We start from the raw sequence: 72089 nt of genomic DNA, 5'->3' as shown, positions 1-72089 counted from the left end.
GGTCCCCGTTAAGCAGGGCTTCTTGCTGAAGATGAAAGATGAGGAAAGGGTGTTGCTAAAAACAAACTGCTCATAAGATTTAATATCACCGGGGCAAGGCTGAAACAGGACCGAAACAGTTTTCAGGCCCAAAAAAAACGGGCGGCGGTCCAGGGCTAAATCGAAACATATGCTGCATTCCAGGAACTAGAGTTCATGCAGAAATGAAACAAGTACCCTTGGCCACAGTCCCTGAAGGACGTTCAGGGGTCTTAGGGATGCTGAGTAGAAACGCAGGCCACTGAAACTGCTAGCTAAACAGTTTCTCTGCACTTTCCCAGCCCACTACTACTGCTGCAGCCCACAAAAGTGCACTGGCTGGGTCCGCCCGAAGTGCGCATAATGCATCCAGGTACGCCGCTTTCCCAGTTATAGGAGACGGTGGACCCTCAGGGTCGGAATATTCATGGTGATATCAAGTAGGTATCTGAAAGCCATTAATGCAGACTGCTTGTAAAACCATGCAATTCCCACCGCCGCGCCTGTTCCATCCGCTTGCAGCAAAGCAGGCAGAGTCTGTGAGCTCGAGCAGCTCAGCACAGAGAAATGAGAAAACCTGAGGCCCTTTTTTTCTCTTCCACTTCCCTTCACTGCAGACAATTGCTCAGTTGAACTAGGGGAACTCTTACTCAGCCCCTAAAGGCGTTCGGCTTGATATAGCACTTAATCACTGGGCGGAAAGTTCCTTCTAGTTTGGACAGATCCCCCTTCTTCTTAGGAGCCTTGGGAATGGTGTGCAATTGGTCAAGTTATAAAACCTTGTGTGCTCCATTAAATAATTAGGGCAGAGTCGGATAATATCCCCGGAGATTTTCTGTAATGCTCCACATCCAAGGGATGCATGTAACTTTGGGTCATATCTGTTCAGGCTGCTCCAGAGATCAAACTGTGACATGACAGGAGGGGCTGCTCGCATACTCACATTGTATCAGATAATGAGAAACATAGAGAGGGAGAGAGGGGGGGGGAGTGTGAGAGAGAGAGAAAGAGAGAGAGGGAGAGAGAGGGGGGGGAGTGGGTGTGAGAGAGAGTGAGAGAGAGAGATAACTGTGCCAAACATTGATCAGTTTAATGCTATCATACTAAACCATGTAATTTTAAAACTTGTATTATTCCTGACACATTATAACAAAATTTTAAAAAATATAACCTAAAAAGAAAACAGTCACTTTTTCCAAGCATTGCTTCAGCGTTGGGGAAAAGTACCATCTGGTGAAAGAAAAAGTCCAGCTTTCTCGCAGCTGTTTTAGTCATTTCATTGAATTCACAAGTGCAACGTCAACATTTTTCAAATGAGAAAACTACTGTACTTCTGTGCTATTGTACCTACACCGCCTTGCCTTCCTTGTGCTTTCACAAGTATATTGTAACTGCCCTGCAGAGCATTAGTTATGAATATGCATGGGAATACATACATATTATAAACTATGGAGTAGATCGAATCCCCGTGTAGCTGTCTCTATTTATGCCTGTGATTTATACATTTGGCAGGAATGACAGTGGATCACCCCGTCTGAAAGGATAGATCAGGCATCGCTCGGGAAAGCAAACAGATGCGTTTATTTCTATATTTTGAAAGCGCCGCTGTGGCATTGCGTAACTTCGGCGAGGTCGGAAGGAAAGAAAGTTCCCACGCGATCAGACCCGGAAGGCGTTCCTCGGGAGGGCCTCGAAGGCGGCGGAGAGAGGTGCTTCTCCTCGCCCTCCCGTCCAACGCAGCCCCCGCCGGCTGTCAGTCGGCCCGCTAATCCGCCGCGGAGGAGACAGGTTCCGTTCCTCGCGGCCCCGCCGATCCTCGGAGAAGCTCTCCCGCGCGCGTGCGCTGACAGGTCCTGAGGCTGGCGTAGGCGGGTCGGACAGGGCCGCCGCTTCCCCCGCGCGCTCTCTCCGCACCGCTGCCTCCCCCCCCCCCGCGCGCTTTCGCCGCCAGGCTGAGACGTCTGCAGCGGCCGTCGCCCGCAATCATCGGTCTGCTGAACAAAGGAGCTTCCTCCTTAAGATTCGCTGTTTTTGCGTTTGCTCTGTAACACGCTCAGTCGGCCGAGTCAGGCCCACTTTCTGTGGTGCCTCCTCTGACGCTGTTTCCTGCAGCCTCTGTTTCCTGTTTTCTTCCCCCTTTAGGTACGTGTGTTTTGAACACGGTTGTATCGTTAGGGCATTTCAAGAGAATCGGGTTTCAGAATGTGGTCTGACTAAATAGCAGTTTGCATGCTAATTTAACGGTGTGTCAATGATGCGCTAATTACACCTCTTAAACATGGCCATATATGGTAGTTATCACTGGTAACTGATGTATGGAGGCCAGCATGTGGGACATGTTATTTGTGGTTTAATTTCCAGAGAGTTCTACAGAATCCAGACAGTTAAAGCTCCTTGAGTTTTTTTTTAAGGAGAAAGCCTTTCCAGTTCATGGGAATTTATAAAGTAAAAGTTTTCTGCCAAGAGAAATGCAAAAATGAATTAGCAGTTGAGCCTACAGAAAATGTCCTTTATTTGTTCTCTCGTTTCTATTATGTACACACATTTTGTGCAGATTGACAAGCTGGCAAAAGCAGAGCTGAGAAGGAGTGGTCCAAGCAGTCAGTTTCCAGGAGTGCTTCCAGAGTCCTTTCTTCATATGTTTTTACAGATGCATAAGCAGTATGACTAATTCACTTGTCTCGTCTGGATCTAATCCAGTGTACCCCTGTGTCTTAGACAAAAGACCTTACAGTACATTCAGGAACATGTAGTTTGCATTGTTTGTTGTTGTAATTGTTTCTATTACAACCAGACCTTTTTGTTCAGTGACCACCATGAGCATGAAGTTGCTAAACTGTAATATTTGTGTGCAAAATGGTAGATTTATATGATTTTATAGGAGACTGGTATGTTACTTAGTTGCTCTGTGCATGAATGCTTAATGTCAAAATAAAATTGATCTTCAATTGAACACAATAGTATTATTATTTAGATATGTTTTAGTTATTTATTTATGCACTTATCATTTACAAGATAGTTTCTTTATTATGATTTTTTTTTTTTAAAAAGGAAACATGTTTTCCCACATTACATGAACACTGAAGATAAATATTTAGTTGTAAAATAGTGTTCATATTATTATTTTATTTTATTTTTGTTATTGCTTTTATTTTTGGCATTGAGACAGATGACCTTGCTCATGGGCACAACAGCAGTCCACAACTTATGCAATTAAAGCCCACAAGCCCCTGAGGTCAGCCCCCAACTTCTGATTTTGATATATGCGGCCTAAAAACGGTGTAAAGATCAGAATGCTGCTCGAATACGATAATGCAGATTCCTATGAATTCTCTTTCCAGCCCCAGGGCATTCCTAGGGAGCCTGTAGAGTACCTAGTTTTTGCATAAGATTTCCTCTTACCCATACACTGTTGACTTCCAGGGGGATTTAACAAGAACATATATGTATCCTATTCCAATTTCCTAAATAATTACAAACATCTCAAGGTGTGTGTAGGTTAATTTAATTGAGTTTCATGTTTTTTTCTTTTAAATTTACCCGCAGTGGATGACCTTCAATATGATGAGCCAGCATACAAAAATTATTTTGAATAAATTGCTGCAATAAGTTTAACAGGCAGACAAATTGCTTGCATTGTCCAGTGTTATGTATCTATGTATCACTGTCTTGTTATGCATGTGTGTAACCACTGCCCTTTAATTTGCAGAGATATGTTCTGTGCTCAGCAAATACATTAAACACTGTGCAACATACAGCTACTTCATAATATTCCTTTGTGCAATTCCTGAAAGGACGTAAACTGTGTGTGCGCAATTGGTTTCAACAGGAAAAAATAAAAATAAAAAACATTTTGATCATTAATATTTTCAGGTGCTTGCATTTTTAAATGACTGCATCATATGTAGTGTGTAAATAGCAACAAGCATTTGTTAGTGCCGGAATTTCACTGCAGGACAATTTTGATGTGATAACCTGCTTGCTCCAGTGCCAGCTGATGCTAAGGTGAATGGTTACTCTGTAAGTGGTCAGTAATTAAAGACAGTAGTATTTTGGAGTTGAGATAAGCCCAACCGCAAATGTGTTTAAACCTTGGCTGAAGCATTGCATTGCATGTCTTTCTTTATACACGTCCTGTCCTTATACACAGCACCCTAAATACTTAATACAGTCAGAACAGTAAAGGAATTAAGTATCTGTACAGTCAAAGAGTGAATAATTTAAAAAAATAAATGAATAAATAAATAAATAAATGCAGATTTTATTTTAAGGCCCTTTTAATTTTCTATTAAAAAAAGTTTATATAATCTCATTATCTGCACACGCTCCCAGTTAGGTACAGTAGTTGGAAGTCTTTTTCTTTCTTTCTTTTTTGTGCTGACATGAATATGTGTTTGCTTTCCACTTGATCTCAGCCTTAATGATGGAGCTGCTTTTGCCAGAAATGTTCCAACAAAGACACACACCGCAGACTCAGGGAGATAAAGCCACCTCCTACATGCCCCCCTGACCTTATCAGTCTAACAATGGCACAGAGAATTCTTCATTCTCTCATCATTCCCAAACCCTTCCTGCCCCTGCAGATGCCCTGACTCCTTCTCCAAACAGGAATCCTCATTGCTAAACATCATTCACAGCAGATGATTTATGCACATTAAGCCAAGGCCTACTTTGATAAAATTGCAGATTTAGAGTCGCTCCTGAAAATGATGTGTGTGTGTGTGTGTGTGTGTGTGTGTGTGTGTGTGTGTGTGTGCCTGTGTAACAACCAACTGGGGGGACGATGCTAATATGTTCTATGAGCCCACCTCCCAGTTAGCAGGTGCAGGCTGGCCTGCTGTATGCCCATCAAAGAAGGGTGAAACAATTTTCAGCCTAACCTGAAAGGGGGCGAACTCAATTCATCTGCAAATTACAGCGAGGTGCGCTGTAGGAGAAGTTAGCGAGCGCCAGGCAAACGTGACAATGGGAAGGCATCCTGCATGGACGGGAAATGAGTGCGAGCACGCGCTATTCAGACCATCAAAATGCAAAGAGGCTTCGGCGATGAACACCGCTGTCCCCCGCGCGTCTCCGGCACAACCGGCGAACACCGCTCCGCCCACGCGTGTCCAGCGAAGACAGTAGTGCAATCTGGAAATCTTCCCACGCGCTCCCCATTTTACACCCCTTCTTATCAGCGCGGTGGAAGGGGACCACAGAACCTCTGTGTGAGGCAGATTATGGAAGGCTTTCGAACGGGGGGGGGGGGGGGGGCGGGTTCGCAAAGGCCTCTGTACCCGTAATATAATTGTTTTGGACCTGTATCCTGCATGGCTACACTCGCGCTTGCCGCGTTCTCCTCATCCTTTTGTATTTGTCTATCGCGAAGTCAAATTAGATGTGAGAGGCTGCTCACTGTAGGAATGGTCTGATGTATGTGCTTTGGCTGAAACCACACGAGCGCAAATCCGTCATTGTCAGCTGTACACAGGTAAGTGAAAACGTGAGAAATCAACAGATTAGCTATTTTGCAGGAATGATTCGGACCGACGTGGTGCCTTGCCAGATGAGCCAGTTATATTTTTGAAATGCTCAAGACGAATGATGTCAGATCCTCCCAGCCAGCACCTCTGGCTGAGGCCCCTGTCACTGGTGCAGTGACCTGCATTGTGGCCAGGAATCAAATCCCGACTGTGCCAGCATTGACTGAGGCCAGGATTACTGCAGGACAGGCAGAGGGGTCAGCAGGACCTCCCCAATCAGGTGGCTGGATTCTGCCTGGAGATGACAGCTGAAGATCTACCCCTCAAGTGAAATGACTAAGCAGGTCAGCAGCAGGACCACAGAGTGAAAAGAGGCAGTGGCGAATGATTACACGGGGCCTGTCGCTCCGCTCTCCCCAAAACAGACAGGGGACGCTACGGCAACAGGACAGGCCCGCAAATAGCACTAGACACTCAAAATGAAGAAAAAAAAAAAACCGACGGGGGAAAATCAGTTTAAAAAAAACATGTCGTTGGAAGTATCTTGGGGACGTCTTCGCTCCAGGGTCTTGTTATACTCGAGAATGAAAAGGCTGCCATTTAAGCATTCCAATTTCACTGTGAGCCCAGAGCTCATATCCTCAGCCTCCTCATCCTTAAAGCATTCCGGGCTGCCTGCTCGCTCCCTCTTCCTATTAAAGACCCCTGGAAGCTGAAAATAAGACATCCGAACAGCAAAGGACTATCATTCCCCGCAACCCCCCCCACCTCCCCCCGCTTTCCTTCCCCCTCCTCCAGCGCAATTGATCAGGATCTCCGAGCGGTGTAAGCGTCTCTCATTAGAGTCGCAGGTGCACGACCGCTTTCCGTCGTTCCCGGGGATTAGGAGGCGGCGGCCTGTGTATCTGCGCTGGCTCTCCGAGGCCTCCGGTATGCGCATAATGGTGTCACAGTTTAGATGAAAGCGTGCTCCACATTCCGGGGACAAGCGTCACAATCTGTCAAAACGTTAAGGCCTCCCAAAATAAAGGCAAGAAATCAGCCGCGTCTGTCTGCTCCCGGACGCTCCTGCGCCCGTCCGCCTTTCCATTGGGCGGGGTTTGTTTGCTCGAGCGCGATCAGTGGGGATTTTGGGGGAGGCTGCGAAAACGGTGCAATTGTGAATCAGTCCTGCGTTCGCACCTCTACAGACGCTGAATGGCTGTTGATGACATCCAATTCTCTGGAGCACCGCGGAGACTGAAGGAGGTGATTTGCTTGAAGCTACAGAAAATTAATGCGGTTGTGTCATCGAGTGTTTCAGCCATTATCAAACACTCGTACTTCACAGGTGAGGTGTGCAGACAAACAAGACGCTTCTCTCTGAAGATGTTAACGTAATTTTCATAGTCTGGAAAAAACAACAAAAAACCTTGCTATTGAATGCCAAATTGATGTATTTCAGTCAGTTCAGTCTTTCTATATTGTATTGGTATTTGCTATGATTAAAAAAGAGAAATAGGATTTTGTCTTTCAAAAATCAATGTCAAAATCTTTTTTGTCTGTGATACGGTCAAACAGAAAGGTATTCACCGAGCGAATTTATCTGAATGTGACAATTTGTTTTTCTTAAAACATGCACTCTACTTTTAAAAAAAGACTTTTCTCCTTTATGAAAAAGGTATTTACAGAATGGACCATTTGTAATGTCAGCTACAACAGTCTATTCTTTCTGTTTCCCTAATTCGGAGTAGGCAGTTATCTTTGTTAACCTGTACTGTTCCATTCACTTGGTATTTCATTTCACATCCTGCGCACCAAAGCACTGGGTCATAGGACTCTATGAATTTTGATATGCACTGATAAAAAAGGAATATCCAGCCAACTAAAGATGCCCCACCCTGAGTGGCCCTCAATTACACCTGCTGCAGACGACTTCCAGCCAAATTATGCCAAATCAGGACTCTATTCAGGATGGAGGACCACTTTTTTTTTTGCCTGGTAGTGGCAAAGCATTTCTATATTGTAGATACAGAATTTTATAAAACAAACAAGCTAGTGGGCATACATCTATACCAGATGGCCAAAAGTATGTAGACACCTGACATCCAACATCCCATCTAAAATTATGGGCATCAAAATGGAGTGGTCCACCCTTTGCTGCTATAACAAGCTCCACTCTTCTGGGAAGGCTTTATAGTAGATGCTAGAGCATTGGTGCAGGGATTTGCGTCCATTCAGCCAGAAGAGCATTAGTGAGGTTGGGCACTAGTTGGGCAATTAGGCCTGGCTCGCACTTGACTTTCCAATTGATCCCAAAGGTGTTGGATGGGGTTCAGGTCAGGACTCTGTGCAGACCAGTCAAGTTCTTCCACACCTTTCTCGACAAAACCATTTCCTTATGGACCTTGCTGTGTGCCTGGGGGTATTGTCATGCTGAAACAGGAAAGGGCTTCCCCCAAACCATTGGGGAAGCACAGAATGTGATTGTTTGCTGTGGCATTAAGAGTTGCTTTCACTGGAACTAAGGGGCCTAGCCCAAACCATGAAAAACAGCCCCAGACCAAAGAGTGTCCAGATACTTTTGGTCATATAGTGAATCTTGTTTGAACAATCTCTGTATTTACTTCAGAAATAACCAGTAACTGTTTGCAGGCTTGTGTCTATGTGCTGAGGCAGACCCCATGACACTGGCCTCTCTGTCTTCCAATGGGGAATATGTGGACCTTTTGTGGGCTGACATTTTAATTTGCATTTATTTCTCTTTTCTATTAAACATTGACACAAGATCCATATGAAAGTTCAATGTTCTCAGCATTAGCCCAGCATGTCTACAATGCATAGACACATAATTAATTGTGGGTTATTAGAAAACTCAAACACAGCTCTTTGCTATTACCAAGAACCAATGAATTATGTGAATTACACAAAAATAAAACATTTTTTTTTTGAGATGTATATGAACAGAAATACAATGTGTGAACCTTGAAGAGGAAATACAGATTTCAGTCAGGACAACTCATGTTCTTAGATTAAAAATACGAATGAATACGCATTGTAATTATTTTGGTTTGTCACTGAATTGATCTGCTTTAGGTACTTATGTGCATGCACCAGCATGCAGTAACCTATTACATAGGGAATACGATACATCTCTCCTACTAAACAGGAGAAATATCAACAACCCCCCTCCTCCCCAGTATCTAGAAGCAGATCTAAACAACAGGTGGAAACTGGGGTGGTGGAGGGTGAGCGTAATTCTGTGAGCAACAGCAAGCAAAGCACGCAAAGAGCAGCACTGGTGACGACTGTCAGTTTAACACAAGAAACGCCAGACCCGACACCATTGGACGTTTGGACTTTAAAATTTAAATTACACCAAACACAGCAAATGCAGTACCCTCCTCCTTCCAAGGCTTTTCCTAAATATTTAGGCTTAAAGTAACTGCATTTTTTAGAATTCTAAAAAATCGACTAATTAAAGAAATACAGGCAATTTGTGCCATTTTTTCCCCCCACAAAAACCCCCTACCTGACAATAGGTAGCAGGTGCTGGTACCCAGTGAATGGGTTTCTCTCTCCTCTGGCACTATTCAGAAACTGCTTTGATGTGAATTGCCTGATCAAGCACTATGAAAACTAATTTAGCAAATATAATCATGCAGAATTAATTCATTGCAATTCATTGTTTGATGAAGATGATTTACTTTGATGATTGACTTCAGTGCGGGATCAATAACTGTGGGCATTGTAGTCATAGAATGGTTTATAACTCCGCGGAGATAATGCCTCTGACATACTTTCAGATTTTCCCTGAAACTGTGATTTTGGCTATGGAAACTGTGTGAAATGCGATCGATTTGTGTGCGGTCCGTGTTCACACAAACAACCAAAGCTGTGCGTTCCCTGTAGAACTGATGACTGTAGAAGATACAGACAGTTTGAACAGCGCTGAGAATAAGCACCGGCCCGCCTCCTGCTTTCCTCTGTCATTGCACACTTGTCACACTGAATGGTTTCAGATCTTTAGATTAAATGTAATCTTAGACAATTTTAGACAAAATTACTATTTAAATTAAATTATTTAAATGATTAATAAGAGTTACCCAATCAACCAATTAACCAAATTTAATTGATAATTAGGTTGAAAATAGTTAGACTAAATGATTGACAATAGCCAGACTTGATTGCAGCCAGGCCTCTTCAATCTAAACCTTTCTCATATTGAATCTGACCATTAGAGTGGAGCAGTCACTACAAAGTTTCTACAAGCACACTATTTCACGATCAAATGTAATTCTGGAAGCTATGAGATACTATATCAGTCTGGAATGGGCTACAGAGCATTTCTAAGGCAATAACAGAGGATACAAATACTTTTTCATGGCACTGTATGTAAAAGCGCACTCCATTTAGTGAGATTACGGGAAAGGAGAAGCGAGCTGAATTAATTATGACTGAAGTTACTTTGCGAACTACTTTTTTCATTTTGTGTTTTGCCTTAAATGTGTTTTGCACATTTTAGTGCCTGTAATATACCTTAACACATTTTCTCTTAGCCCACAGAACAAAACTATAGTTTGGAAATAAAAATGATGATACAGTTATGTCCTCTGTTTCAAGAAAAGAGTTTTGCAAAGTATGGTTTCATAATCTTTATGAAATTAAGTCGCTGTGGGTGCAGAAATCGATGCAGTAATGCTGGATCAGCCTGGCACCACTGGCCATCAGGCTTGGCGGTAGAAGGTAGTAAAAAACTTTCTGGTGTTAAAAAAGGTTCTCCATTGGTGATGTGTGCATGTGATTGGTTGAGTATGAGAACATGTAGTTGCTGAGGCCAACCAATGGTCGGCTGCAGCAAGAGTTCTCTGACAAAACTCAATGCTCATTCAGCTTTAAGAAAAGAAAGAAAGAAAATGTGAATAGGAAATTAATAATAAATTAATATTTAATGGCCAGGTATAATTATCTAGCAAACCAACTGTTAATTGATTTCAGGCTTTAAATAAAAGCGAATTGAATAAGAGCTGGATTCCTACCATTGAAAAGAATATTACTGCAAATGGAGGGGGCATGGTGCATATGCTTACCTCAGACAGCCCCTTTGCTTTCCTACACAGAGTTAAGTAGACAGTAAGGACTAGAATGAACATAAACAAAAGAAAATTGCACCATTTATAAACTGACTGGCTGCAGTTGAAAGCTCTCGTCCTATTATGTATGTGGATGGACGCATGGAACATTTATTGCTTTCCTACATCGAAATTTATTTTTCCGAGTCATTATGGTCTTTAGGGAAAATTGTGTCAAATAATATCAGGAATCAGACTGAATTGCATGTGCATTGTAAAAAGAGGGTATTCAAAATTAAGTAGTAGTAGTAGTAGTAGTAGTAGTACTTTTCACCCTTATAGAAGATCAAAATATTTTGTTTTAAATATTTAGAGAGGCATTGATGCAGGGATTTTAAATTTAACCACCCAAGGCCATATTGTGCTTGTAAAGTGCAATGTGACTCATTCGGGGATTCTGTTCATTACATTCAACCATCAGTCCAGAGATGATAAGCACCGTAGAAACATTTTAATGAATACAGCTACAGAGGCAAGCAAATTGAGAAAGCAATGAAGTTTGGATGTGCTTTTGGAGTCTTGGTGGATTTAGCTGCTGGGAGTAAAAGCCCGTTGCCTGAGGACATCACTCCAAATTACAGTAATCAATCTTTTCTCCTTATTTGACCTTCTCTTTTCAGAAACAGCCAGGTATGCAGGGCTGGTCTGACAGCACCAGTGTGTGCTGAAATCACCATCATTATTCCAGAGGGGCTTTCAAGGCAAATTAGCAGGGTGGATACCGGGAAGTGTTACCAAGCATTTGGTGTGTCTCCAAAGGCTCGATGGTGGATTTGACCCTCATCCATGTGTTTGCCCAACATCAGATGCGATAGGGCATGTTGAAGGCAGTTTGGCTGTATATCAACTACTGAATGGTAATCATTCTTAAAATATAATCAATAATTCATATATGACAACTTTATACTGTATGTAAAATGTATTGTTTGTCTGGCATTATCATAAGCTATGCATCCGTTAGAACGCAGACAGATATTTAGCTTTAAACGTTGCCAACTGCATTTCAGTCTGGATAAGTAGTAACACATGATTTGAGCAACATGGTATTACACAATCATGTTCTTTCAAAATAATCAAAGTAAACCAAATATTTTAGTGAGGATAATTAGGTAATAGCACTAGTTAATGTTCATTCAAGAGCACACTTTAACCAATCACAACCAGTGACTTGAATAAAAAATTTATAAAAGTTTTGTTTTGCATGATCATCAGTTTTTTTCTTTGCGCATCATCACCGGCAATAACAGAAGACAATTAGGAGCTAGTGAAAAATGAAGAGGAACTGTGGCCCTACTGAGCAGCCAGCCTCTAACTGTACCGTCTGCCGTGGTTATGATGTCTGTAGCCTAAATGATGTACTTATTACATTTACTCCTGGTACCAGCAGTCCTTGACATCCTATGGCTGGCCGGAAAATGAAGAATTTGTCACTGAAGTCCTGAAAATGTATGCAGTTCGCAACATTCATCACAGTAATCACACTCTGCTTCCAGGGGCTATGCCTGTGATTCATTTGTTGAACTGAAGCCATTTCTGTCTCTTTCTTTCTATGAAGAATTAAAGACTGGCTCACCATGAACATGGTTACATGAGGTTGACCACAATGTATTGTAATGCAAGCTAGGCAAAACCATTATATCCACAGCCAGTGTTTAAAAATAAATAATAAAATATATAATAATACATTAAATAATAATTATTGCGTATACACATTGTTATTATGCAGAATTGTGTGACATATTTTGATAAGTCTAACGTATTACGATCTTTAACTTGTGCCAACCTCAAATTTCAACCTTACCTCTCAAAAACAAAACAAATGTTACATTTCTCCCAAGTCAGTTTCATGCGATTAATTTCAGCCATTTACAGTAACAGATACTGTTCTATAAAGTCAGCAACAAAACACATTGCAGCAAGAATAAATATGGCCCAACATACAATGAAGTTCCAAAAAAATGCTTGATAACCTTAACATAATCAAACCTCCTCTTTAGGTGGATGTATAAACATCCTGCATGAGGACATGATCACATATTCCTGTTTATGATATCAATGTGTGAATAACAGGATTATATAATGTTCCCCATCCTATCATGAATAATATACCATGAACTTTCTCATTTCAAACTCAGCATCCCAAAAAAAAGATTATTATTTTATATGTAACATCCAGTATAGTTAAGCAATAAATAAAAATGCCCATAGTCAGAAGTAAATGTTTAAAATATACACTAAGGCCATATGAATAATCATGATAGAGTAAAAAATATTTGAAGAAGACAGTAGGAAGAGCCCAATATTCCCATCTCAGAGCCTTATGATTGATTAATTCGCACACAGGGGGTTTGCAGTAAAGATTTATACTGTAAGTATTGCCTTTCTGCCATTATTTATCTTCTCATTCAGTGACACCAGATATGTGGTACTAGATAACAAAGGTCTTGTGTTCCAGTTGTTACTGCAATAAACATCCAGAGGCAGCTTAATTCCCTGTTCATTTCAAAAGTCATGCATAGCTGTTGGCCCTAATCTTGACATCAGCTAACTTCCAATGCGCTCTGTGTCAAAAACCATGAACCGTGTGTTTTCCATCGGCTTCTGTGAAACGAGAGTATTAGGACCTGTGTGACACTAATCATAGAAAATGCGTGGATGTCAACGGCTTCTTTTCTCTTATTTCATTTTTTCTATGATGTTTTCTTGTGTGGCAGTGAGCACCAAGGCTCCGCTTCCATTAGGACTCATTAGAAGACTGCGCTTGAATGGAAAAACCCCAGAGAGCCCATATATTTTAGTGGGAGACACTTAGACGCTTGTATCTGTCAGCACGGCTGTCAGCCTGGCAGTTCTGCCTTCGTCTCCATTCAGCTGCTCCATAAATTTCCAGGCACAAATTAACCCATAGTTTGATTTACCTCAAACTGATGAATGACTGGTTTCAAGGAGGGAAAAAAACAGAATTATTCATTTTTCATGCGGCTGCATAGACTTTTGAAACTGCTTCAGTTGTTGTTGTTGTTTTGGAAAAATAAATCGCTACCCCAGTCTGCTTTAAATCAACCGACTGTGAGCAGATTGCTGTAATCATGTTCAGCTTCGCGCAAACTGAGCCTGCCCTCTCGATGTTGTGTGTCATGAAAATTTTTATGGATTCTGTCACCTGTGAGGATAAACCATTTTTTTTGTTTGTTTTAACCTAATTCTAACCCGGATTTCTGCCATTTTCTCTCAGTTTGGAAGGGATAACTAGTCGCATGCCTCTCTTATTGCTGCGGTGTCCTCTGCCAATTTGTGAGATTGCCGACGGGCACGTGTCGCCAAGCGCTGCTCCTTTTCAACCCTCCCTTCCCAGGTTGGTGCTACAGCGTACCATGTGCGCCTTCTGGGCATGCCAGCCACAGTTGGCACGGGCATAGAAAGCATTTCATAACAGGGACCTTTTCAGTTTTCAGGTTCAGGCTCAATGCAGTGCTAGATGCTCTTTTTATTTAGAAGAACAAAGAGCCTACACGGGCTGAATGGTCTGCTCTTGTGAATACCTGCGGTATCTGTGAGTGCATGCGCCCTGTGTATTTGGGAAATGGGTGTAAATAGAGCAGATGCCTCTCCTTCAGTCTGAAGGGGAGGCAGGGAAATTGGGCTTTCCAGAGAGATGCCAGTTTCCATGTGCGGTGTGCTACTGTAAACTTGAGAAATGTGTTCAGCCTGAATGTCTGTAAATTATTATGCCATGTAAAATTATAATTTGCAAGACATGAACACTCACATTGGACTGGGGTGACTTTCAGTCAAGTAAATAATGGCATGTAATACAGTTATAATTTTAGAATCATATTAGAATAATATTCTTATCAGGGCTATTGGTCAGTAGAGTCTAAACAAAAAAAAAAATTACTTTTGACACAGGTGTCTAAACTAATATAATTTATTCTTTTTTTGAATCCAAGTACAATCTTAAATCTTTGCTTTGAGTCAGGACTGTAATGTACCTGCACATTAAATATTACCGCAATGCAATTCGTCCTTAATACTGAAGAACAACATCAAGCAAGTAACCTTTACATTTCTTTACTGATCTCCTCCCAGGGTGGTAATTCATCCTTTTTAATATAGAAGACAGAGCTGAGATCACACCACTCCTGCTTCAATCATATAACCTCTCTTTCTGTGCTTGAAGGAAATTTTGACATTAAAACATTAAATACATCTGTTTTCTACATTTTATTTTACATAAGAGATGCTGGCAATCTCTGATTGATGCGGCTATTGTGTTAACACGTACTACGCTACTGTGCGGTATATGAACATACAGAGACCATGAACCAGAGCTCAGAGAGCCTTAGTAACTGGCGACCATCGATGTCAGACACATTTCATTTTCAATTTCCATTTACATAATTGAAAGCAAGCTCCTATAGTGTCAGATCATACTCATTTTAAGTTTAATTGGCATGAGTGTCAGTCACATCAAAATCCTACACGAACTGACTAGCTGAGCGGCTATGTCTTGCAGCCCTGATTGGATGGGACAGTGACTCGCTATATTGCTCTTGTTAATGCCTGCTTAAGCGTTAATGCATCCAGCTGTGCCCAAAGTACTCAGAGGCATAAAAAACACCACTGTGATATTTCATTCGCTATCATCAAGGGTATGATAAAGCAATGGATCTGAAGGTTTAATATTTACTATCTGCTATAGCGCAGTGACAGATTACATTGGCCTAGTGTTTGATTATGGTGCCACACATGAAGATCTCTTGGATTTGGATGTCAGCAGCGATTTCCGCTACATTGTTTGCCAATCACTGGAGCCATTAGCAAGGACCTCCCATCACTAAATCAAGCACGAGCATGTTAATCGCGTGTAATATTTCCACTGCCCAGCCGTAATGCTTCCTGAATTATCATCACACATCCACTAAAGACATTGGCTATAAAGCAGTTTGCAGAGATGAATTTTTTAAAAACGGTTGCTTTATTCATAATTGATGTCGTGCCCAGCCTTGATCAACGCATTTCCATTAAAACCATATTATTTCATTTATTAATTTGGCAACTGGAGGGATCTTGGAAAGGGTATTAAAAGGCTCTTGCCGTACTGTCAATGCATTAAAAATGCACCGGAAATGGGAACTGAAAACTGAAATGAAGTTTGGTATGGAAGACTGTAAGTTTTGCATACTTTAAGAGGCCTATCAGCAAATTAGGATTTAAAAATTTTAGTGAATTCTCTAAATTCTTTGGTGGGCTGCATCTTCCATAACCTATTTTTGGATAAAATCTTCTTATGTGTATCTAATTTAAAAAACCAAAGCCAAAGCCCTCCATCAACTAAAGTCACATTCCAGACATATTTTTTCAGCTTCTGGCTCAAAGACAAGACACTGATGGTTTCCATGTTTGTTTTTATTGTTTTCTTCCATACATTGTTTATCATCCTCTGATTGCATTTTTTTCAAGTACAATCCAGTCCCCCATCCAACGATCCAATCCCTATAGATATGCACTGCATATGTTTCCAGATTTGATTTAATAAAGATAGAAATATTGACTGTGCGTATCTTCTTCATACCAGTTTTCACAGCTTGCAATGCATTTAAATGCATGGATTTTTCTGTGATATAAATTTAACCAGGAATGATCTTGTTATGTTCAATTTAACTTGAATCTAACCCTGATCTATGCTGACAAGTTCGGACAATGCAGTCAAACCTTTCAGATAGGTAGAACTTGTATGGCATCATTTTTTAACATCTACTTTACAAATTACACAAGTGTCCCTAGTTCAGGTTACTTGTATCTGGTGAAGGAGTCCACATTTCAATCTGCTCTCTCTCTCTCTCTCTCTCTCTCTCTCTCTCTCTCTCCATCTGTGTTTTGCACTTACTTTCTTCTACTCTCTCATTCTTGACAGGCTTCCAAACAACATGCCAAAGGACTCTGTGCAGGCACAGTAAAATCCCAAAGCCACAAATAAATCTAAATTTGTCTGGGGCTGCGATTCAGTGGAGCAGAAAAAAATCATAAAAATACCTGTCAGTTCATGAAACCAAGGTAACCAAGGACATTGTTGCTCCCAATGGCTTCCTGCTTCCAGAAGAATTGTAAAGCTGCACATGTTTAGTCAACAGTTAGAGCCAAATTCATGATTTTATGGTAGTTTATGTCTTGTTGTCTAATGAGAGTTTGATAGTTTGATTAAACTTTATCTTACCAAGAGGTCCCTGAGTCTCACTCTGGATCGGTTTGCACCGGCGCCCTATAGATTATATGAGATTGGCTTGAAAGACTTTGAAAGTTACCTGCCTGATCCTCCCACTGTCAGTGAATTGCACCAGGAGTGGAAATTGGACTATAAATCGCGTGTTCTTTATTTATTATCACAGCAGAGAAAAAAACATAGCCTTTTCTGCACCAAATTTTATTTCCCTAATTATTTATACCAATGTGCATTTATGTGATGTCGCTTTCATGTATTTTGCAGAAACGGAGTTGATGACAGGAGTATTCAGCCATTTTAATCCTGACGCTGTTTGACATGTCGATGAGGGGATTTAGCATTCTGTGTGGCAGATCAAGCCCTTTTGGTTTTCTTGGCGTAATTGACTCTGAGAATCACCCAAATGTTGCTGCAATGGATCAAATGTCTGGGGAGGAAAATAATGTTGATCAGGGCTGTCAGCAAACGCGTTCTGCTCTATTCCCAACATGCCACTGTTGGTCCAAAATTTCAGAGCCGGCATTCCCACAAAGCAAGGCTCTTGTAAAGTCATCTCAATCCTTGCCCTCTAATTTCTACAATTCCCCTTCTATCAGGTCATTTATTTATTCTTTATTTTCTTGTGAGGATGTTGGCCAGAACAGGGTGTGCTTATGAATCCTAGTCTGCAGTGTGCCAAATATGCAACCCTGAAACAGAAATTGAGAGAAACTTGTATACACTCAGTTATTGATTCTGGACACATTTCCCTCAACATTCCAATGAAACTTTAGTTCACGGGCCTACACTCCTACTTTAATGTGTTTATTATAGTGCAAGTGATTTGCCACTAACACAGAGAACTCCTTGCTATTCAGTCTCACAATTCATGGTTTCAAGGATTCTTGCCGCACCACCCATTTCCTGCCTTAAAAGATAGTACAAAAGAGGGTTGTTTTAATGCTTTAACTGTGACCTCATTCATTTTTCTAGTCATAATCCAGTCAAGAGCTTCCGATTCAACTTTTTGACTCTGCTCATCAATTTTTCATTTTGATACAGCACTCTTTTCTACACCTTAGACTGTACTTCAGAACTGTCACAACTCTGTCCAGAAAACTGGACTGTAGGGAAGGAAGGTTGTAGTGGGCACTTATTCATGAAGAATTATATAGCAGATCTGGGCTCTTGCAGTTAGAAGACCTACCCCTATAGAGCCATACAACACCAGGTTTACCTGTTTTCTTTTTCCTTTCTTTGCTCTGTATTCCTATTGTGTAGCCTGCAATTTAGTTGAAATAACTATGTACAGTGAGCTCCATAACATTTGAGATGAAGATGAGTACAGCAGCATCTTATCTGTTTAAGTTCAAGCAAATACCTCCAAACTCACTGGATGGTGCTTCATCTTGCAGCATGACAATGAGCCAAAACACACTGCTAAATCAACAAAGAAGCCAAAAACGGGAAAATTCTTGACTGTTCTTGAAAGTTCACTCGATCTGAATCCAATTGAACATGCGTTATATATGCTGAAGAGAAAACGTAAGGCAACTGACCTCCGAAACAAGGAAGAGCCAAAGATGGCTGCAGTACAGGACTGGCAAAGCATCACCAGAGACGACGGTCAGCACCTGGTGATGTCTATGGGTCGCAGACTTCAAGCAGCCATTTCCTGCAAAGAACATGCGACAAAGTTCAAAAAATGACTACTTTCATTTATATAACAATAATATATCTCAAATATCATGGTGCCCTGAAATGGGGGGCTATGTATAAAAAAGTGCTGTAATTTCTACATTATGAAACTAAAATGTGTAACAATACCCTTGAATAGATGTTCAGAATGCATACATTAACCACATGTGTGTTGTTTTATTACAAATCTAACATTGTGGAGTGCAGAGCCAAATCAAGACAAGCATGTTTTTGTTCCAAACATTATGGACCTCACCGCATGTATCTAACTGCTTTAGATGAAATAGTACATGCTGAATATCAAACTCAACAGGTGGGCTGCTGAGGATTCTGATTCTGCTGTGTCATGAAGATCTGAGCAACAGGCCCAATATATTGGACATAGTCGCCACCATCAATCCTATTAAATTGATGTTGAGCTGAAAAACAAGGTACTATATTTAACTTGCATGCTATATGAAAACCAGTTTGGAAGAGTAGACGAGTTTGTAAAATGAAAACTGTCAAAATTCCCCCTGAGAAAGCGAAATAGAATGGTATAGATTCATTAAAATATAATAAAATAATCAGTATTTATTCACATACCCCTTAAAGCTGAGACGTGCAGTTTACAGAACTCACTGCCCATTAATTGCTATTTTACATGGTATGTTGTGCCCTGTTGTGTTGCACTGTGTTGTGTGTTATCTGGGTTTTTAAATGTTTCTACAGTTCATACCTAGTCTTATAAGTAAAAATGCAGGGCCTTTTTTTTTCCTCATTTGAACCGTTCTCTCCAAAAGCATTGAATATAATGCGCAACTCTTCCCTCCGTTCATTATTCCAGCTTTAGGCAATCCGTTTTAATGAGAGATCGCTCTTTGTAAAAAAATAAATAAATAACTCCGCCAGTAATGCTTTTTTCACATGTTGGGTTCTCCCGGTTTAAGGTTTATCGCCACAGAGGAGACGGGCTCTGGGGTCGAACGCGGCTTCCCTGTAGCGCTGAATTAATTTTTCCAAAGACTCTTCTTCGTTGACCCGTGGGACGGCGCATAGATCTACGGGCCCAGGAAGGTTTTGTTGAATACCTTTATCGAGCAGGCCTACACTCGCGGTGCTGGATGAGAGACGGTATACACTTTGCAGCCCATCTGTACACATGAAGCATTTTCTTTTTTTTTGCTCTCTGACTGCCTTTATAATTCAATGAATTAATTATTTATGTAGAAGGTGTAGCGTGCGGATAGTGTGCGGGGAGTGCAAAGGCTTTAAAAAGTGAAAACCGCTACCAACTTCCCACTGTCTTAAATCTACTGCGCCCTGTTTAAAGCAACCCAAATGTTAAATCATCATTTGCCTTAAGTGCCTTCAATTAATTGTACTCAATGATCAACTGGATCGTCTGCAGGCAGTGGATGAAATATTGATAAATAATGTCCGATCAGTGGACACGTGCCACTAAGCATTCATCATTGTCAACATCAGTCTTAAAAAATATAGGGCTGTGGAGCAATAACACCTTGGGGCATGAACTGTACGCGAGGAAGTGGTTAGGGAATGAAACATATGACCAAAAGGTTTGAATCCTGAGTCGGTCATTTATGTGGTACTCCATCTACACTGCTGAAGCAGATGTCCTGTTGAGTGGATAGATAATCAGATGCTTGAATATTCAACTTATTATCTAATATTTCAGAGAGCCACTTCCACCCTGTGCGTATGAATGTCTGCCATTCTCATAGTTTCTGCAAAAGGACAGCGGGATTTCTTCTGTAACTCAATGCAGTTTAATTGCAATTGCGCAGTTCAATTACTTGTTCCTGTTTCAGTGAAGCCTCATTCTGTTCAATGCCCTCACCTGCTCCCCAACCCTTTCCAAGTGTTTCCTCAGCCATTTCCATGACAGTACTATGGTCAACCCCAGGGACATCTCCCTGTTCTCCTGGTGCTGGTTCCAAGTGCTCTGGTGAAATTGCATTGAAGAACGTTCTGTAGGCCGCAAGGATTTATTTCAGGACTAAGCTCCATAGCTCTTCCTCTGGGTTTATCCATAAAGGAATTACCTTACTTGCTATCTGCAGTAGAAAAGGAACATCATTTTGATAAGGCAAAAATATGGGCTTTCCCCTCCTTGGTAGGCACAATGCATCAAACGGTTTGAGGTTGTCGGTGAGGAATGTGTTAAACTACCCGGGAAGCTTAATCCCTTGTTTTGTCATACTTTCTACCCTACACAGAGCAATGGCCCGGTCAGGTTGTGCCTGAATTAAATGCTGATTTATGTCATCCAGATAAAAATAAAATGCCCACCCACCCCCACCTTTCAATGGTTTCGATCGATTATTGTCTCTTATTGTCTAAGCAAGCTGCACTAAAGACGGACAGGGATGTGCCCATAAATCTGGCGTCGCCTCTTAAACGGCAGCTTTATTAAGAGCGGAGCACATAAAAGCTCGTATTAAGTTGTGGCTGCACCGCTTCCTGCGGTTTTGGAGGCTGCTCTTTCGTTAATAGATGTGGGATTTCAAAGCGAACGTGCTGGGGGCCGATGACGTAAGGCTTTTTCCCAGAGACATACAGTAAACTCCTCTGTGTTTGATGGCTGTGTGCTGCAGACATGCACCCTCATAAGTGTCCAATGGCTACACGGTATATGTTATAGCTATATAAACTTGCATGATCTGATGTGTAACATATATGCATTCAAGGGCTACATGTTTCGACTACATAAACTCAAATAATAAGTTACTGTATACTGGAATATACTGGATACACTATTAACTGAATGTGTTCCAACTCGGTACAAACATTCTGTATGGTGTGTTTCTTTTCCATGTAATAAATATGTTTAAGGGCCCTGAGTCCCTGTGCGTGTGTGTGGGAGGGTGTGTGTTTGTGTGGGTGTGTGTGTGTCTGCTGCTGCTGCTGTTGTAAATTCTTCTAGACAACACTGTGTCAAAACTGAAAATAACCTCATGGAAATGTTAACACCAACAATTGGTTAAACATGAATTATTCTAGTAGCACTTCAAATGAAAAAAAATCATCGTTACTCTGACACTTCTGGGTCACCTTTAGGACATGGATTTCTCAAGTTTTGCAGTGGGGGAGCTACAAAACATTCCAGTGACACAGAATTATGTTGTTAGTCAAACCTGCATTGTACCTAAGCCATGGTTTTCTCTATTGGAATTAAGGGATATTGTTACAACCAATGTTATCCTTGTTAAGCATTTACATTCAAAGAGCGCACTATGAGTACAGTCACCAGTAGTTTTTCACCTTCGTTTCAATCATCCCTCTGCCTGAGGTCAGTAAAGCCTCTTTGATCACTTAATAGATAATTATCACATTATACCTCCACAGTCATCCACATTCTTAAGTCAACTGCCATTTAACAATGATTGACAGAAAACTTCCCACACTGCTGTCACGTGCTGTTTTCATTGTGGCTATTAGTGTAGCAGTAGCACATTTGTAATCTTGTAGGGGTGTTGTAGTCAAGTGTGCGGACTTGCTTGGAGTAAAAAAAAAAAAAGAAAAAAAAACGTAGCTTCAAGAATTTGCATACTGGTTGAAAAAAAGAGTTTCTCTGCAACATCTTGTTTTTACAGATTGTTTACAGATGTATTGTTTTGACTGTGCTGTGCATATGCTGAGCTAGTGTTTACTATTCATCTGTTAGTAATTTAATTTTATTGCGCACATTCTGGTGTATTCTCTTCTCTCAAACCAATAGAACATTTCAACAAGGCTTTTGCCAAGTTCCACAGTTAACGTGAACTATGCCCCTAAGCCCTCGTCTCAGAAGAACCCTCCGAGCTGTGCCAGGACAGCAGTTTTTGGAAAGATATGCATCTCCAGGTCCTCAAATCTGGTATAGAAGTCGAGGTACACAGAATAGTACAAAGCAGAATACAATCTTGTTTTGCATGGCTCAGATGCAGGTTTTACCTTGCTGTGTAATTGCATTCCTCTGGTAGCATAACTTTCTGCTGTAACAATGCTTAAAACCTATTTTTAACAATTCAATTTCCACAAGTTTGTTTTTGGCATTGAGACTACTTTGCAGAAGGGATTGCACGTCCTCATTTTGAGTCATCCAAAGTTTCTTGTGGAATGTTTATGCTCACCGGTAAAATTGTAGATGACCCATTGCTCAAAGTATTTTCATACCCTATTTACAGTCGATTCCCCCTTGTTGTTGATTCCCGAAAAACAAGATCATAGTATCTTAAAAGATTGTGAATGTTGATCTATAGTGTATGGAGCCCTTTTAGACACCCTAGTTGAAAAAATATATTTCAACGTGGAAATCTGTAATCTCTGTTTTGCAATCCGTACCCTCGGTTTTAAAAATCCATGCCCACAGTTTTGTAATCTTTGCGCTCAGTTTTAAAAATCTGTACTCTCAGTTGCCATTCGTCAGCTCGGTTTGGCACTCCCTACCCCCAGTTTTGCAATCCCTGCACGTCATTTGAGTGAGTTCACTCGGCTTCATTGCAGGAAAGTCAGACACAAAGCATCATAGCTACAATTCACACGAGGACACGGGATATTATTAAAGTGATATGGTACAATAACCCGCGGTAGCCTATCTAATGAATATTGGCATGGCTAGGGGCTGATGTCAGGCATGACTCGAAGCGGAGATCCCCGGCAAACCACCGAGTCCTGGCTATATTCATGCTATATCAGGGGCTCGAGTGCCATACCACTTTTATAAAACATGATGTGTATATATACACCTTTTAATAATTCACCAAAGAACGATGACTCCGCAATTTAAATAAATAATGCTATCATAGATTGCATGGTGTGTTATTCTGCTGAATTCATTAAGTTAAGTTTAGTCATTAGTTCATTCATTAAGCGCGATAATTTCTTGTTGGGCCCTAACTTTTAACTGATGACATACAAACTACATTAGCTGTTTAGCTATTTAACTGAATGCAGGCTAGCTCCTATTACAAAACCGTGTACAAAACTGAGTGTATGGATTTGGTAAACCGAATGCATGGATTGCTAAATCTGAGTCTACAGATTGTAAAACCGAGTGCACAGATTTTTAAAGCAGAGAGTACGGATTGCAAAACCGAGAGTAAGAATTTCCATGTTGAAATTTTTTTCACCTAGGGTGCCTAGGGGGGGTACCGTAATTGTGTGTTGTATTTGTGGATGAATTGAAATCTGTGCACAATATATTGAATCCATCTGTGTGCGATGTACTTGTGTAAAAAGAAACTCTTGTATATGTTTAATTTCCTTCCTCTTCAAGTGTTAGGAAAACAAATTGGTCTATAAGGGTTGCAATTAACCACTAATTGATGACCCCACTATGATACGGACTGCAATGTAAGTATATATCTCTGTGAATTTAGACATATAGACAAAAAAAACTGGTGACTCAGTATATGACGAGGTATATGAGACTTCCTAATAATAAGATTGCAATCAGCAATCATTTTTGAAAGAGATAAATGGAACACTTGTATTTGCAGTAATAGTTTGCAAACTGTTAAATGACAATGACCATCGAGCCACTCGATTCTGGTTATGATTTTCCATACAGGGTTAAGCTGTCCCCTGTAGACTCCTGGCTTATTATATATCTCAGTGTGTGCCTTTATGTGTTGATTGGTTATTTTATGGTATGATATCTCACTACTTCAGCACAGACCATAACCCTCTAATGAAGCTGTTCGCACTTCAAATTTAACTTCAAATTTCACATTTGAAAAACAATATGTTCTTTAAAAAAATGTTCAGAGAGGTATTAGCCTACTTGAGCTTTAACAGTTCTAACAAATACACTTATATTCATAATAATTATTTATCAATATGTGTTTGTTTTGTATTTATATTGTGCTTGTAACATGCCAATGTTATCTTTGGATGTACCATTAACTACTTCAGGCTTTCATGAGGGCAAAACACCTCTTACATCCGTCATCGTCTGGAATAAAGCACCTTCCTGTGTATTTCATAATTGTCTACCAAGCAGCTGGGAACTTCATCAGTGTTCAAACTGTAAGAAGGTCGATGAGGATCCCCCGGTTCTGGTTATCGATCTTCCTACAAAGGCACGAGTCTTCGCTGGAAAGCGCCGGGCGGGATGGAGTGTCGATATAAATGGGAGCATTCTCTTCGGGTACATGCCCTCTGCATTTATAGCACGCCGTGACCTTTTACTCAGGCCCAAAACATTACAGGGCTTAAAGAGCCCTAAGCCTTTAGACAAATAACCCCAACAAACTGAGAGCGGATCTTAATAGGGCACTGAAAAGGAGTTTTGTTCCTCAAATGGCTTGTGTACCCCCAGAGCACAGTTCTGTTTTGTTCCTCTTGTAAATTTTGTTCTTTCAACGGAATAAAAAAGCCAGTGTTTTCGAAAAGAGAATAACAGAGCCGGGAAGAATGGATGGACTGTGTCACTGATTCACTGTCCCTCAGCACATGTGAACCGTGGCCTTCATAGCTTTGTAACAGCTCCCGGAACGACTTCCTGGAAACAATGCGCCCTTGGTTCTGCGGCACGACACTGGCTCGTTTTAAATTTAAAATGAGATTACAAGGGTTAATAGATGCACTTATTTTCGTTAAGCGCGTCATTTGATGAACTTTGCTTGGGAGACACTTTGAAACACGCACACCCTGCATGGGTCACTTATGATTTTGTCAATCCTGAAATCTTGTTTGCCGTCTGTCCAGTCAACATTCAAAGATTTTATACAATAAGCTCGAAAGGATCCACATTACTTTTGTTGCCATTTAATATAGTGCTTGTCCTTAAAAGCCCATCATGCTGTGCCACTGTACTTAACTGATTTGAGAGTAAACAATCGAGAACATAATGACTATTCATCAAGTGTCTGTCCTTGGAACGGCTTTCCAGACTCATATGAACAAACCCTACAGAGCTTCCACATCAAATGGGTTTTCGCTGCTCAAAAATAATTAGAAAATTTTATTCTATTACTGTCGAGGGTATCTTCCACACAGGGCCCCAGTTGCCATGTGACTTTCTGCTTGCTGCATTGGTCACCCAGTTTGGGTCTTGATGCCCCACATGGCAGTTAACACCCTATCCATCAGTATACATTGACCAAACAACACAGCCTCCCCACAATAGCTCGTGTCACATGATTCTAAAGTAAACACACTGTGAAAATTGTTGCATTTGTTTAGAGGTGATCTTTGGAATGGAAACCACCTTTGAAAGATTGTGGTTTAACTATATGAAATCAGTTATTCACACCCTTTTCAGTTTGTACATTATTTAACACTATGTCTGTACTAACATAAACATACTGTAGCAAGCCTTTACTTATTTCAGTTTAATTTGGAGTATCAGGCCTGTTTTTCCTATAGGGCTCATAAGTAGAGAGCTACACACAGCTACTGTATTCACTTTGAGAATCTTCTTTGAGTGAGCAGAGGGAATGCTAGGTCGTAATCCATTTTGAGAATTTTCATTCTCCACAATAAATAATCTATGCCTTCTGTCTCTCCCACAGACATAGATGACCTTGCCATGAGCCATGAAAGTATGAAAGTCTAGAGGTCTTACATATGAGAGTTTTTTCTATTTGCTTTGATACATCATAGCCAAAGTTAGTCAGTGAAGTCACTTGGCACTTGGCACATATCAACAGAAAATAAATGATGGTAGAGAAAACTAAGAACATTCTGTCAAGAGTAAAGGCTATAATTATATTTTATGTAGAACAAGCACATAAAAATATATATTTCCATCTACATGGAAAACAAAATAAAAGTTAAGTTGGCAGTAAAATATAAACAGTCCTCATCTATGTCTTTCAGTTTGCATAAAACTACTGTGGCATATACTTGGAATGGAATCAAATGTGATTAACTCCTGTATTGGGGGGGGGGGGGGGGGGGGGGATCGCAAGGGGTCTGATCCTAACTTGAGGAATTTTATATGCAGTCCCAGCTATGCAAGTTTTGCATGCATCTGAGATAAGCACATCCTTTTCTGAGATATGCTATCACTTAACTGTGAAATGGATGGTCCATGCTGAGCAGCACTGAATAAAATTAAATGAGCTTGTCCCAAGCTAGGCCCGCAGATGTGAAAATGTGGATTTTCCCAGAGCCCCCATTTCATAGCCTTTTCTGTTATAAAAAGCTATTATTCAGTGCTACAAGGCAGGGGTTTCATTAATTATGAAACAGTTTTCATGTTTTGAATCAGTTCTGTTTAGTTCTATTCATAGTTCATTTAAATTTCAGATTTATGAGTTGTTGACCATCTGGGACACCATTTTAGTATTATTATTAGTCTGAGTTTTAGTGAAACCTTTCTAAGAAAGCACCCTGTTATGAAGTCCTAAGAAAAATCTGCTTTGTCACTCATTTGCCCTAAAATTTCCTTGGGCATAAACCTTTACACTTATTCTCTTGGGATTTTGCAATAAAGCAGTGAAAACTGTATTTCTATTGTCAGCTATGGCACTTATTACATCACAGAAGCCTATTTTGTTTTGAGTGCATAGCAACGTGTAATGCATTGTCATTACTCCCAGAGGTTTTCGAAAAGTTTTGATAATTTTGTTTAGTGTTTTATCCATTCTACTGTATATGGAAAAGATAGCATGTACCTGACATGTACAAAACTTGTATACCAGCAGTTAGCTAGCTGCAAACAAATACTGTCTGTTTCCTGTTCAGATATGCACACACTGGCTTTTTGTTAATACCATTCAATTCTAAATATTCCTGAATACTACTAAATCGTTTAAGACCACATGATGCTCGGGATCTTGTGGCTGTCTCTTTCATTAAAAAAAAATTAAAAATCAATTAAAAAAAAATGTAAACAAAAAAAAAAAATTGACTGGCAGGATTTCAGTGCACCTTCACATTCTTGAAAAAGCAGTCATCATTTTATAGTAGTATCGACGGTGGCTTTGAACGTCATAAGATACATTGCTTCGATAAGTAATATCTAATAAATAATAGATAATATGCTTTCCATTCACTTAAGCCCAGCAGTGTTATTCAGGGGTGTGTGGGGAGACCGCTACCACTGTTCCTCAGGTTCCGTTCACTTAAGAGCAACAGTGACAGGTTCAGTAGCTAGTGAGACTCGGTGTTATCTAAAGACCTGCAATTTCCTGTTGCACAGGATAATTGTGAGACGGATAGAATGTAATGTTACTTGAAGAGCGGGGGAAGGGCTTGACAGGCTCTGGTTACCCGCCCCTGTATCTGCTATCTGCTGTAAGCCATTCAGCGGGTGGGGGGCGGTGAGACTGCTACTACTATCCCTCAGCATTGTTGTCTTTGCCAGTAAAGAAGCAGACGCATTCTTATCCTAACCCTTTCAAGGCGCCGAGCCGCACTGTCACTCGCGCCTCTTGTGTCAAACCATCAAATCTGCAGGGCACAAACATTCCCTCCAGAGAAAACGTGATTGTTTCGGCAGAAAGACTCCATTCAATAGGTCACTCGGCCTAACCTCCACGGTCCTTTTCCTTTAACAGTTTTAAGCAAATGTTGTTTTGATACTCTCAAAGCATAACAGTTTTCTTCTTCTTTTTTTTTTTTTTTTTGGCTGTGTCTGAAAGCAGCGAAGAACACTGCGGCGGAATGGATAATGTAACAGCTTAACATCGCGCCTCCAACTTCAGGACAAAGCGGCACGAAAGACAGATTTAAATAATGCCTCTGTCTATGCCTGCTTCTGAGCCACGACCGGCTTACACTCCGTATTCAGATTGTCTTGCTTCACTGTAAATAAATAAATAAATGAATATATTGGTAAATAAATAAATAAACGGACAGACAAAGCCTTCGATTCACCACGCTCGCTAAGGCTTCCAGAGATGGGACTCGGTGCCCATTTATGGCCTGAGAGAAATGACGTAATGTCCTGCCAGGCAGTGCTTGATAAAAGCTGATCCCCCCCCCCCACCTCCTACCACTCCCCCCTCCCGCTCGTTCACTATATCTCCCAGGCACAGACGCAGGTACAAAAGAATCACAAATTGTTTTTGGCTCCGACCCAAGAAAGCCAATCACCTTCTAACTACAATGATCTCATTCTTATTAACTCCATTTGTTCCATTCAAAATCCAATATCTGAACTGTCAGTAATAATGCAATCGCAGACAGAGGAGCAGGAAGCAAACGGCCGCGGGCTCACATATTAAATTCAAGCGTGGCATGAGATGTATATTTATGCAGTTGGCCACAGGATGACTCTGCACAGCTCTCTCGCGCGGAGGGCTCGCATTTAAATGAAAGACTCGGCCGCCGTGATGTACGGTCCGTTTCATCCGAGAACTAGCAGGACCGACGGACCACCTCTCGCTACCGTACTGAGAAAGATCCCCGTTATCCCTTTTCAATCTCTCTCGGTGGAAAATGTGTTAACCTTTTTTTTTTTTTTTTCTTTTTGCTCTAATGAAGCACCCGAGTATAATGTGGTGTGGGTAGGGCCACCGGTTTGTCTCCATCGTGTGACCTGCAAGGACTTAAACTTGTATTCCACTGGTCATCCTCCAGGGGTCCCCATCGGCGCTCCGACGGCATGGCCAATTGCCTAATCGTACAATTGAGTTTCTAAGTGAGACATTTATGGAAACAATTAGTTGGTCTAATATGGGGAGAGTCAGGAAGGACAGTGAACATGGATGGAAGTTAAATGCTGTGAAAAGGGTGTCTGGAGAGCCACAGAGTCTGTTGGCTTCCGTTGTTACTCAGCACTTGAGTAACACACAGCAACTGATCAGTTAAAGCAGTTGTTTACGCAGTTAATTCAGGTCACCTGGCTTCTTGAGTCTGAATCGGTCACTGATCTCAAGGAAAAAGCAGAAACCAGCAGACTTCGTGGCTCTCCAGGACCGGGGTTGAGTATCACTGCAGTTAAAAGGAAACTGCATCCATATAAAACAGGTTTTTGATTTTGGCCAGCACTAAGACACCTGATTCTACTTAAAGTCTTGATTGAAGACCATGATTAGTTAATTAGTTGAATCATAAATTAATGACATCTTTTATTTTACTTTTTTTTTTGCAAGCAAAATGTTATATAACTGCTCTCTTTTTAAATTTGGGCATTTCTTACATAGTATGTCCATGGTAGTTAGTAATCAAACTGAATTTAATTGCTGCTTGTAAACAGCTGTCAATCAACATCTGTGCTTAATTAGTGACAATTACTTTATGAGCTTAGATTACTGAGGTGGTGCAAAAGGGATGCTTGTTTAAGAAATGGCTTGACAAAGAGGCTACCTGTGACCTAGAGAAGGACCGAAGCACCATGTTAGAAAGCAAGGAGAGATGAACTACTGGCCCTAGGTATGAGTACAAATGGTGCCCAGGGCTCTTAAATTCTACTACAGGATTAAGAAGAGCAGTATACTGTATAGCGGTGCAGGTGGAGTAGAGTGCAGTGAAATTATCAGTGAAAATAAGGAATACAAGTCCAGAAGGAATAAAATGTTCTCCGTCATTCTCTTTCCATAGACACCCCCCCCCCCCCCCAAAAGTCAAATCAAATCGAATCAATTTTATTTGTATAGCGATCTTTACAGAAAACTGTCACCAAGACGCTTTACAGAGTAGCTGAAAAGAGCAAAAACAGCAAGAGCAGAAGTAGAGCAAGAACCGGGCAAAATCTGAGCAAGAACAAGGCCTGAAGCCCCAAATAGCAAGTAGGGTAATGAGTTTAGCTACTACATTGTGTAGCCTGTAAGTAACTTGATATTTGACATTTTCTACATGGCTCTATAGCCCCTCTTGCTGAAAACATACCAGTGTAATTGGCTGTGATAAAGCAGTGATTAATTGGATTAAGACAAACCAGTCATAATGGGTCTGGTGCAGTTCAACAAATGATCATGTTGACTGAATGAATTATACTAAAGAATAATGACAATAGAAATAGATCTGCATCTAAACGATTTACCATGAACAAATAATTGCAGTGTCCTTCTTGTGTACTGGTAGCAATGCATTACAAGTTAGTTCACACAGACAGCAAGTTTTCACAATGCAATACAAATCAATGGCAAGCAGTTAGGTCAATAAAATGTATATTTAAATGCAGGACACAAATATAATGCGCTGTACTTTCTGCGATGCATGTTCCATAAAGAGACACTTCAAAATCCATTATTCATGTTATTTGGCATTTTTCAACAGAAAGATTCCTAAATTCCTAAAGGCCTAGGTTTTACTCATTCCATAGTCAGATCATATACAAACAGACAAACAGCATAGTATTACAGTATGTTCATAGAGCCTGCCCTACTCCTCCCCTCCTATTTCAAAATCTAATATATATGGTCACCCTTGTGAATATGAACATTATTGATGCATTTCTGTAAATACTGCTGCATAAAATAAATACATGACAGTAACCATGGCCACAACTCATGAAAGACATGAAATTGTGCATAATCAATCGTAATTAAAATGACAAATCGAGATGATTCAGGTAGGGCGGTTTTTAATTATTTCTCAACAGGTGGTATTGCAGGACTGCATTACCACCTATACAAATCAGTCGCCAAATGCCCAGGGCCCTAGTTACAGTATAACACACTGCAGAATGAGTGTAATCTAATGTAGTATGAACAATCTTACTGTAAGACACTTGTTAGGACTAAAGTGATCTTCCTTTCAACATTTCATCCAGCTGTATCAAATTGAATCCAAGGTGGGTTTTGTCATGTACATTTTTTAAAAGCTGTTAAGCCCTTGTTATAATGTTATATGACATTCAGATGCATAATGCATTATCTACTTACAGATTATGTGCATGGTTATTATCAAGCATGAGCTAATTGAGTTCATCAAGTCATTATTATTATGCCATATGCAATAATAATATGTTTCAATCTGAATAATTTGAATTTGTGATGCATAGACTCATAATGGATTCCAGGCAGGTATTTCACTGAACGTGAAACACAGCTGTGTATAGCTTGCCCTTAAATTACCTTTCTCTTGGAAAATTCCATTTATCAGGACTACCCTGAGATTGAAAAAAGTAGCAAGCTAGCTCAGGTGTTTTGGTCGGGTCAGGTGTACCACAGCTCAGAACACAAGCTGATTCATTTGCACAGTGTGCCTGTTGTGTAATTTGCCCCCATGTGTTCATTGGCTAATCACTTCACGCTTAGTCCTGGAATATCCCTTCGGCACAGAGATAAGGACGTTGCTTCACTTCAGTAGCTCTAACAGTCCTGGATTCAACTTTTGTCCATAACTCTGACCTACAGTCATATACAGGTGCCTTGTTTTAATGAAAAACCAGTTTGGGAGAACTTGCTATACTGGTTTTGTGAAGAAAAATATGCCTTTTTATGTCAAAGTTAAGAACAAATGTTGAATCTAGGCCAAAATATGGCTGTCGCCCTACTGAGGGTAGTATCAGCATCCCCGAGTACACTGCTTATCTGCAGGTTCTCTTTATTGTACACTGGAAAGGTGGACCACAACAAAGCGGCGAAGCTTCGGCCTTGAATCCCTTTCCTCCGCAGCAGAAACGCCGCACGGCTCGCTGCAAAACTCTGTCCATTCCCCCAGAAAGAGCCTCGTGCTATAATCCATAAATAAGCGCACATCACAGATACACAGTCCAAGGCAAGAGAAAGGAAGAGGTTGAATTAAAGACGAGAGGAAGCGGTGGGAGCTCGCAGAGGCCCGGCTCAGTGTGAGACACAGCTGAGGCCCCAGCCGGCCCGGGGCCCCAGGACTCAGACAGAGGAGCGCGGGAGCCGGTCTGCTCCGCTTCTGCGCTCATCCCTTCCTGTGAGCGCTCAACCCGTCTGGCCCCGCCGTCTTCTCTCTCCCTCACTTTCTTGGCAGCCTTCAGAGATTACAGACTGGGGCTAAAACTCTTGGAGGATGCAGTTGAAACCGTCTCCTCTGCAGCAGCGTGTGTTCGTGCGTTTCTCGTGGAATCTCATTTTCGGTTCGTTGCGATGCCTATCTCCGGTGCTCTTGAAGAAAACTGGTTTAAGAGTTCACCCGCAGTTCATCTCTCAGTCTTTTCACTCGGCACCAGTTTCTAGTGCCATAAATTCCGTATGTATTCTGAAACTTGTTTCGATATCTTGACACATGATCAGCCTAAAATGTGGCCCTTGGCTGTTCTGTTCGGTTTTCAGCTTGGCTGATAAAATGTGGTACAAATTTACAATGACAGGGTTTAAGATTATTTAGATTAAGTGTTCCACTTTGGGAAAATAAATGGAGAACCTTAAACAGCCTACACATTTATGCAGACATGCAGAAGGGCAAAAAGGCCAGAATAAGTACAGAGACAGTACAGAGTGTTTTTCATTCCATTTGTGTTTGTGTTGGTGTGTGTGTGTGTGTGTGTGTGTGTGTGTGTGTATGTATGTGCGCGTGTGTGTCTGTGTGTCTGTGTGTGCGCACGTGCATGTACATCGACTTGAGCAGGGTGAGGAGATTAAGTGCATAATTTAACTGCACAAGACATTAATTAGTAGCCCTAGGTAATTTTCCTACCAAGGGAAATATGACAGCATTAGAGCTGTTCGTACTGCGAGCGAAAAGCGTGCATGTTTTGTCAAACCTAATGGTCATGGTAAACACTCCAGGTCCCAAATGCAACATCGGTGCCCTGAAAGGACAAAATTAGCCACCGGTCACACACACTGCGAGTCCAGGCGGACGCCGCTTTACCCAAGTGCAGATGTTCAAGTTGCTGACAGGAAACCAGGGGACTGTCAGCTGGAGGAGCGACTCGCATGAAGGTCATCGGTACAGCCCCTGGAAGGATGTATCTGGTCCAGGGGTCTTTCCACTCGCAGCAGACCCTCGTAGCGTCTGCGGCCCCGCGAACAGCTGCGCCGCCAAGGCATTTGGAAGACGCTAACGCGCTGTAGCAGGGAGACGGGGACCGAGCCTGCAGCCACGCAGCTCTGCGCGGAGGCCTTTGATACCGCGTCCGCGGGGCCTCCGAGGCCGTAAACACGGGCTCGGGGTGGAAGGGGTCCAAGAAGACAATGAGCTTTCCTGTGGATCCGTCCGCCCATCGCGGCGCGGCGAGAGGCTGGTGCGCACAACGCGGCCATCAGAGGACGATGGTGACAGAAGTCCTTTATCATGCCCAAGATATCATGTGATAAAAAAGAACAAACAGAAGTCTTTCATACTCATCACGGGGATTAGTGGATGTTAAGCTTGAGGATGCCAAATACACTGTGGATGTTTAGAAACAAAAACCAATAAATGTTTATGTGTTGGACTGTACCAGCATCTTCTCAATAAAAACACACAGCTGACCATGAACAGAATGATATCACTAGTCTCAGTTTACTCTTTGAATCATGCAAAAAGAACATCAGTTAAAGCAAAATTATCATTATTTCCTTTTTTATTCCTTCCTAATTTTTAATTCTAGTGAGCAGAAATGCAAAACATTTTAATGGGACAGACGAAAGCTGTCCGCACGCTTTCTCATATACATTACATGCATGATTTTTTTCGGGGTTATCTGATGGTCATCCAAATTGTGCACAGCTTTTCAAAGATCACATCATAAGCAAAGCATACTATGCATTAGGCGTTTTGCAAAACATTCCAGACACTGCTTTTGAGAAAAGGCAGAACAGAGAGAATAAAAAGACACTTTGTCTTTTGTATAAAACATTTGTTCAATTCAGACTTCTCTGCAGTTTTATCATTCCTCAGCTCACAGTTGCCCTCTAGAGGCACAATCAAATACTAGCACTTAAAGCCATCCCTTATCACGAAGGCAGTCTTTTGGACATTTTTCGAGTAATTAGCCCAACTTCCACGACTATGATGATTAATTTAAATTACGTAAAGGATCTAAATTACACTGAATTCCTATTATAAAGGGGAGCTGGTTCATTTATTTCTGTGTGATAAGTGCAGAATTCTCTCTGGCCCCATCCAGCCAGGTAGAAGGCTGTCCTTGCCATGAAAAAGTGGCTTCCATCATGTAATTAATTTAAGACCAGACTGAAATGACACTTTCCAATGTGATATTTCAATTAAGTTATTAGACAGATTTTTTTCCATGGTACGTAGTTGCAAGACAGTCAAATATCTAGGATAGTTATGCAACTTGGGGTACATGTTTTAAAATAATGCTGCTTAAGCTTATTTCATTATTGTATGAAATACAATGATATATATAATCAACTACAGAGTACACAGCTTCTGGTCATGAGTCACTTTCTGTTGCATATAAATTGAAATATTTTGGTTTTAATATTCTGGGAAAAATCTTCCAAGAATGGAATATCACATTTTACCATAGACAGATCAACACGTGTATCAAGGAAAATAATAAATTCATGCTTCCCCCAAGCAGTTGTGAAGTTAAACTGAGACTTCAATTAAACTGAGGTTTTCAATATTCTATGTTTGCTTGTATCTATATGCAATTCAGAAGGATTTTAAAAATCATTTCATTAAACAGAACATGCATTCCAAAGTTTGACAGCATTGTTTTGAGCTCATTCAAAAATAATTAAATAGACTAAAATAGTGGATGAGGAATGTTCTTTTATAACACTCCCGGCTAACAAAGTAGTATGTAAATACAAAATGTACATGCCTGTGGATACTACCCAGTCTTATAAAATCCCCAACTATTTGTTTGGTTCAGGATTTTATAGGACACATTCACAAATAATGTTCTGTCAGTTCTATGGATTCTTGTAACACCTAGCCCTAACATCAAGCCAAAACATCAAGCCAACCAGTCATCTCTGGTGGATTAAGCATTATTCTCCAGTCCTCTGACCTTTGGTATATGCCCAAACTATACTTTTCAGCTGCGGTAGCTTTTATCTGCCATCGATTAAAACTAAATTTAAGTGGTTTGAAGCAGCAGTTTATTTCACTGGAGTTCTGAAGCCTTGAAGCTTGGCTCTGTACTTCGGGTTGCTTTTAGCATAAGGGGCTGCAGTAGGGGGCTAAAGGACAGGCTGGTTAAGCTGTTTTAAACTGCCTTAGCGGAATAAGCCAATTAAATGACCATAAAACGTGCGTTCTCTTTACCTATGATCACATCGGTAAATTAATCTGTAGCCACTGGCCATCTTTATGAACGGTTAAGTGGTTTAAAGGTACATGATGATCAGCACATATGGCAGCAATCCCGCCAAAGGCATTAACACCAATAAAAATATATATTTTTATGAAGTTGCACTAACATAATAATAACTGCAGAGGCAGGATGTAAACAAACCAGGATTTTCACTTCAGCAAACATTTTGATTTATTATGGCTTCCTTATGTCCACCAGGTCAAATTACTTTGTTACCTCAGTTGATGACACATTTTCATGCCAATTTAAATGGAGCACTCTACTGTATAAACAGATTTAGCACATTTAACAGTTAATTTCTGTTTAAAGCTGAATATTTTCTGCAATGAAAAAATGTAATTGTAAAAGGACACATTCAGTGCACATAAGAAAATGAGCATTGAGCATATCTTCCTCTGATGGACTGCTAAACAATTCCATTTTAGAACTAACTCCAACTTTGATAAAGCTTGCTCTGATGGAGTGCCCCACGGTCCCATGTGAGGTCCCCTCCGCTTCTCTTCATGACCACTTAACTGTCCACATGATATGATACTCTTATCTCTTCTTACCCCAATGTTCTCAATCAGATTTATACAATGAAAATAGCAAAGGCATAGGTTTTCTTGTTTTTCTGACTGTTCAAGAACCTTATACTGAGTGTAAGTGGCTATAACTATTGGTTTTTTCATTGTCTATATTTATACAGTGTAATTTATGCAGTTGTTTTGTCATGCCAAGCCGTCCAAAATATTACACAGATGCCATGTTTGTTTCACCTAAGGCTCATTGCTCTCTTGTCCCTTGTTTAAGCATGTTTCTCTGTCTGGGTGCATATCATGTCTGTCTTATCTGAAACTCCAAACAGGACCACTTTCTCCCATCTCAATATTTTTGTTGGTAGACCATTTCATCTCATTGAAATCTGTACATCTTTGTTTCATTTGGACCACTTCTCTAACCTTTCAAGTTAATTCATGATGGGCATGATATTCACATTGTGAGTTCATGCTAAAACCTTGCAGCAAGTGTCTTTGAAGTGGGTCGGTGGGTTAGTTCATGAGTTTGAATATGTTTTTACCATAGTAACATAAAAGCCAAGAACACATCGGCACTGACTTTAAATGAACACCCCTTATGTATTTGTTTCCTGCTTTATTCAGACAGGGAGACAGCAGGGTTACAGATAGAGATGAGATCACACTACAGAAAATACTACAGCTGGAAATCGAACCTCTGGACATGGGGGGTTGGGGGCCATTATGGGTTCAGTTTGCTGCCCTATGGAGTGTGCCACAGAGTCTCACCCATTAATACTGCTTTTTAAACCACATAAAAAATGCATCATGGTGTAGAAGGCATGTAAGGACATCAGTTACCCGGGCTAGGCTACAAGGCTGTGAACACCACTGTGTCCTTCTGGTTACATCGATGATTCCCTCTTGTCACGGAAGCAAAATTCATGAACAACTAAAAACACTTGAATTATGTATAAGTTAACAACATTTTCTATCAAAACAGACTAGAAACAAATCAAATTCATGCTTCTTACCTGTGATGATCGTCTGTAGTTTGAATGTATAGCTGCGAATGGTGCCTAGAACTAATAGTCCGTTTTTATTTACAGTGATGCTTTCCCTGGTTCTCAGACACATGATGCAAGGAAGTGTAAAAAGATTTTCCAGGGACAGTTTTTGAAACAGCTTACCCTAACAGCTTACTTTTTTGGCTTCACTCCCGTCTATCACTGAAACATCAATGTAGTCACATAACAGGCTGTTGGGCCACCTCCATTTTGTGATTAAAGTGGCTCCTGTCACTCAGGTTGTGCTCAGCTGATCGGCTTACCTCTCTTGCCTTACGCACTTAAATTACATTTACATGGGCTTTGTGGCTGTTATTGTAATGTGCATATTTTATTTAAATATGTCAACACGGAAGTTACAAACGTATGCAATTATCAGTAGTTGAGTGTATAAAGAAACAGCATTTTAAATCACTACCTCAAGGGCTATTAATTTCTCCATCTTGACTTGTCTTCTAAATATTGACATATTTATTTCTTATACTTGGTATTGAAGAACAAGACACTTCTAGCTCATTATTAAACTTGTTTTGATAGTGGGGAGATCTGAGTTATTTACTCTCTTGTGTAAGGACTTGGATACGTCAGTGATGTAATGTATATTCTTATGTTCTGCTATTAAATACACACACATACGCAATAATTTGTTAATTTTCCAATTTTTCAACATTACGCTGTCAGCTAAGACTGGGGGAGGGCGGAGTATTACGTCAGTTGATTGGAGGCCTGCTCAAAAGTGAGTTTTAATTTGGAGCAAGGATGTGGCAGCATCACTCACAAACACGCAGACGCTTCTGAGGCAGCATCTGCCCGGAGAAACCAGCCTCCCAGAGGCACTCGCACAGGAAAAGAAAAAAATGGCAAAGGTCAGAGGACGTCCCCGCCGACGGGACAAATGAATAGCACAATGGCGGGCGATACGCAGGCCGGCCAGGCAGACAGTGGGCCTATTCTTCACCCTGGGACGAGCTGCGTTTGGGGGAAGGCAGGCCTCCCCCACAGACCGTAAGAAAAGGCCCCAAGGGAGGGGGCAGAACTGCATAGTTCTGGAGTCGCACAGAAAAGACCCAGCAAACTACAGACAGTGCAGAGAGGCATTATGGGCAGGGGCTCCAGGTTCGTCTCTTTCTCTGATGGGCGAATGGAAAATAGTGGACTTACAGACCATACAATCTTTGCGTACCTGCCTTTTTTGTAAAAATTTGTTTTCAAGAGGATTCAGTTTATCTAGCAAACATGACTCATCAACAACATAAAAAGATTATTAAGCAAAGGTTCTCAGTGAATGATTTCCCTATAAACTTACCCACAGCTGGGATAGCGTTCATGAATGAAATTGGACAGAAAATTTACAATCTTAGTTCGTTATACTCTAGCAGCAGCAATAAAACAATACAAGGGCATGTGAATTTAACAGTCATTTTTATATTAAATCCCTGAGGTCATGTAGCTACTGTGAAATGAAAACATAATGCCAAATCTATCCAGCATTTCACCAATGTGGTTCCAGAAGCCCCTTGATTCCATGTCTGTTTCCATAGGAGTCAACAACCATTTTGGTCATGTATCAAATGAGGTAGCTAACTAAATACCATTTCATTTAAATATTTTTAAGGATATATTTGTACTTATTGCAATTTATTCATAAGCACAAAAATGGAATTAAGGTATATGACTGACTATGATGGATGGAATCTGGTCATTTTCCCCAAATTTGTGCATCATTATTCTTGAAGGTTTTTGTTATAGTCTATAAAAATAAAAAAATAAATAAATAAATAAATAAATAAATAAATAAATAAATAAATAAATAAATAAATAAATAAATGTGCAATTTGCACCTTCTCGTGAACAAGTAAGCACTTTAGTGGCTGTTACCATGGAATGGTGTGTTGATGAATTGCTATGCACAGCAAGCTACTTATAGAACAGTAACCATTTTCAGGTGTGGAAAGTCAGGTTCATTTACAATACGTCTCTGTTCTACCAATTCCTTGTAGCCGTATATTCTTAAGTGGCCTGAAGTTGCTGTAATATGGGCTGCAATGCAGTCCCAGGGTGTGTTTAACACTTAAGGCTGAAATGTCTTGTCCAAGGCTTGGCATTCTGCTACGATGGGGAATTACTGTGAGATGCTGAAGGTCAGCCATCCAAATGAATTTATTCATTACATTTTTGTGTTTATTTAGACACATGATTTTGAATTTATTTCACTCCAGATGTATTTTTAGATTAACTAAATGTTAGATGGCAAGCTCTCACGTCTGACTTTGCAGTAAAATTAAGATGTACTAACACAAGCATGTTATATAGTATATATTAGCTCTGAGTCTTGTATATGAGAACATGTATATTTCTATGTTTAAAATCACCAAGTAATTTGAATTTATCATGATAAACAGCTCGCTAAATCAATCACATCCATTGCTAGCTATCAATCCAACCAAGTCTGGCTCAAAACTCTTATTTGTAGACCCATGGACTACCATGTTGCCTTGTTCATGTCAAGGAAGTGCACAGGATATGATGAAAGCATTTAGACAAGTGTATTAGAGTTGTCAGGCTTGACCATAGAAACATGGAGCATGGGAAGTAATGCAATATTGTGTGACGACTGTGAAGGGGGGAAATCTAGTTAATTAAACTCTGCTTGAACAGTTTGAATAAAAGATAATAATAAATGAAATATTTGCATTGTTCAATGTCGTAACTGGGCTGATAGGTATAAGATGGTTTATTTTATCATTTGTTGAGAAAAACAAGCATGAAGCTTTACGTAAGTCTCAGAACAGAGTAGAATCCAACTACTTTTGAAAACAAAACGTGGGAAAATGACAGTGCACTAAAATTTGCATGGAGTCATCCTCTGAAAACTTGACACATATCTCATTCTCTATCAAGCAAAGAATCAGGCATTCAACTTGGTATTTTGTAGTGTATGTACTTACTCTGAGTCCAACTTTGCATATTTAAAAAAGAGAGACACAGGGGTGAAGCGAGAGAGAGGAAAAAGCCTCGTTCAAGGCATCTCATCTGACGTGGTAAATGTGTGTGCCAATTGTGAGCTGAGAAACATTATAGTCTTATCAGTTGCTTTAAACAGCTATTTATCATTTCTAAAGGGCAATCATTTGGAATCCATTAAATTTGAATCCATTAAGTCCTTGTTGTCCCAACCCCTCTCACCACCGCCGCCCCCTCAACCCTGAATTCTAAAGAGGTCTGCATTTTAGAAGAAATCCTTCAGTGCCAGTCACAAGCACAACTTGTTCTATCCTCAATAGTCCAAAGATGCTAGAGTATGATGCTATAATGTATTTATTGATAAATATAAGGCTGCAGTGCAGTATGGTACCATTGGAGAACATCGGTGACCCTTCGGTACTGAAATCTCACAGCGCAGCACTAAGCTAATAAAGGAAATTCTAAATACACATAAATGTCTCAGAGTATTGATTTTCCTTCCACTTAAAAAGGACAATACCATGTACGGCACGTAAAAAGCAGACATTTGATGGATGCTTCGGTGTACATAGTGTATCGATTCTGGTTCCTTCTGTTGATATGGGCTGTAATTGTTGTAGTTTTACACTGTTATCCAGATGGCACAGCTGCTGAAAATGATTGTGCAATTATCAGATACAATGGTAAATGGATCTCAGATACATAGGGCAAGTCGCTCCGACGCATCAGAATGCAGACAGAGTTCATATATAGCAATGTACAGGATAACCTCAAAACACATACGCATGCATTTCCACTGAGTGACGCTGTATGTGTACGCCATTTAATTCTCATCCTCTGACATGCAGAAACACTGGATTTTCTGTCTGCTTAAAGGCCCATGGTTCTCAGTGGAATGTGTATTGTGAACATCCAAGACTCTGAAACATGATTTCTTTGATAGAATTTGCATAAGTAGCAAATGAACGAGTTGAAGCTTTGTCACCCAGCTTTGAAATAAGCACTGATTGAGCCTAAAAAATAGGATTTCCTTGTATACGGTTGGTTTAGCTGTCAATAAAGTCTGTAGCATGTATAACCACACTAATACATGCTACATTGTCCTAATAGTTCACTTTATATCAATGTTCCGGTTAAGTATATTGAAGATGGACAAGGACACATTTAATTGTAGTCCCATTGAAACTCAGTACGGTAGTACTCCATCCAACACTGATATTACTGTAGTGAATGGTAGCTGACTAATGTAAATGGCTTGAACACGAGACAGCTAAGGGAATCTGAACTTTAAAAATTGAATGGCTCCACCGTAATTACAGTTGTGCCTGGCTTGACCCCTGGTGCTCTGACGTCCCTCTTAATCCTCTAATTATTGGTTACAGATGTGTTATTGGAGATTATTAAATTAGTCAGAGATTGGAGACATTCCAGCCAGAGACTGGACTTTGCCATTGGAGCCCACAATAGTTCCAAATGTATGTTGTGAATGGCATCCAGTGAACTGGCATGCAATGAGGACAAACTTCCAAATGTCATTTTGTCTGGCCCCATGTTCAATTAAGCCATTTCAATTTACATTTACCAACGTACCTTTCTCTGTTCTAAGGCGTGTGTTTAGCATAGTTACATGTATAGATTTATTTGTGATTATATCTGCTGATATACTATTTTTCAATATGTCATGTCTGTGCATTCAACAACACACAAACGATTCGACTGCACTCACTGTGTATCAGTTTATGTTCCCGGGGCAAGTTTGCCAGACTCGTAAATCTAAGCTTGTGCCCTCTTTTGAACCTCCAAAAACAAATGCCATGAACCAAGCTCTGACATGGAGCTGTTCCCAGCAGTATTGCCTCAATGCATCTCAAGCGGAGATGCGAAAGCCAAACTTACACACCCGTGAGAAACTACTCTGGATCGCTTATCTCTGCTTCCAGCCGGATCGCTCGAACTCTGGATCAAATTATGGACTCCGAGGCAGATGCTGGGTTTCGTCCGCACAGTAAGGGCTCAAAACGGCCCCTGAGGTTCATCAGTTCCAGCACAAAGTGCAGCCAGAGGCAATCTTCTGTGATGGAAGGAGACAACCTCAGCAGGGGGCAGGACTGGTGTCCTTCACGCCGCCCTTTTGTAGCATCCACCTAACTTCTCTAAGTATACTTCTTAGTGTATACTTTACATTCACGCATACAGGAAAAAATACCATACTATATAAATATTAGCTTGATCATTAATTTTTTAAATGAGAAAACGCACGCATGCATGCACGCATGCACACACGTTTATTTATTTACCTAGCCTTTGTTTTGTAACATCAGTTGGCAATCTTGCCTACACTGAGACCTCCGCTGAGGTCACAGGCTCCACCCCCCCCTTAAACTTGTCCAGCCCAGGACAAGCGGGTATAGATAATGGATGGATGGATGGAGCTGGGGAGCTAGCCAACAAGCAAAGATGTCAGAGCTGTCATTGGTTTCTAATAGCTTGATAGTTTGCCCATGATTTCATAATGTCAGCTGGCTATCTAGCTAGCCGATGATATCATAATGCAGCTGGCATTATCAATGCACTAGCTACATGTTACAACAATGATTTGTGACCTGCTGACTGTACATCAGAGATGGAAGGTGTGCTATGCTGGCTGTCATGCAGCCTTTTGTTTCTTTTGTCTCCAATTCTAAGACTACTTTCAATATCCAATAGATACTGTGGGCATCATTGCCGCATATGATTAAAATAAGAAAGCTGCACCTGTAATTTTTCCATTTTAACCCAACAATCATGATGATGCATGATGATGAAGATTTTTTATTACTATTATTATTATTAGGAACTATTTATCATTGAACAGTAAAATGCTTCATCAATCATTTTGAAGATTTATGGTAAAAAAGAATGTTTGCACTAGTTCCGTTGTAAATTTGCTGCAACCATTTGCAGGTGATTATTTTACCAGTAAGCAAGGGCAGGCCAGCTCATGGGTATAGTATACTTTGAGGAGAGTGCATAGTAAAACCTCACTGCTTCCATATTGGGCTAATGTTGAAAAAGCAATGCTGCTAGGAAACTAGCCTGCTGAACCATGAAATCATACCTAGCCCTTATAATTTAGGTTTAGGACTGGGTTCAGAGACGATGATTTCATTCCCCCGAGGTGCTCCTATAATATACTATTTCAAAGTCATGCTGGTAACCCTTGTTTATATTCAATTGTGTCTTCTGCACCCCACATTTCCCTGCAGATTTATCCTCTGAATCCTTATTCATAAAGGCTCTTCTTTTTTCAGACAGACGAATTGATTTTTGTTTTGGTAGCCATTTGACTTGGGTATACAGATTAAGTCAATGTAATTACACCGGTCACGTCCCTCCTGTGGGTTTATAGGTATCACGGAGCGTAGGCTCTACACTGGGGACAACTATGGGTCAATGGTAAGGTCTTGCGACTGTACTATAGAATCAATTTTCACATACAGATATATTATATGATACAAAGAAAGAAAACTGTGCTAAGATAATGTTGTTCTTCATAGCAAAGAAAAGAGTAAAAGAAGTGTGTTTGAATATTTTTTAATATTTTATTCACTGCTAAAGAACAATGTCTGAATTAGGCATATGGTTCTAAGTTAATTTCTATTCATGAAGCAGGGTTTCCACAGTGCTTGAAAACCTTTGAAAATATTTGCATCCTAGAAAGTCATGGAAAAAACTCATGGAAAGGGTTCAAATGTCCTTGAAATGTCAGGGAAAACAAGGAAAAGGGAAAATGGCCACCTGGCTAAGTAACTACTGTAGCTTGGAAAAAATGCAAAAATGAAGTAGTTCTCCATCAGTTTGAAATGAAATACTCAGAGATCACATATATTTAACAGGTAAAACTACACATGTCCTGGATCATAAATTCCTTGACCTCAAGTGAGCAAAATCTGAGGGTGATCTGAGGGTGCAGATCTACTAATGAAGAAAAAGTAAGCAGTCTACCCTGGTGTCCCTCAGTGTCTCCAAATTGAACCAAATTAAGCATTGCTGTAAATGATAACAATCATATTTCACAGCAAATCAACTATTTTGACTCATGAAATTTACTTTTGCACCATTTTCAAGTGAGAATTCCTATATTTTCATCAGTGTAGGAGTCTAACATACTGTATCTAGGGGTCCAAAAACCTCTCCAAAAATGAATAAAATAATTTCTGTGCAGTATAATACATATAAATTTGTCCTTTATGAGGGTTTAAGATGAAACATTGATATTGCATTGGAAAAATAATGCAAAAACATTGTGACACCCCATGGTACACATACCTAAATATGTAATTGTTCATTCTTTGTATGTTTTTCTATACTCTGCAATATGTAATCTTTTGTTGCATGGGGGCAGGACGGCATTTTACAAATGTTAACATTTATGAGCACTCCACAGGAAATTTTGTTAATCTAGCAAATATCAGCACACAGTAAATTTGAATATAATATTTGAATATTTCCCATTACCTATGTGGCAAGTATAGCCAATGGAGATACTAATACTTCACATAATTTATAATAAGATTATAAAAAATGCTGGCGATGTTCTATATTCACGGTAATTCGGTGCATCAAATATAACACATGACTGAGCCACCTGTGAACACTTGCACTACAGAATGTGAAATCCTCACATTAGAGAGTAGCACAAACCTCTTGAAAGACATTCAATTTCATTATGAATGGTATGAATTCTAACAAAGTAGGCCACAACAAGCCACAACACCATGCTGACACTGCCCAGGGTATGCTAACAATGCCCTTATACACACAGCTAGGCCTGTTAGTTAGCAACCAATAGAAAAGTTCTGAGCACTATAAGCAAAGGCTAACAGTTGTCTTTTACAGCCAATGCAAATATAACAATATCAAAAATATGACACAACATAAATAATTCAACTGTTACAAGCAGTAAAACTTACATCTTAGTATGTATCCTTGGCTAGACTATATGCTTCCTTCTCCTCTTCGAAGTCCTGACCAACTCTCCAGAGAATTTTCTTTAGGCATGCTGATGCATTGGGAAAAAAAGAGGGGGGGAAACTTCATGACACTGTAATAAAGCAACAGTTCAAGCTGTTATGCACCTCTCTCAGGCATTTGTTAATAATTTAAAATGTGACAAGCAATACACCATTGGAAAGCGTATACTCTCTTCTCCTGGATAAGAGAGTTACACCAGCCTAAAGTGCGAGCGAGGGTTTAGCATTTCGCCCCACTTTGTATTTGCATGTTTATTTGCAAAACGGATTATTCAAGACAATAAATGACTACTGAATCTTTACGTGTAAAACCAATGGTAAGATTGTATGTTTACTCCAGATTTACACACAGATATTGATAGTAGAATGACATGGTATAATTCCACAAAAATTCCTATTGTTTATTTCGCTATTCAGCATTGGAATACCTTGGGCTGTAGTTTGGTTTATTTGTTGCTATGAGAAAGTATGAATTTTTGGTGGTGAAAAAATATTTTTATGAACTCCCAGTTTGACACTGCTGTACAGTGTGCCATGCTTAGGGGATGTAATTGTAGATGAGACTGCAGGGAGGGGGTGCTTGTTAAATGGATGAGCTACACAACAATGATGGCGCTTAGAAACTCCATATCTGGCATAGTTGTTGTGTATCGAGTTGGGCAATATCAACACGCCAGCATCCTGGCCACTAGGGGGCTTTCTGTGAAGGGGTTAAAGTTATAGTATGTTGCCACCAAAATAAAGTGTACCTGGCAAACGTCACCCTACAGTCCAATTTATACCTGACTATTACACCAAATTATACTTGAAAATCCTACATTTATCTTAAAATGAAATTTAAAAGCTATGGAAAATCTAGATATGATTTGAGTGAGGACCCTGCTCATGGATAATTCCTGACAATATGCAAGGGTGAGAGTTATGGTAACTGGTAAACATTACTCAAACTTTGACCATGACACTAGACAAAGTTCCAACAGGTCTCCTTTGAAACTGCTCATACCTCTCCTACCAAACTCAAACTAAAAAGCCATATTAGTTACCTAATTATGGCTTATTAAATTAAGAAAGGCACAAAACATAAACTAATGGAATTAAAGTTATACTCACAGCAGTACAACTTTAAATGACCTATTATAAATCGTAATGAAATTAGTCAATTAATTTTCTAGTATCCAAGTCATGTATAACTTTCACTTTTCACACAAACACAAACACGCACACGCATATATATAGATATTGTGCCGTTGGACAGTCTTGTTATAATGATAACAGAGCAAACTGCAATGAGACATAATTATAGCCTCAGTCCCTGCTTTAAAGCACATTGCAACACTGCGTATGGCGTTTCACCACTCTTTAACATTTCGCTGCACTGACACATATCAGGAAAAAATAAAATTTAGTACGTCTAAATTTGTGAGGGAAACCCCTTTGGGAATAGTTGATTTATGTGTCTGGTTTGCTGGTAAATGTAATCTCTGACAACCCAGGGCTACTGAGATAAAAAGCCAGAAGGCTACAGTGTGTCATGGACTTCAGCGAATTGTAGCCTACTTACTGACTGGTACTAAGCCTGCTACATATCCATCACTCACACATGGGCAGGTCACACATTGGGATGATAACCTCACAAAACCTTCAGACAGCATGTATCTATGATTTTCCTATGCTTATGACAACTCGTTCGTCATGGTTCATCCAAACCAAGACGTTGTGCATATCCAAACTCTTTTTCTTTCTTTTTTACCTCTGACCTTTCCCAGATTCCTTTGCACATCTACTATTAAGAGTTTATTAAAATTTAGGTTATTCTTCTATAAGTCCACCATTTGGATGCTTTACAGAAACCTCTGCTTACCATAAAATACTTTAGTTACCATTAGTCATCTTTCAGTAACTACACAAGGTATAGCAATTAAATGTATTTATCACATACTGCCTGTCATTAATCATACAAATACATATGTTTGTTTGCGTATATGTAGTTTGATTTTAAATGATCAGAATTTGAAGATATTGTATTCTTCTGGAGTGGAATCTGTGCCTTGAAACTAGAAGTTTTTACCTAATCAGAGGCATAACATGTTCAACAGTTTCAAATGAAACAGGCCCTGAGGAGCAGAGGTGCTCCAAATGCCCACGAAAATTTTTGAAAAATGTTAACACAAAGATTTTAATTAAAAATTTTAATGTTTCCCTAAAAACAGCTACACATTTGCCATTCCAGCTGGGCTACATTAGGACACATCCAGGTTGTTTTCCTGAACTCTGACCTTTCCATGACCATGTCCTTGACAATCGTATAGGCCTGTTTCAAACTTCCAGTTAACTTCTGTTCATATCAATCTGTACACTGCTAGCTAGCCTAGGCGGCCTCCAGAAAGTAAATACATTTTCTAAACATTGGTATATACTGTACTGGTGTACAACTATAGGGAGGCACAGTCTCTTACACAAACGTAGGACTGACATTTCTCTGAAAACTTCACCACATTGCTATCTAGCTAGCTTGCACTAATGTTAGTTAGTGCTAGTGCTATTTCATAGTGAACACTGCAAACTCCAATCGACTTGTGTAACTCTGAGTGCTGTGGGATTGCAAATGTAATCAAGAAGTCCCCTCTTTGGTGCCTGTGATCTTAGTCATTACCAGGCTAGCTTGCGAGTATGGCAATTGCTCATAAAACTGCATAAGAGCTTTTCTGCTTTTGTTCATCTTGTGTGATAACATGCTGCATGTCCACAGGTGTGTACAACAGAAAAACCCCACAAAACAAATGGTCAGGGCTTAAAGCAAGGAAAATTTCTGTGCCTGAAATGTGTTCGGGGGTTAGGAGAAATAATGGAGGGGAGGGGGGGTTCACGAAATGAAGAAATTAATTAATTGATTGAAAATGAACATGTTTATTACCACAACTGAAACAAATAGCAAACAATAACAAATTGTACAATATATAATATTTTTGAATCTAAAACGGCCCCGCGCCGCAATTCCGGCACAGTGCCGGAGAACTTTAAGCCCTGAATGGTGCTTGTATTGTCAGAACACACTGTCATATAGCCTGTCTCTCCAGCTTCAGCATATATGAACAAATATTGAATGGCCATGGCCGTTTTTGTGGACATTGGAGATCACATTTACACCGTTGCGATATTTGAAAGGCGAGATCTATGTTCAGAGCAAATATTACAAACTTACTGACAGTGCTGTAAACACAGGCATATGCATGCGTGGCTAAGAATATGGCTGGTTGCTCTGAACCAACAGCCTACCTTTTGAAATGTTCAAGCCAATTCCAGATTACATTAAGATCATCTCCATTGCTATGGTAAAAGAAGGAAAAATGAATGGATTATGAGGGACAGAGAAGGGTGTCCTACAGAAAAATAAGGGGAAAAACCAAACTGTTTTACTACAGCCGAGGGTTTGTTTACATTTTCTGGAAGCATTTAAGATGGATTTTTTTGCTTGTTCACACATTTTCAGCATTAAGGCAAAAGCTTTAGGCAAGAAGGGCAATAAATTCCATTTGGAATATGCAGGTAGGAGTAAATCCAAATCTCACTGAGGTAAGGGAAGCTTTTATTGCTTTTGCTCTCATCCAGCCTAATTTCCTGCCCCTCCCCCCATCCCTAAAGTGAGGTTCCGCCAGCCCCACAGACTGATTAACCCCTGGCCTGATAATCACAGGCACCAAATCCCAACGGATGGAAAGTCTGGAACTGGCAATACAGAGGGCTCTCCCATTATTCTGACTGTGGATTCAGGGGGTTATTCCCTGACTAAGGGGATACAGAATTCAGAGAAAGCCCTCCATCTTCAGTGATATTTAAAAACTCCTGGGGCGATTTGGATGGACTGATTGAGGTGACACAGGAGGCAGACGGAAAGGTTAGGCTATGGAAGTTGAATCTTATTACTGACAGATGGGATTTCAGGCTCTGGATTTTATTTTTATTTTATTTTTTTCCATCATGAATACTGTATGCACTCCCAATGTAGAGGTGACATGTAGTCTGGTCTATGAATGATAAGGAAATAAGAATATCATACTGATAAACAATTAATCCATCCATTCCTAATGGAAGCCCTTCCATATTACTAGAATCATTTTTAAAAATCCACTTTCCCCATGTTTCGTCTATTGTGACCAGCTGATTTCACATTACTGTTTGCTTCACAATAATACTTGGCAGCCAAACTGCTTCAGAGCTTATCATAATTCTTCACAATTCTAGTGAAAGGCCATTCGCTTTTGGGACACTAACTATACAGTACTAACACTGTTTTGATTTTATTGATATGATTCCTCAGTTTCATTCATTTGTTGTTTGCTATGATGCAAAGTGATCTTCTCCCTGCAGCACGCCTTCAACTGTACATAGTGTACAATACGCACATTCATAAGCATAAGCAATCATGACATGGACTCGAAATTCCGCTTTGTCTCATACATACAAGCTCCAAGAAATATACAATACATTTCATTACCTTTTACATTTGGTTTGCCACCGTGTTTCCCCCCAGTCACTTGCTTAATCGTTGCCATCTAATTTTCACCAGACTTCCATTCAATTCTCGGTACTCAGCTATGCTTTAAGGTGACATCGCCCATGACAGCTCTTAGTCTCTTCAAAGGCACCCTAATCTAGCATGCATAAGAATTACCGTTCCCCGTTTTATCTGAATGCAGCTGTTGTCGTGCTTTAATTAGTCAAATCTCCAATTAAAACCATTCCTCTGGGTAGCTAATGATGTCTGCTGTAATTAGCAGATGGGTGCATTCTGTTTGTCATATTGTTTCAAATTCAGCTAAAAGATCATGAAAGACCCATTAGCATAATTTTTCCCTGTATTATTCTTTTTTTTTCTGTGGGAAGGGAGGAGGGGTGTCCTCAGGGACTGTGGCCATGTTCCCTGATCTTTACCTCAAAGTGTCAATCGAAGCGATTGATCAATTATTCATGGTTGGTGGTCGACGAATTTTATAACCTTTCTGTACATCCAAATATGTTCTACCAAGCTAAGAGCTATGTAAAAGTGCTGAATTATGCATAAAGGTATACAATTATAAGAGTAGTACACAAACTGTCCTAGAGAGTGCTTGGAAAAGGAAGAGAACTTCTCCCCAAACAAAATTGGTACAAAACGAATTATCCCACATACAGTTTGATACAAATCCAAAACAAAAAAGGAAATTTTAAAATCTTGCTTTGGAGGATATGACCAGACTGTCTGCCAACAGCAGAAGGCCTCATGTGGAACTGTGAATTAATTTCAAACGGACCTGTTGCTTGACTGACTACACATGCAAGAAGTATGTTTTTACAATTTCCTTAAACTCCATTTTGCACTTTGCAGCACAGCCTCATTAAAACCTCGGCATGAGGTCATACGTCTTTATTTAAGATTAGCACTCTTTCTTCCCCCGCCGTTTCTCATTCAGTACTTCACGGACCGGGGTTTGACCACCGTGCTGATTTATTACACAATGTTTCAAATTGATTATTCCAATTCTATTACTCCATGGTCTGCTGAAGTCATTTTTTAAGGCGTCCATTTTCTTCAAACCTCGTCGCCCTGATGTCCAGCCCAGACAGAATGTGCGGGTTTCAAGCTTCGATACCAAACTGACTTAATCCATTCCTACAGCTTCCCCTCAGGAGTCTGGCCGGGGAGAGTTTCACATGGCCCTCGATCCATCTGAGAAAGTGGATTTCTATGGCCTTCCTGCTCTTTCACTCAGCAATCAATATTGTGCCGTGTCCCCCAAATATTAAGTTGGCTCTGAAGAAACTTCAGACTGAAGAACACATTCTGAAAAGTGTGCCTTGACTGACAGTGTGCCTAGAATGCATGTTTTCAATTGATGCTTGAAAACTGTAGAAAAGGAGACGTGGGTAAATGGTATGAGAGAAGTGGTAAAAGAAGCCAAGACTGTGCTTACCTCCATGAAGTGTTACTAGTTTTCAGTATGTCAGGGAGTCAGCCATTTCATGCTGTATGCATTCATTTAAAAAATATTATATAGGTGTGAATAGACACAAAAACACCATGTAGATTTTTCCTATTGCAGTATTTGCCACAATTTTTCTAACTATGATCTTTAACTTAACTTTTAGTCCTTATGATTAAAATGAGATAAGCAACTTGTATTTCGTGAAAAAAAAATTAACTTTATTATTATGTAGTACCAGCAGGGACGAAAGAAATCCCAAGCCAGAACCAAGCAATCATCATCACAAAATACTTGCTAAGCTATTCATTCACTGACATTTAGTGGTTCAAAAAGTGACATTAAGAAATTAAGTTAAAATGCAGAGTTTGCGATTTTTTCTTTTCTTTTCTTTTGAGAATGTAAGATCATCTGTCAACTATAGACCGTTTGTTATACCACTTAGTTTCTCTTACGGGCACCTGGAAGCACAGTGGCTAAGATGTCTGGCTTCTTCCTTGACATAGTAAAGACATTGGAATGGGCAGCATGGAGATGAAGGTTTATTGCATACTGGACTGCAGGAACAGAAAATATAAGTGAACTGCTGTGAGAAATTGCATTGTGGTACACACTCTTTTTTATTTATTTTCTGCTTTTTAAAAATAACACGCAAAACAAAAACACATTTTATGTGTCAGTGTTAGGGTGGAACCATGTCTGGTGACTTGTAAGCACATTGTTCTCGGTCAGTGAGGTTATTCTGACAGTCTTAGACTGACGTTCGACATAATTAGTCTGATTACTCTTGTAATTAAATTCAGAAAACCCAAACAGCATGTTCACAATCTTTTTTTTGTTTGAATTTGCTATTTTGAAATGCATATTGTGACTTCCAGTGTCACAAAACAAGAATACAAGCAAATTAATTCTCTGTGACCGTATTCCCAGAAGTGAACATGTCAAAATAGTCTTTACTCATTTAACTCTCCTTCCAAAACTTCAGAATGGTTTCGTACTTTCAGGAATGTTATATTTTCTGAGCATGCCTTATAAAGTCAGCGTGGGAGGCATTCAATCAGTGATGGGCCCATCAATAGTCTGGACCTCTATTTAGAGGTTGGCAGCCTCTGGCAGTTATGTCCCATTTGTTCCCAGAAGTGTTTACAACTATTCTCGTGAAATACCAATACATAAATCTGCTGGGAGGATGGAAACAAAGTCAAAAGAATGATAATATTGCTGTCACTGCTCCATGGCTGTGGGGACTGTGAACAAGAATAATTACTGTAATAAAACTGAAAAATCACAGTTCTATTTAGGGACAGAAGAAAAGATGGAGGCCCTTTCAGACACTTTTAATGACTGCTTGCCATTAAAGAGATGCCTGATTTGCACCCTATTATTTTTTTTAGTAAGGGTCATTCTTTTTTTACATAAGTAGTAACTTTGATTTGCTAATTTGATAGTCACATGTAAAGTTTATTGCTCATGTGGTTGTGTGGTTGATTTAAAAAGGATGCTAATTTTGACTCACAAAAGACCTCTTTATAAATTCAGACCTTTCAATTTCCGACAATTTTCCAGAATTTACTTGTTGTTGTTTACTAACTTTAAATATATATATGGTTAAATATAACACAGTAATATAAATAGCAAATTTAAAAAGTTGGTTGATAGGCCCACAGCAAAATATATTGATATTGATATTGAGAGGTGTCGCACGCCAGGTGGTGGATTCAGATATTTCAGTTTTCACCAGTGTTTATTTAGGGAGAGCAAGTCTTTAGACAAAATAAATAAGCAAATGTGAATCTTCACCTATCACAGGATCCTTTCAGGGTGTTGGTAACTAGGGGCTAGGTGGCGACCACAGACCGAGTGGTGGGGTATTTTGCCTATGCCTGGAACTGCCCCTGACTCTCAAAATCCAGCAGCCATAAGTCAGCCAGCTCAGTGTCCTTGGCATAATCAAAACTTTTTCTGAAAAGCTATTAAAATACTTCTACAAATAAATATATCTGTATATTTTGGTTCTTGAAATGAATGCAATATTTGATTTTAAATGTACAAGAACATATCTGCATTTTTATCCTTTTTTGCCTGCATGTTTCTAAACAGACACAAAGCAGTATGTACCTGTTAAAAATTCACCTGTTTGTCAAATGATCTTTGAGATCCATTAATAACAGAAGTATATGAGAACGTGACAGTCTTTGGTGACATAAATATAATTTTCCATTGAGCAAGCTTGATGATTATTTAGCTAGTTACCTAAAAGGTAAATGCCACAAAACATCTTAAATAATACCTTACATGCAAAGTTCCTACAAGCTGCTGTTCACAACTAGATAATGTTGGTTGTTAAATGTGACAACAGTTAGTTTACTCTGACATATCTAGCAAGATAGCTAACTAAAGAGCTACCTTAATTACTACCTACAATATTAGGTTGTTTTTCTATTTGCAGAGGGCAGCAGTGTAACTTCAGGTTGTGCACTGAATGCCCTGCTGGGCTGCTGCAGTTGTACCCTTGAACATGATACTGAAGCAGAGTTGCTTTAGTAAAATAGCCAGCTGTATAAATTGATTTTATGTAAAAGAAATTTTTTTAAAATAGCAATCTGTGTAAACTGCTCTGGATTACAGTATCTGCTAAATGCCTATCTGCAATAAAATGTAATGGACAATGATTTAATATGGATTTTAACACATTGCATCTTCGCTGGTAGCTCTGCTTGGTACTTTGCACATACTGTACACCAATCATGTCCAAGCCCCCTAGACAGTCAGACAATCTGATGCCCTTCACGCTTGAAGAGACGTATCCAATCACATGCAACCTGCTGCCGTCGTTATCCCTCCTACCAACGTGAAATGGGTCAGAACTTTTAACTGCTGATGAGAGTGCAACTTTATGAAAATCATTAATGGTCTAACAGCCTGTAAATTGATGGCTTGTGTGAACCAATCACAACTTTGGCTGTCCAAGGGGAATTGTTAATAAGGCATGAAAGCTTCATCTGTTTTTGGATCCATGAAGTCTGACCTTCCCATCAATATATTTGACTATCTTCTTCTTTGAGTGTGGCAATTGTTGGAAAGTGCCTTGGGTATTTTAGTAAACAAGCTTCTGATCATCTGCTACACAACTGACCTTGAGTGTGACAAAGTACTATAAGATAATTCCTCCAGCCTTGTGCATCTACTGCGTTCAGGGAAGGGACATTGGTACATATTTCCTTGGGTATGTGGGCACAGAGGACCTGTGAAGCTCATAGAGCATACATAGGAACTGGAAATGGTATCAAAGGCCAAGCAGTGAAGCCTAGGAAGTAACAAGAATCAACCTCAACAGCGCATGTTGAGCACAAAAGAGCTTGCTGCCTATTGAATTCAATATAGAAAACCAAGGTGATTCAACAACCTCACCGGTCAATTTTTTGTTATCATAAATTTCAATATGTGTAGCAGTTTGTGAAACAATGGCTGTTTTGTTCAAGATGTTATGGAAATATTTATTAAAATTTGCATATTTTACGACATATTACATATTTTCACAATATGCATTCCATATGAAACATAACGATCGTTAATCGAGTTTCTAAATCCCATTGGGGAAGTTTTATTTTGCCATCAAAAATCTGATATTCCCCATTCACTTTAATGGGAGCTCCAACGTTTCACACTCAACGTGCAAAGTACAGCCTGTACTTCCGGGGCTTCACAAGCTTAGGTTAGTCGTGCACCTGTCTAGTAAAATATGCATGTCTATGGTGAAACCCTGTGATTCCCCTGAGTTCAGGCTGAGTGTGATGGGCCACGATACAGTACCACCTGTGCTAGCCAGATATTAATAGGTAAAATTCCTTCACAAATGTACAAGCCAGGTGTTTCGAAACTTGTTAAAATAATCATTTGTATATCCTTTAAAACCCCTTGCTTTAAAAGTTTCTTTTAGTTTTGAAAAGAAAAAGCATGCTTTTGGAAATGAAATTTAGTAAAATCTTGCTTTTATGTTTACAGTACATGTGTTCAGTGCGTGGCAGAAAAGCACAAGAGAAAGATTATCTTCAGTAGAATGAGAGAGTTCTTTTGGACCCCAGTGCTTACCATTAGCATGATGCATCACAAATGTGAAAAATGAACATTTAGTCGGGAAAGTCCAATAAATGCTCCGTTGTAAATGTGTGTAGCACTTTGTCTCACTTACTAGACTCTAAGTGCAAGGCACTAAACCAGTACATGGTGCTTAGAATGTTAGCTCTCTTTCGTATAGGCCTATGTGTAGGGTACAAGTGCTATCACATTCATACATGATTCTCAGAACGCAAACTTCGTTTTACACATGATGAGCAGAGCAGTATGCAAGCCCTCTTTCATGCAGGCTGCTTAGAAATCTGGCTCTGTTTCATACATGACACCCAGGGCGCTAGACTTGCTGCGTACACAATGCATAGGGTGCGCTGTCTTTCATAAATCAACTGCAAACTTAAGCAAAAACACATATCCCTCAACATTTCTCGTGTCTGCATTATATAGTGACAGCCAAGAGTGTACCATATAAAATATTTTACAAATCACATTATTCCTTTGTAGGCTACTCTTACAGCAGCTGGTATGCACATTCCATAGCATTGACAGCACAGCAGACATAGGGCCTACATATGCTATAACCACAAACCACATTCCTTTACAGTCATACCCAATACTGTAGATATGAGCAAAGAACAAAGCACATTATATTTAAAATGTAATTTTTTTTTAATTAAAAATGTTCGTCCCCATATTGCATGGCGGTACAACCCTATGCATATATTAGTCTCAAAAATAAATATATAAATGTAACCGATCCACCAATAAATGTAGCTGATCCACAAATAAATGCAGCTGTTCACATTTGTGCATCCTCTATCACTTGAATTTATTTGTGTATTTTGGCACTGTAAAGGAGCGAACCCTCCATTCCTGCTAGGACACTTTTTTAAACTATCGTGTTTCATCTGCTTATTATAGTAGCGGTTGTTTGGCGCCAGTAAACCCCTTTCATAAATGAAATGCGCACCATTTATGTTTGCCGGTTTGTCAACTCAAACACATTGGCTACTGTACATCTGTTCACCACCATAATGTACTGCAAATAACAAACATTAAATAGATTTTTTTTTTTCACTACACCATGTTCAATAAACGCAATGTTTAGAATTTCAAATAACCGTTGTTCGTTCCGTTTGTTCCATGTTCAAACTGGAATGACGTAATTCGAATGTCAAGATCTTCTGCAATTTCATTGGATGCGCTGGACAAGAAGAATTGGCTATTTTAGACGGGGGAAGACCCTAAAGTGTATACGTAATGTTTTCTCATATTCAATTACCTATCTGATTGTTAGATATAAAGTAGCAACTGATAATATATTTATAATGATTTCTATGTATAAAAATATATATTGTCATTTATTCTGAGATAATTGATAATTGAATATTGTATGGACATGGTATAGTCCGGATAACGTGTAGTGTATATAAGCAGGTCATTTGCTCTCAGCAGTGTCTGGTGGTAGGTCGGTGCAATGGAATGGAATGGGTACAATTTATGTGCTGATTCTTTTCTTTTTTATGTGTATATAAATGTTTGTATAATAGTTCAGGGGCACTTTTATAAATAAAACCCCCCACTTGGGTTGCACAAGTTTGAGTCTCAGTTCACTGTAAAATCACTGAGGAGTTGTAGCCTATCTGTATATCATATCTAAAATAAAAATAAAAAATGCATACAAGAAGAAAATTTTACCCAGCAATGTACGGATAGTTCTGTATCATGACAGTGCCACTCACGTTCACTGACAGCAGATGAGGCTTCTCTCTTTTATTCTGAGAGGAATAACATTATGTGCTAATATTTTATTATTATTTGTTATATATAACACTGGACTACATACTTGAGTCCCTGCTGTCGACATATGGATGAGATAACAGTCTCCAAAAGTGGACATTAACAGCTGGTGGTAACTTGGAAGGAGGGATGCTGACAATAGCCATCGTTAGCCAGCTAACATCAATAAAACTTTTCCATACATACAAATTTTAACATCAAGTATGGATTGTTACCAGTTCATCTGTGAAAACGGCTTCAAGTAAGGGATTTTGACTCAATGCTAGGAGAATGACACAGGCACCTGACAACCTTGACTACGGAGCATCATTAACAATCAGCTAGCGTACATGACATCGGGAGAAAAGTGGTCTACACAACTCTGACCTCTAAGGAGGTGGGAGCACAAAGACAAAGAAATTAAGATGACCTGACAATTTATTTGATTCAATTACCAGGAAGCATTTAGTTACTTATGTGCATACTAAACAAGTCACTGGTCACAGTAAGTACAGTAAGAATTGTTTGCATATGTTAACTGTAGCCTCCGCCAGTAGTCTGAATTGAAATTAATTGAAGTGCACTGTAACATACCTGGGAGTTGCTTGATTAACAAGGTGGTAGTCTGTTCAAACTGAACTCAATACAAATGCAGTACAAATACAAATGAATAAAACTGATGGGTCCTCTCAATGGGTTTTCTATGGAAACCTTTCTACGGAAGCGCAAGCTTGACAGAACTAGCAGCAGTAACTAAGGAGAGCAGGACTTGGGAGGGGCTTGACAAAGGGTCAATATCACCACCTGAGGACACTGTTTACCTGATCCCACACAAACAGGAACAACATTTTTTGATGCGTGGAAACATAAAATCCAGGTGAAAATCTATCTGAAACGATCAGCTCCTTTTTAAAAATTTGTAAAAACTGAAAACAGTGAGCTTTTAGTGAACCACAGCTTGACAAACAGTAACATTAGCTAGCTAGCAACTGCTGGCTACGTATCTCAGCAAGATGTTATTTGCAGAACTTCATTGTGGGATGTAACTTTTGCTAGGACTGTATTCAATAAGCGTGCTAATTAGCAAGCTAACTAGTTAAATATAAGAAGTTGTAACTAGCAAACTGCAGACTGATGTCAGTATCGTTTACCCTTTCCTGGGGACGCAATAACTCAGATAATATGAGGTGATATACCCATTTCACTAATCTACTGAAAGGTTTCTGAATTGGCTTGTGTGAGATGCAATGAACTGGCAATAGAATGAAGGCTGTTTAACTATAATAGACCTGTATGCGGTGAATTAGTGCTCTGTACGTTTAGACACCAGGCACATCAGGATTCAGGAATGACAGTAAACCATTATGTTTGTATACTATGAGATTTACTTTGATCTAATGTTGCTGCTTACATAGGCTATTACTTTGTGTCTTGACATAAACCGCAATGTCAGGTTCATCTTTGTAGGCTACAGGCTATTGCACATGCACCTAATCATATTCGAAACTTACAAAGTATTTTCTATCTTTAAATTGGCTGATAACGTGTAAGATCTGTGACTGGCTATGGGACTGTTTGTGGGCTCCTCAAAAAATAACGCTTACGATAGCGCTATTTCATCAATGGTCAACATCGATTTTGATGATCAACAAGCAGTTTTCCCAGTTGTCTCTCCTTTCCTCCACTCATCTCCTCCCCTCCTTTCCTCCACATTCTTCCGGGTAGGAGACAAGTGGTTGTTGAGGAGTGGAGGAAAGGAGGTGAGGTGTGAAAAGTAATGGGAGGCACCCAGTGAATTCAGGAATTTAGGAACCATGTGGGCAGAAGCATTCTGCACCAGTTGCAGTGGCCTGATGGAACAGACTGGCAAGCCAGCCAGCAAAGCTTTGCAATAATCCTGAAAAATGACCCAGAAATGACATCTCTGCCAAACATGTGTGCCTCTAACAGTAGAGGTGTAATTAGGGCCTGTGGGCGGGTTAGGGGAATGAGAGGAAACACCTGCGCCAGTCAACATTTGTCCTAAATGCATGTTTGTTTTGTTTGTCTTTTTTCTTACCAAACCATGCGTACATTTTTTTGGTATCGCTGAACTTGCCAGGCTGTGTTTGCGGGGGAAAAAGAAATCTTGCATTTAATTGAGAGTCAAAGTTAAGGACAATGTGTCGATCGAATCCAGGCTGGAGTTAACCGTTTTAAAGAGACATGCTCCCCATTGCAAAAAAACGCACGCAAATCTGTAATACAATGTTTGTGATACAAATTTAACTCAGAAACATTGATCAGGATTTTTCTTCCAGGATGGAAAATGGGACCGGGGAGCATGAGATTTCTCTTGTGATGTTATGAATCATAACAGAAACTTTTTCTTTTGTCTTTCACATTACTCTTCATGCATTGTAGTGGGGGAATTAAAAAAAAAAAAAAAACAAAGTTATTAGTTTCAACCACAGGATGTTTTGATGAATTAATAATGAATATACCTCCTCTTTTTATCCCATAACATTGACATAAGAATAATGTGTTAATTATCTTTTCAAGCAGGCCAGTCCCTCTTGAGAATGAGGATTGCAAGCTTTCTATTTTCTTATTAGCTTGCTCTGAGGTTATGAAGTACAGACAATAATTTTAGAAGTTCATACAAAATCACACACCATTTTACCTCAGGTCTGGTCTCTGTTGTGTGCCATGGGATATATTAAATAAATGCTGTATGCACACGGTCCATGTACTCTTCATAACCCACCTTTGTCTAATTTTGACTACTAATTTAGCATTGACTACAGCATTCCATTGAAGGAGTCCTTTTCATTTTTCATTTGGCTTTTTAAACATTGCTTAAAAATATTGTGCATGATTAAAATGTAAAATGTCCTATTTATTTTGTTCTATGGGAGTATGGATTTCAGCTCAGTCAAATAGACTATGGTGCGCCTTTGGAACTTTGTTTTTGTACATTGGCCCTGCAGATACTAAAAAAATTAAAAGTTGCATTCAATGAGAATCTAGAAAATCTGAAATTAAATTTTTATTTGTGAAATTAGATTACATTTGGATTTTTGATAAAGTGATTATTGCAAAAGGAATAAATAAAAAAGGTTATCAGAAATGATGCTGATTCATTAGAAAAGTAAATTACTTACTGTCTATAGCCTAAGCAGGGGGCAGTCAACCTAAATACCTCACATCAGGCAGTCATTATTTTCAGATGATTAGAAATAATATGTGGTGAGAATTTGATTTGGTGTAGTATTACAGTTAAACTTGTGGGAAAGGTATTATTTAATTTTACCTGTGGGACAAAATGAAACTGTATCACTGTTTAAATATTTTTCACTTTTCAGTTTTCTCCAGATTTTAAGTCATGATCACAAGGCAAGCACTGAGAAATGTTGTGGTTTGTGTGTGTGTGTGTGTGTGAATGTGCATGCATGCAATGGTATGATACTAGAGAGATATAATTTACCTGCAATTGAATGAGCACACCTGAAGAAGACTCAAGGTATTTTCTGGTTTAAAGCTTGGAGCACATTTACAATTGTTTTCACTTCTTTTACGTGTTGGATTCAAAATATGCAAGCAATGCTCTTGAGAGATGACAATGTTATCATTTCCTAATGACAATTCAATCATTGGGACAACGGTGCATTGTGCACATCGTTTGTGAGCCTGTCCACATTTTCAATTCACGTCTGCTAGAGATATCCTCTATCTCTACTATACTGACAGTGAGTTGCCTAGCCATGTTTGTCTAACGAGTTACCTTACCAGAGGTCAAAAGCAGACTTCATGTCCAGAAAAGTTGTTCACAGAACAAAAGACATAACATAAATGAATACACCATACAGTGATTAAATTTATTAGTTTTTCAAAAGCTGAAAAGTTTATCTTCACACTTCCTCACAAAATATTGTTAATGATTGTTAATGGACATCGTAAACATACATTTTCTGATGCTCCAGTGAAAGCAATTTATGTTTTACTGCAGCTTCGGAAGTTAAATATACATAGATTTCACCTCCTGAAATACAGTATCTTAAGCAATTAGAGGTGCTGACAGATTTTGATTGATAGTCGGTCACTGAATGCATCACTTTTTTAGCATTCCCATAGCAGTTAATGACATTCTGCTGTACTTTGGTGAATACAGACCCACAACAGACCATGGAAAATTATGGACAGATTATTATCTAAAAGACACCATGCAATACACAAACGTAAGACCACCTCTGTTGGATCCCATACAGTTCAGTCAAACTGTGTAATATGTGCACTTCAGAAGGTGAAAACCTCACTCAAACAATCACCTTGCACATTCAGTAAAAAATACATCTTGTCCTGTTACATTGTATTATATATGAATAATGTAATGGCCCATGCTTGTCGCTAACACTTATGATGTGCCTTATATCTCTATTGCATGCTGTTCTAGGTTGTTTTTTAATCACATTAGGACCTAATGCTGTCCCATAAGGACCAAATGTGTTTAATATCCAGGCTTTAGGTAGGTTAAACCTGTCCACTGAAAGATAACATGCATAGAGTGTCATTACTCTACATGAGTAGCTGTAATCTGCCTGTTTTGTGCAGAATTGCATTAAACAGCAACTCACCCATGCTTTTGGGACCAGCGTTGAAATAGCTTTTGGTTAAGTGTTTTGTTAAACCTCATCTGATCATGTAAGCTTATCCTCACCCCACTTTTCTTCTTTGTCCTACATGCACTTGTGTGCGTTGCATTATATAAGATTAGAAACGTGTTCCTATGTCCAATATTTGCTGTTATGTTTTTTAATCTGTGTATACCTTTGTCTGTGTCACTTGCAATGAGCATTGAGCTGAAGGAAAATTTCCATTTTATTTTATATTTAATGGACAATGAAGTTTTCTATTCTATTCTATTCTATTCTATTCTATTCTATTCTATTCTGTTCTGTTCTATTCTATTCTACATTTGAGAAATTCTTGCCATCACAAGGACAGTAGGATTTCTTTGATTTCATTGAGCCTATACTAAAATCAGACAGATCACTACATTTGACTGTCTTGCTGATTATATTCACATTAACATTCTTCAGAAAATATAGTCATACAATTTTCAGTCCCAATCCAATTGTTTTTTCAAACATTTGAATTGCACTGAATGTCTCTATGAAGACCCAATGGGATGGGTCTATATATACCTGGTATGCTTTGGATCATGGCCAGTTCCTTTCTTTCATTACACTTTTCACTTTCCATCACTCTGGTACCAATTAATAATAATATCATCTGTCCCAAAGCATTTGTTCCAGAACTCCACAGTTTTTTAAACATACTTTTAAGCAAACTCTAACATGGCCCATTCTGTTCTTGAGGCGTACTAGTGGTTTACATCTTGCAGTGAACCCTCTGATGCTATGCTGGTGTCGTCTTCTTTTTATTTTAGTCTTTTACACATCTATGCCTACATCCTGGAGAGCTTTCTTGATCTGTTGAAAAGTGTTTTTTCTTCAAAACTGAAAATATTCTTTGCTCATCTACTACAGTGGTCTTCTGTAGTATATCAGGTTGTTTGCTGTTGCTGAGCTCGCCATTGCATTCTTGCTTTTTAACATTTTGCCAAACATTTTCTTTTGACACACCCAATGGTTTGGCCATGTCTCTGATTTATTATAATTTTTCAGGCTCATGATAGCCAGCTTTGCAGGCATTGACACTTCTTTGGTCCTAATGTTGAGGGACAACAGCAACAGACTCCAAATGCTAACGCCATGCTTACAATGCTAGACCTTTTTTATTTTTATTTTGCTTTCTTGTGCAAGAACTAATTATGCATCAACACACATCTGTCCAAGAAACAGGTGAGAAGCCAATTGTCCAACTTACTGACTCCCATTACTTTCGGTTCCTCAAAATGGGAGGACTATGTATAAAAGGGACTGCAATTCCTACATGGTTCACCCAAAATGGATGCAAATATCTGCAAAATAAAGCTGATAGACTGCACTTTAACCAATATTGTCTCATTTCAAATTCAGTGTGCAGGTGTACAGAGCCAAAAGAACCAAAATTTTCACAGTCCAAATACTTATGACTGTACGGTATATGGGAAGTCACATTTTTCACGATTCAGGATTGAGTTTCTGACGTCAATGTCACACGTCTGTAAACAGCTTGATATGTTATTCATCAAACTCTGGCGTGATCATTCTGTGAACTCCACGCATTTTCCTATGTTCAATCTCAGCCTGAGCTTGGATTTATACTTCTTAATCAGGCTTCTTTCCAGATGGGGTAATGAATATAAATTAACCCTCTTCCTTGGGTGAAATGTTGCAGCAAATCACCCCAAAGAGATCCCCTTAATCCCCCCATACACACACACACACACACACACACACACCTCTGGCTGTACAATCAGATAACCACTTCATGCAAGCATGAGTCTACTGCTCAAAAGATAGCTGCCCAGCTGAGCTCTCTATGTTCGATGGGCACTGGGAAATAGCATGTTTCAGAGTAAGATAGGAGAGCCAATTCCAGCTAGCCATCAGAATATGAAATATCCGCCCACCCACCCCCAGCATGTGCTGTGTAGTTATGAGCAGCCAGCTGCCAGCTAAATCTACCTCTCTCCCCCTCCATTTCCACAGGGAAATTAGCGTGTGGTATGAAATGGAATGAGAAGGGGATATGGGGTTGAGTGAAAGCGTTTCCTCATGAAAACATATGACAAACTGGAGGTGCAGCACAGGAAACAGTTAATACCTAGTGGCTGGTTATTCTTAGCCTATAACTCAATGAACATGCCTGTAGCTGTGCATGTAAAGTCCTTCTGTGACAAGCATATGTCCACCTTCTCTTAAAAAATGGATGGAAAAATGTTTTGTTGGGAGGGGTAATAAAAATTAAACTCTAAAAAATGAAGACTAGACCACTGTAAAAACTTAACCACCACAACGACTGTTTCACCTTTTGGTGAAATAATAATGTAGCTTGTGACATGTGCCTTCCAGACTGGCTAACAAATCATAACATTCTCTGATACTTTAGACCCACTGCACCTGCCCTCAGCCGTAAATCCATAGCCGTGTATTTTGGCTACGACAAGCTGAGTACTCAAATAAGCTTTTGCACAGCATCCCTGATTGTATTAGGGCTTGATACAAAGACACTGTGTGGCCACACAATATCCCTCATTACTTGCTGGCTAAAATTGTGAAACGATGTCCATCAGTTTGAATGCTTCAATAGAAGATACTATAAGAGGTATTTACTAGAGGTAAATAACAAAATATTCATAATCGCCAAATAGTAAATGATTTTGAAAACAGTGCTGTTGTGAAAATGAGCCGAAACAGTTATGGTACGTGTCTCTAAACTTAGGTGCAGCTACACAGTGATTGTGCAGTTCAGCCATACAATACAACAATAATTGGTACCTGAGTGTGGATTATCATAAAATACAGTAGAAATAATGAAAAGTAAAATGAAACAAATGGACAAAATGGGGTCCCACTTTACATTTAGGGTGCTTATAAAGCAGTCATAAAGCATACAGAAGCACACCACAAACATGACATTACTGCTTTATAAATTATTCAGAGGAAAATGCAGGGCTTTATGGTGGTTGTGTTGGAGCTATAAATACAAGCCTCTGTTGTCACACAATATATCCATTTTTAATAACAAAGCAGTGTTAAAAGGCAACAAAATGAATAATTGTTATATTTTATGATCTACTTGAAATGAGATAGTTACATTTTTATTTCTTTCAAGGTTTACAGGGTTTTCTTATCGTTAATCAACTGTTATATCAAGCATTTTAACACCTCAGTCAGAATGGTCGGTACCATGAGAGCTTTGTTCTCAGTTAATTATTTAAGTAAAGGAAAATACTTGGCTATGGAAAACAATCTGTCTGCACCACAATGCCATTTCTACACAAATCAAATGCAACAGAAGTTAAAAACTGAAAGTGTAGAAGTACAAGACAAACTATTGCAAACATTTTAATACAATGTAACTTGTACATATGAATGCCCTGACAGATATATTACATATGTATTACATAATTATAAAAACTCTTAATTTCCATAAGATTAATTTCCATAAGGCTCATTCATGCATTTATTAATATATCAGAAGACATGTGCGCGTATGTGCCTTCAGTGATTTTCATTACACTGATTCTACGTGCAACCATGCCACTAGCTGCATGGCAACAGCGCCCCCTACCAACCCAGCATTGCGGTTTTCCCCAGTCATGCTTTATTTTGGCCGCCGCACGGATCCAGTCGCGTTCATTTGAATTCAGCAGGTCTGCGGCTGCCGTGGCTCAGTCATTCCGAGCATGCCTCTCTCAGCATTCCCCATATCCATTTGTCGCACTCAGATAAGCACTTCCCTTCCTCTGGGCTCGAGCAACGCCATATTCATTTACATATGTGTGTCTTTTATTGAATGTGTTCATTTGGTCGTTAAAAATGATGTAAATCCCTCTTTGCTATTATGCCTGAAAATGAATCCAGCACAACACATAATTTGGCAGAGAACAAATACATTTTCTAATTTATGACACAAATGCACATGAAAATTAACCCCTTATTTATGCTGCAGTCATAAATAACGTAATTAAAAAAAGGCCTGCCAAACATTCACATTACTTGCCCTGTTGTACCAACTGCTCCATTGTGCAGAATGCAGCTCTTTCCCTGTTGTGTTTCACTGCAGGGTATCACTATCACAATGAAAACAAATGCTACTTTAAAATCAGCCTTATTCTGTGATGGTACTATATATACCTACAGTGTGATTGGAGGTTGTTTTTTTGTTGTTGTTGTTGTTGTTGTTTGTTAGTTTTGGGTTTTTTTTTACAATGAACTACCGTATATCACTACATTCCCTAAATAAGGCAATATATTTTCAGCATATGTCGGAGCATTTTCATTCCTGCAGGTTTGCGTGGGGAAAGACGTGAACACAACAGATGTGACAGCTGACACTCACAGCAGGACACATGCACGCACGGGGCAAGGCATCAGCTGACAGCCCTGTCGCCTGATCTCGTGGGAGGCGTGGCTAATGATGCATGGCGAACCTCCGCGGCCCTGAGTCGAGGATGTCGCTCGTTAATGCAATTAACCACTCCGCGCCACAATTATCCACATGCCATTGTGAAGGATCAAAGGTTCCTGTGAAAGATCCCGAATGTTTTCAAATGCAGTGAATAAGCAGGAGAATTTATAGGCTGTCCAGAAAAGATACTTTTAAGGAGTTGTGCCATTCATAAAAAGGATAAAAATATCCTTTAATATATCAATAATTTATATGTGGCTCCACATTGGATTAAGTGTGGAAAATGGGTGTGTTAAAAGGCAATGAATAGGACTGCTTGTGCATCTTTAAACCTGCAGTCCTCTGTGGGGAGATCTTGGCCTGTGGTCTTGCCACTGCTCCAGAGGTGGATGTTGCTTTGATGTCCTTGGGGAGGGTGTGGGGGGGAGGGGGCGGGTGGGGGATCTGTCTGTGCGGTTGCGCAGAAATGGCGTGCTTCACAGTGGTTCAGTGAATCTGCTGGTATGAGTCCTCCCTCCGCACCTCCCACGTGTCTCCAGACACAGCCACCATTTCTCAGCCGGTGCAATAATCTAGCCCCAGGCCCTACTCAGAGGACTTAATTCGTCCAAGGCCTCCCCATCTTCCAGGCTTAGCAAGCTCCTAACTGTCTCTTTGCGTCATCTCATAGGATTTGAATTTGCCTGCTGTATTTCTGACATCATTCAATCACAAAGTAGCATGAAGAGCATATGGAGTCCTTTGTATTTTTACACAAGGACCTCTTCCTTGGAAATTGTTTATTTGCATGAATACAGTTCTTAGAACTTCAGTATTACATTACACACTACAAAACAAGAAGCAGAAAGGCAACAAAGCCATATTTTTATCACAATAAGTTACATTTTGTAATGGTATAGTAGTTAAAGATCTTCCCATTAATTACTCCATCATGAATCAGATCATTACAGTGCGGCATTCTGTGTGATCACACACCCCTGAATCAGATCTGTTGTATTATTCTGTAGTGTTCCTTTTTCTTTTTTTTCATATTTTCTATTCAGCAGTCATATCGCGTTTTTATCTGCAACAGTTTTTTTATTTTTTTTTCAAAATGGACAAATAAGCATTTTTCTTTTGCAGCCCAGACTTTTGGCAGCCATGAATTTCCTGTGCCAGCTGCAGGCATGTCAGGCAGAATGACTTGTTGCCTGATATATTCAGCAGTGAACAAAAAAATAAAAGCTGTGTACGCTTTTTACTGTACAGCTCCCAATTATAGCCTGAAGTAAATATATTGCAGGAAAAGCCTCTTTTTAGGCTACATGTGTTTATGTACAAGTGCCTAAATTACACAACTATGAAACAAGTATAATTTTTCCAGTTATGAAAAATAGTTTAGTCCTCTGAATATTTTAGCAAAACTAAAACTTCTAAATATGATTATTGGCCTGTTTTCATGAGTGATTTCTCTTGTGTATTAGGCCTACCACTGGCATCTTAAGTAGTTTTGTGCAACATGGCATGTGTTACTTGTGCTGCAAGATTATTTACGTGGTGTGTATTAATACATCATGTCGGGGAAGGATGAAGCACATGTTTTTGTCTCATTTCAAAGCTTTCTTTTTTTAAAAGGATAAATTTGCATGAGAAAATAAGTATAACCAACATATATAAGTTATCCAACAATACCTGTGCATTTGATTATTTTCTCTTCAGTTTTTATCTTAGCTTGTTGTGTGTCAGAACATAATTTTACTTCAATCAAAAAATTGAACAGTACACCAAGTTGTCTTGGTGGCTTTTCAGCTTTGGTCATCCAGTACCTCTGCTGGTGCACACTTGGATTTCTGAGCTGCAATTGGTTTATTGGTTAATTTTTTTAGCACTGTTAAGCCAGCGCTATTTTAATTTTACACTATATTATCAGTTCTGAAAATGTGCTGTAATGAGCCTACATCCTTAAATTTGTGTCAGCTGGATTTTCACCCTTGTTCCACAGTGCAACCCAATTAAAACTGTTTCTGTGAGAACCAAAAACTTCTTTTAAGACACCATTTACCCATTTCCATTACCAAGAAACTATTCAGAGATGTGTCATTTGTAGTCAGGTTTCAACACAAAACCCGTTAACACTTGATGATAAACAATGGCAAACAGGCATGTTTATCACCACGCTGGAGAGCCGTTGAGAGTTCATCCAGTTTGAAGGAAGGCAACCATACTCAAATACTTGAACTTTTAGACAGGTGACATCAGCTATGTCAGGTTAACGCACTTCTCTCTGGGTCTAATTTGAGCCCAGGGGGCTTGAGAAGCCGCTTAGCCGGGGCTTCAAAATAATTGCCCCTTGCTTTAGAATACCTCTCCCTACGCCGCGTCTCTCCGACAAGCCCAGACAGAGATTATTATCATTTCGCTCCCTCTATATAGGTGGGGAACGCCGGCTGAAGAGCTTGTACTAGACCCAGTGTCATTCAGCACCCCCGACCCCCCCCCAGCCTGCCTCACTGCCACGCCCCCCCACCCCCACAGCGCTTTGCCCGAGCGGCGCGGCAGGCTGAGCACAGGATCTGAATGAGAAATGCAGCGGGGGGATGGCGACAGGCCTCTCCATTAGGAGCTTTATGCAGGAGGGAGATGGGGAGCTTTGGAGGGAGAAAAAAAAAAAAAAAAGGCAAGCACATCATGTTGGATTAGGCCTGTCACCGTCAGACAATGGGCGCAATTAGTCCTCGCCAGGCCCATTCAGGGCCCCCTTTCAGGGTGCTGTCGGAGAGAGGGGGACACTTGAGCCCCCCGGTGAATGGGAGCGTGGCATCTGCTGCTCGCGGCGGAGAGCGGTTGGCCGGAGGAGAGCGGGGGAAAGGAGGAGGGGGCGGGAGAAGGGGGGGAGGAGGAGGCTGGTCAGAGCCTGGGTTCGATAAAGTGTGCCAGATCGATTGTTCCCTGTAATCTTGTTTGTCATGGTAAATATGCAGAGGGGGCCTTTTGTGGCGCAGGCTGACATATGGGCCGGCCTGCTGCTTGCCTTTTCAGACAAACACCCTGCGCCCCCTCCCCGGTTCTCACCCTTTGCCCTCTCCCCCGGTACAGACACAAACACTCTGCCGTACAGCCCAAGCCAAGGCCTCCCCGCTCTGGAGCCTGCTTCCTGCGTTTGGCCGCGTTCCCAGAAGCTGGGTTTTTTTTTTTTTTTTTTTTTAAACGCGGAGGCTGAATGGAACTCCCGCAATTCAGCATTCAGCTGGTCCCTCTCAGCACCCAGCCGGCTGTCCGTCATCCGCAGGCCTGTGAAACCCATCTCTGTCCCCCGCGTAACAAAAGCACTGGCGGTATTCAGCAGGCAGAACAATCGCGCCCCCTTGCCTCGCATGCGAGCCGCGGGTAACTCATTAACATCGCTGGGGTAGCATAATTGCAAAAACTATATTTGCCATCCTCGGTTCGAGTAGTACTCTTAACACGTTGTTAAACAGATATTACAGTGTAATGATCAGAGTGAAAGAAAGTGAGAGACGAACGGAAGGGAGATTTTTGAACATTCGACGCGCAGCTCTCCCGGAACTGCGGCAGCCAAAAAGAGAACGTGCTGTTTGTCGTTCATTAAAAAATTACACCTCCCCATCTCACGTTATGTATCTTTTACATTTCGTGTCACATGTCTCCAGCTGGTGTGGGACTTTGCTTAATGCTGTGGAATAACTGAATCAGAATAAGCTTGGCTGTGACGGCGATATCGTTAAAGTGTTTGTTTGGAGCAAACGGTTACAGTTTGCTAAATGCTATGTATTATATAGAAATCATAATGATGTATCTGTCTTGGAGAGCACCAAACACATATTCTTCAGCAGGATCCTCCTATAGGCAGTGAGCTGCAGCTGTGTCTTACTTATACTGCGTTTTTTTTTTCTTCCTTTTTTCCCTTATCTCAATGCAATTATTTACTAAATAAGTGGCAACTTTACAGGTTTTGCAATCCTTCTGGTCATGGTAAGTGTAATGCTCTTTGCTAGTTAACTTTCTTGTTATTATGTCAGTTACATAACTGTGTCCTTAATCTTCAAGGGCAACAACCAGGTAAATGTTATATAGTATTAGTATATAGCTTTTTTTTTTTGGCTGATTTTTTTAAATGCAGGGCCATGAGCACTATTTACATTTTGGCACAACAGCCATTTGTACAGCTGATATTTATTGAGGCTATTGAGAGAGACCTTGCTTGAGGACACAACAGCAGTGTCCCGACTGAGAAGGTCCACCTTTTAGTTAAAAGCCCAGATCGTTATTCACTATTTCTCACCGCCAAGTGGTTATTTTCCTCGTGCATGCAAGCTGCACCTGTAGCTACGTATGATTATATGCACTCATTAGAAATCATCCTGTGCTATGTGGAGTTTTGGTTCAATTTCACATAGTAAGACTCTTGTGTGAACAGCCGTGTATTAGAAAAATCTATCTTATAAGCTTCCTCAGACTTTCTTCAGACTACATGAATATCAGAGGATTGCAGACACAGAATCACAGAGACTGAAAGGAGAGGCTTCTGAATTTCTCATATCTTTGGTTTAGTTTGTGTCAGCAAAATTGTTCCATTTCAATGTTAAACACCCTTACATCTCCATCTTTAGAGGCTTGTTGGTGTTGTTTTCACTGTTGGAAGCACACATGTTAGCCATTGTGATCATGCCTGTCCATATGATAATTACTTTATTTATTTGGTTTAAATAGGCTGTACCAGCTATAACTGTTAAGAGGTACTATTTTGATAAAATTACTTGACAGAATCTACAAATGTTAAATCTGATCTACCTGACATACATTTTGCCTACTGAGCTTCATAATTTAAGCACAGGTATAGTTTTTGCTTGAGGCAACACTATACCATTTGGAGATCTCTTTTACAAGAGCTCATTCATACAATTTAAATGAAGCTAGGGCTATATTCACACCTCTTCAGTCCTTATCTACACTTATCTGCACAGCCCTTATCACAAAGTCATAAAAATATACCAATTTGCTTTGGGGCATTTAATCAAACCAGTGTGGTGCTCTAAATGTATAAAAACATGTCGGCAAATGCAATTATTTTAATATTATAGTTGGGCAATATTTGTAGATGATTTCAGTAACAGCCGAAAAAAAAAAAAAAAACTTTCAGTATGTTATGGCCAAGAACTATTAAACTGAAATGTGAGTGCATGATCCTTTATTCCACACTATGACCTTTACAAAGTGATTTGATCAGAAGTACTCACAGTATAGTTAAGAAATCGGCTTATCTCCTCAGAACCACATGGAGCTTTTCAAAGGGATATATATCTTTGCTGTTTGAGAGCGCTCAGAATGATTGGCTTGGATTGATTGCAGTAAGAAGCACCTTGGTTTGTTCCCTGAGAAACATAATATGAGAGAATGTTTCTGATCTACCTTGCATTATGTTTTATTATCTATTATGTATGGTATTATATATTTATAAACCTGATAAGTCTACCATACCAGAGCAGTGCCTGACATGTGTTTTATGTGTTAACATAATTACTTACACTACCCCGAGTTTCAATGCTTGACTTTTAGCTCCCCAAAGCATCAATTCAGAATAAAGCTCCCATAAGATTCACATTGTTAGCTACACCAGGGATGTTCTGGGCCTTGGCCTTACCTGAGACTGATCCTGCCCTTTCTGCTATGCATGCATAGGGCTATGCATATAGAGGGCTGTAATTCCTACTCAGATCATCCAATATGGATGTAAGTACCAGCACTTTAACCTCATATTCATTGTTTTATTTCAAATTCGATGTGCAGGACACACCTTTGAGTGCTGCAAGAAAAATGTCAAGCGAAGAGGAGAGGTGGTCAGACATATTGAAAATAGCTTTTTTAGCAACATGAATGATTCTATATAGATGGTAATTAGGTAGTGTTATAATGATCTTTACACTGAGTGCACTCCTTAGCATGTGGGAACATCATATGGTAGCTACTCCGTAGTGCTGTTGCAGCTATTTTGTGTTTTTCCTCATTTGGTATTTAGCTATTCTGGCTCATATTTCACAAAGCAAGAGTTAGCTGGATAACTGCACTGAGTAAAACTCTGAACCCTCTCAAATCTGGAACATGGACTGAAGT

The 72089-nt window shown here is 39.8% G+C and overlaps 1 long non-coding RNA gene across 2 annotated transcripts; it reads right to left on the bottom strand.

Annotated features, from left to right (window-relative positions):
- Positions 1-16734: 16734 nt before the first annotated feature.
- LOC118234156 lies at positions 16735-56301 on the bottom strand. Of its 2 annotated transcripts, none has more exons than XR_004766631.1 (4): positions 56261-56301; positions 45046-45134; positions 18356-18471; positions 16735-17506 (listed from the first exon to the last, which is right to left on the bottom strand). It is a non-coding gene; the product is annotated as an uncharacterized LOC118234156 (long non-coding RNA). The 2 variants fall into 2 exon arrangements; XR_004766632.1 differs by having other exon boundaries at positions 16735-17244.
- Positions 56302-72089: the final 15788 nt, after the last annotated feature.

Source organism: Anguilla anguilla, chromosome 8, assembly GCF_013347855.1.
Source record: "Anguilla anguilla isolate fAngAng1 chromosome 8, fAngAng1.pri, whole genome shotgun sequence".
Classification (NCBI taxonomy): domain Eukaryota; kingdom Metazoa; phylum Chordata; class Actinopteri; order Anguilliformes; family Anguillidae; genus Anguilla; species Anguilla anguilla.
This window is presented reverse-complemented; position numbering and strand designations above follow the sequence as displayed.